The sequence below is a fragment of the Marmota monax genome, unplaced genomic scaffold (assembly GCF_021218885.2).
Source record: "Marmota monax isolate L192 unplaced genomic scaffold, Marmota_monax_Labrador192_F-V1.1 WCK01_AAM20220418_F8-fsc00001, whole genome shotgun sequence".
Lineage (NCBI taxonomy): Eukaryota > Metazoa > Chordata > Mammalia > Rodentia > Sciuridae > Marmota > Marmota monax.
This window is the reverse complement of record NW_026693777.1, coordinates 35084288-35156376: the sequence shown is the minus strand read 5'-3', so window position 1 is coordinate 35156376 and position 72089 is coordinate 35084288. Positions and strand designations below refer to the sequence as shown.

The window sequence follows — 72089 nt, the reverse complement described above, 5'->3', positions numbered from 1 at the left end:
AAAAGGGACTGTGTTATTCTGTGTACTGGTCAGTTTCCAGGCCTAGGAGTCTAAAAGCACAGACTTCATGGTAACAAAATCTGAAGTGGTATTCATTCCTGTACTGGATCCTTGTTAAACAAGATTATATTGGAGACCCCTGACTGTAGTGGTTTTTCAATCCCCAAATAGTGTTTGCTCATTGGTTGAGTGTTACTTCTAAATTCATAGCTTTTTATGCCAGTATACATTTAAAGGGCATGGATAGGAGAAGATAACTAACGTTGTCCTCTTAGTGACCAGATACTAAAATGACACTCACGGCCCTACTGACTGTTTCTTTGTCAACTTTACTGACTTTATTGTTTTTTTTTTTCTTTTTGCATATGTAAATATTAAACAATATTTGTTTTATTAAGGAAGTTAAATTTATTTCAAAAATTATTTAAGTAACAGTGCATTTGTTAGTATAAGTAAAAGAATAAGGGAAGGAAAATAAGGAATAATAAAATGGTCAATATAGAATGTGAACCTTACTTGTTTGCTAAAAAATAATATGATGAGAAATAGCTACTATTTTAGATGAGAGTATTATTCAACCAAATGAGAGAGGAAAATGTAAACTTAAACCAGTAGCTTTGCAAATATAAACTGTGAATTAGAATTTATGTAAAAAATTGGTTTTCTATGGAATAATAAAATATCATCCACACCAAAATGTATTTTAAATTCTTAAGCTATGTAAAATTGCTCATAGACAACCATTAAATATGATATTATTATTGCTTATTCACTTGAAATAAACTATTCAAAGTACTGTAACTGCTGAGTAAAGGAAAATAAATTGTCTCAAGATAGCAGCCTTTGAACACTTATGTTAACAGTAGAGCTTATAGAAGTTTCCACTTGAGCACTTATAAGCTATTTGGAGATTTTCCTCAGACCCAGGAGCTGACTAATCAGTTTCCTCATTGCCAGCTTCATGTCTCTGTTCCTCATTGTGTAAATGGCAGGATTCAGGATGGGGGTGATCAGAAAGTCCACAATGGCAAGAAACTTATCCACTGGTACTGTGGGAAATGGCCACATATAAACAAAGATGCATGGTCCAAAAAACAAAACCACCACAGAGATGTGAGCTGAAAGGGTGGAGAGGGCCTTGGACAAACCACCTGAAGGGTGTTTCCATACAGTGAACAGGATGAGGATATAGGAGATAATCAGCAAGAAGAAGGTGCCTGTGGAAATGAACCCACTGTTGGCAGTCACCATGAACTCCATTCTATAGGTGTCTGAGCAGGCCAGTTTGATAAATTGAGGAAGATCACAGTAAAAACTATCTATCTCATTAGGACCACAGAAAGGCAAATGGACAACAAAGGCTAACTGGGCCACTGAGTGAATGATACCAATAAGCCAAGCACCAGACAGAAGCAAACTGCACATCCGTGGGCTCATGATGGTCAGGTAGTGGAGGGGCTTGCAGATGGCCACATATCTGTCCAAGGCCATGGCTACCAGGAGCACCATCTCAGATCCACCCAGGACATGAAGGACAAAAATCTGGATGACACACCCCTGGAATGATATGGTATTGTGTCCAGAGTAGAGGTCAAAAATCATTTTGGGAACCGTTAAGGTAGAAAGACATAAATCAATAAATGAGAGGTTTCCTAAAAAGAAGTACATGGGGGAATGTAAATGAGCATCGAAGGTCACTGTAATCACAACGAGGGTGTTTCCCAGCACAATGGTGAGGTACAACACTGTAGAGCAGGTGAGGAAGAAATGCTGAATCGGTCCATATGTAGAAAGTCCTAGAAACACAAATTCACATATCGCAGTATAATTTGTTTCATACATTGACTTTGTCTGGTATTACCTAAAAGACCCAAAACAAAATAATTATTAAACAATTTTTCAGAAATATTGAAAACAGCAGATTTAATTGCTTCAAAATCTTAATTAAAGAAAAATCATTTCACATATCTACAATGTGTTTTGAAAACTTCTGCCATCATTCATCCACTGGACTAATACTTATCATCATCTACTATATCTCAGGAACTATGTCAAGTTCCAAGGTAGGACATAGATCCTGGTTTCAAATGAAGCTAAACAAATAGTCAAACTGTAATATATTCAGAAAATATATTATAAGGAAAAGAATAGTACTATGAGAACAATAGTATTCATCATAGTGGTGCTTGCTATGACTGCTGAACAGGATTGTTACTACTGATGGGTAAGGTAAGTAGGATAGTTCAGACTTATAAAAAAAGGTGTATGGTTTAAGTACAAACAAATTATAGAAAACAGTTACAAAATATCAGACCAATTACTAACATATTTAATATAAAATTATTTCTTCCATATTGATAAAGAAAAGTAATAAAATAAATAATTTTAATGTAAGTAGACATAAAGACTATTGTTAAAAGGTGAAATCCAGATAGCCAACAATCATTAAAAGTTCAATTCATACTTGAAGGATAAATAGTATATCATGAGGTGCTATTTTGTACATAATAAATGATCAGTTTTTAAACATTGATGTCTTATGCATGAAGCTATGAAGATACAGACACTGTCCTACAGTGATAATGAGACTGCACACTGATACATTTTCTCTAGAAGGCGCAAAGTAGGCATTAAAATTTCCTTAACTTATGACTTACAACTTAGGCATAAGAATTAAATTAGTGTTAAATTAGCATCATGAGCTGGTGGGAGACCATGTACACAGTAGAGTCAAGAACGACTTGAGCACAGGCAGGCCACACAGGAATGTACACCCTAAGCCTTATGGACACAAATCAGGTACTTTGGCTGGCATCACAAAAGAGTGATGTCAGGAGGCTCTGCCCCAAGGGAGGTAGGTAGAAAATTTTGTAGAAAATAGCTGGGATAAAATATAGCAGGACTGAACAATAGGAATGGGACAATTACTGAGGTGACAGCAATAGGTGTGACTCACAACCTGAAGTCAAATCTGTGTCTACAGTTTTTAACAATGCAATGTACGTATTTAAAATATGCATATTCTGGAATACATATATATATATATATATATATGCATACATATACATATATAGCATGTTCTAAAACAGAAAATATGTGTGTATATATACACATTCTATGTGTATGTATATACATACATATATACATACACATGCATTCAGTATATTTCCAATTCTGCAAAATGAGTAAAATTATTTTTATAAATATAAAAAATTCAGTTTCAAAAAAGGCAGTACCAATAGATTTTTTTCTGGGTGGTAAAAAAATGGCAGACTTATTTGTCTTTTTTTTCTATTTTTTATTTTCCAAATGTTTAAAATTCCTTATTAATAAAACTATCTTCATAGGAAGGGAAAATGTTGTCACTGATTAATCAAAATATTATGATTTATAAAAGGTCAATATATTAACTCCATAAAGGGAAGGTTTAATTTGGAGAAATGGGGAAGCAGGCACAGGAAACTTACAAAAGGAGCAACAAATATGATTAGCCAATAAACATATTTCTTGGTGCTCAGCCTCAGAAGACAGTAAGGGCTTCATTGGTTTTGTATTACTAATCAATAGGGAAGAAGAAAAGAAGAAGTAGAGATATAGAGGGAAGAGAGAGTTGAGAGAAAGAAAAAGAATTCACATTATTTTCAAGGCTTCAATATAAAAGCCAGTCTTATTTGTTAAGGTATTATAAACTGACACTATTTGTTAGATTTTAAAATATACACATCAATTTCCAGACATACCAGCACAAAAGCAAATGTCATATATATGTGAATACATGTATGTACACATACATAATAGAATGTGAATGAAACGTGAATCCACAGTGAAGGTATTAATCACATTGTAGTATATCTCTACAATGGAGTAATATGATGCTATTAAAATCACCCAAATAGTTTCACTTATATAAATCTAGACAGAGTTCCATTTAACCACAAACCAAGAGAATGCCTAAAATAAAATTAATCATATACTTTGAATAACAAGTTTCTCTAGAAATACACCAAACATTTCCAATGATAAATCTTGAAAAAAAAGAGGTGCATGAGACTTTCACTTCCTATGTCTACGTTTATTTACAACAACCTGTTGTTGCTTTTGCTTTAATAGTTTAAGTACAAACTAAGAGGTTAAAGGCAAAGAACCCTGCAAATTTAATGTAGGGGTGTTAGAATCATTCAAATAAGCACTTATAAATTATGACAAAGTTTTGTAAAAACAAATATAAGAACATCTGTTTTTTTTTAATTAAAAAAATTACAAATTGTTCACAGAGCCTGTTCTCAGCAAGGGATGCATCACCAACATTAAACCTCACCTTCCTATTATTGCTGGCTTCTTGTAAATGTGTCTGTCATTCCAGGCAGGAGATGAAAGGCAAAGGGAGAAGAGAGTAGAGAGGGACCTGGACAAGGAAAGAGAAGAAACAGAGAACAGAGGCAAGAAGGAACAGCACAAAGGTGAAAGGGAAGCAGTTGAGCCAGCTTACCAAGGCAGCATTTCCTGCACCTTCCCGCCTGCTCCCTGCTTAAATTCCCTACTGACCTCTGCCTTGGGAACATCCTAGTGTGGTGATAAAGGTTCTGGAATCTGTCTGCTGCACATCTGCCCTGCTTCTCATCCAGCCTGTCCCCCTCACAAACCTGATGCATGACATGATCAGTTTTTGTTCTTTCATGATTTCTCAAGTTCACACATATTTTTTAAAGCATTCTTTATTTAGCTGATCAGATCTCCATCCATGTGTCAATTCATCCCTTTCTACCCAGCCTGGATTAGACATTCCTCCTCTTTGCTTTCACATTGTATTGGCAAACCTCCTATATTATTTGTTTCACAGTGTAATTGGCCATGAGTGGTCTCCTTGTCTCCCATATGAGGTCCATGAGCTTCCTGAGAGCAGGAACTGTATCTTATTCATAAATCCTGGCCCACAATGCTGTGAGTTTGAGGGATGCATGGTTAGGTGGGTACAAGCAGACATATGTATACAAATGTTAGGGTAAATTGATCATAGTTTCTAGGTAAAGAATGTTCACCCTGCATCTTGATCCTTGTAAAAAGTGATGACAGTGGAATTATTAAAAAATAATTTTTACTCCTGAAATTATCATGCATATATAGCTGGTCTGAGAGAATTCACTGTAAAACAAATTTCTAAGGTCTTCAATAGTCCCTATGGAAATATAATCTAGACTCAGGAATTTCCCCACAAACCAAGACATAATCCTGGCACATGAAGCAATAAAAATTCTAATTTCTCTTTGGAAGGACAGTGTAAGTAGATGTTCAATAGGTGCTTTTAAATTGAAAAACAGAAATGGAGATGAGAAAGAGTTTCAATGTTTTGGCATAGGCACACTAAGTACAAACTAAACAAAGAAAATAACTGACAATTTTTATAGGTTATTAACTTTCATGGTATTGTTTCAACTTACCTTGCTCAAAACAAAGAAAAAATGATTCTGGAAAATAATGTTTGCACTATTACTGGATCTTTCAAGAAATATTTCTCTGTTTGGTGCTGTGTGTTTAGTGCCTCTCACAACTGCTCCAGCTCTAACAACCACCTAACAACAGCATTTGTTGACCACCTGATGACTGGTGATCTGAGTCCCCAAGTCATTTATCATGGGAATTCTACTTTTGAATGTTTATGGCCTTAAAGGAAAAAAAAAATATTATTAGCCATTCCATTAGGAATGCAGATAGAAAACAAAGGAAACTCTATCTAATAAAATATGAGAGCAAAATATCTTTAAAGAAAAATTAAAATTTGACATTTTATTGTCTATTAACACATTAAATATCATTTAGAACAATAATAGTAAAAAAAGAATAGCTATTAACAAACTCATTAAATAAACATCATTTAAAATTCTCTTGGAAGCATATTCATGCAGTATTCTCTGAAACAACTATATCAGCTTTTTATCCCATTTATGCAAGAAACATCCCTATTTATATATACCAATATTAACTAAAATGATGATTAAATATATTGGCAAAGATCACCACACTGGTGTCATCTGATACACAAACCCAATTGCTTTTTGATTTCAAAGTCAATGGTTATAACCAGTAGAACATATTGTTTCCTTTTTAAAATTGTTGTTATTACATATAAGTAGGAATTCACAGACCTATTTATATTTTCCTTTTCTTAGCTTTTTTACACATATTTTTATTTATTCTTTCTAACAAGACTGTGAGATGAAAAGGCAATATTTCTCTTTAACAAATGAGGTTGTGTCTCTGCTGTTCAAGGCAGAAAGGGAGCTAGAATTCTTGCTCCCATTTGTGAATTCAGTACTGTGGTGTTTTTACTCAGGCTGGTGCCAGGCCTACTGAGTGAATGCCTGAAATGTGGATCCAAAAATGATACGCACAGGTACAACACCAAATGCCACACACCCTTAGTCATTTGATATTGTCGATTATCAGAACTCCATTTCAACACATTGTTTTAACAAACTTGATTTTTTTCAATTAAATTACTGTTAATTATCACCATTTTACTATATTTTAGTTTATGGTTTATGCAATACCTAATCTGGAGGTTTTATAATGAGATGTTTAGTGTGTTAATAATAACAGATTATTTTAAACCACAAATGTATTTTTACTTAATATCAAGCAAAAGGAAAGTTGAACCTAAGTATGATTTTGAAAGAACTGTGGTAAATCAAATTGAGTGACAAAAATATTATCTCAGAATTTTAAATCGTATTTCTTTGTTTATCCTTTTTCAGATTTTAATTTATTTCTCTTTGTTGAGCTAAAATTCACATAACATGAAATTAATTACGTTAAGAATAAAATTAAGTTGTATTTAGCACATTCACAATTTTTACGATCATCACCTCCACAAAATTCTAAAATGGTTTTGTCACCTTAAACAGAAATCTCATATCCATTGAGCAATCACTCTTAAGTGTCCTCTTTCCCAAGACACGTGCAAACTACCAATCTGTTTTCTGCCTCTAAGGATTTCTTTGTCCTAAACATTTCATGTGAATAAAATCAAAACAGTATTGCTATTTAGTGTCTGGCTTCTGTATTCAGCATAATGTTTACAATGTTCATGTATATTTAAGCACATATCAGCTCATCATTCTTTTTGTGTGACTAAATAATATTCCATTGAATGGATGTACCATATTCATTTATCCATTCATTGAGTGGTGAACATCTGGATTCTTTCTACCTTTGACTATTATGACTATTACTACTATGAACATACATACAAAATTTGGTTTGAATACCTGTTTAACATACATAGGAATTGTCATACAGATTTCTACAATGGCTATAACATTTTATATTCCCAAGAGCAATGTAAAACTGTTCTACTTTCTTCTCATCCTTGTCAGAATTTATTTTGTTTCTTTGTTTTCTTACAGCAGACTTATTGATGGATTTGAAGTTATATTTCATTATTTTTATTTCATTTTCCTAATGACTAATGTTGAGCATATTTTCATATGATTATTGACCATTTATGTATCTTTGAAAAAAATCTCTATTCAAGTATTTTATCCACTTTTAATTGAATTTTTTGTAGTTTTACCTTAAGTTGTAAGAATTCTTTAAATTTTCTGATTACAAGACCCTTATCAGATGTTTGATTGCAATATTTTCTCCTATTCTGTGGGCATTTACCTTTCTTTTTAGAATCCTTTGATGAAATTTTTATTTTGATGAAATCCAATTTATATTTTATTTTTGTTGTGCTTTTAGAAGTCAAATGTAATTCATTCCTAAATGTTCACAAAGATTTATCTCCATTTTATTTAATACTTTTGTAGTTTTAGCTCTTACATTTAGATATTTGATTCTTTAATTTAATATTTACATATTTTTATGAGATTCATTTTTTAATTTTACTTATGGATATATAATAGTCCCAGCAGCATTAGTTGAAGAGGCTATCCTTTCTCCCTTGAACAGTCTATGCACTCTTGTCAAGAATCAACTACCATCCATGAATGGGTTTATTTTTAGATTTACAAACTGGGTTGTATATGTATATACTTTATGCCAGTGCCACAATGCTTATATTGTTGTAGATGTATAATAAGTTTTGAAATGGTGACATGTGATTTCTCCAACTTTGCTCTTCTTTGTTTTGTTCTGTTCAAAGGTAAAATTATTCATGATAAAATAATTTTAATACATACAAAATACAAGTAAAATTTATAACCCTTATCTCAGCTACCTGTCCCAAGTAACTACTATTAAATGTGCTCTTTAAAATATTTTCTTATAATAACAATTAGAATATATCAATTATACAAAATAATGGATTTCCTTGTGAAATTTCCATATAGGCATATAATGTAATTTGATCACATCCACCCTCTTACTCTGTCTTGCCCCTTCAGTCTCAGTCTCTTTCCCCTTCTCAAATTTCCCCCTACTATTTTCATGTTGTATTTTTCTCCCATCCACATATGAGAGAAAACATGCAATACTTATGTTTCTGAATCTGGCTTATTTCACTTAACACACTGTACTCCAGTTCCATCCATTTTCCTGCAAATGACATGATTTCATTCTTCTTTATGGTGGAATAATACTTCATTATGGATATACAATATTTTCCTTATCCATTCATTTGTTGTTGAGTACTAGGGCAGTTCCTAAGTTGGCTATTGTGCATAGTGCCATGATAAATATGGGCATGCAGGTATCTATTTTGTCTACTGACTTCATTTCTTTTGGGTGTATAATCAGGAGTGGTAAGTTGGATTATGTGGTGATTGTATTTTTAGTTTTTTTGAGGAATCTCAATATGTTTTTGCATAGCAAATGTGATAATTTACATTCTAACCAACCGTGTACAGGGTTCTATTTTGTCCACATGCTCATCAGTATTTATTATTTTTTTGTTTTCTTTATAAAAGCCATCTGCCTGAAATGAGATGGAATCTTAATTTAGTTTTGATTTGCATTGCTCTGATGACTAAATGTATTGAGCAATTTTCATGTATTTTTGGCCATTGTACTCTTTCTTTTGAGAAAAGTATATTGAGATGATTTACTCAGGTGATTTATTGAGCAGATTATGTGTTCTTTCTTTCTTTTTTTATTTGTTTTAATTAGTTTCACATGACAGTACAATGATCTTGACATATCATACATTTGAATCAGATGCGGTATAATTTCTCATTTTTCTGAGTGTACAGTTTGCAGAATCACATTGGTCATGCAGTCCTGTATATACTTACAGCAATAATAATGTCTATTTTATTCTGCTGCCCTTCCTTTCCCACCTTCCCCTCCCCCCATCTCTACCCAATAATAATGTCTATTTTATTCTGCTGTCCTTCCTTTCCCACCTTCGCCTACCCTCCCCTCCCTTTTCTCTACCCAATCTAATGTGTCACACTTTTTTTTTTCCTCACATCGTCATACATGTATTCTGTATAATGATGAGGGTCTCCTTCCATCTTCCATGAAATTCCCCTTCTCCCTCCTGTTCTCTCCCACCTCTCTTCCCTATTTAGTGGTAAACTTCTTCTCATGCTCTCCTCCCTACTCCATTTTGAGTCACTCCCCTTATATCAGAGAAGACATTTGGCTTTTGGTTTTTAGGGATTGGTTAACTTCACTTAGCATAATCTGCTCTAATGCCATCCATTTCTATGCAAATGCCATGATCTTGTTGTTTGTTAGTGCTGAGTAATATTCCATTATGTATATATGCCACAATTTTTTATCCATTCATCCATTGAAGGGCATCTAGGTTGGCTACACAGTTTAGCTATTGTGAATTGTGCTGCTATAAACATTGAAGTGGCTGTGTCCCTGTAGTATGCTGCTTTTAGGTCTTTTGGGTATAGTCTGAGAAGAGGAATAGCTGGGTCAAATAGTGGTTCCATTCCCAACTTTCCAAGGAATCTCCATACTGCCTTCCAAATTGGCTGCACCAATTTGCAGTCCCATCAGCAATGTATGAGTGTACTTTTTTCCCCTCATCCTTGCCAGCACTTGTTGTTTGACTTCATATGGCTGCCATTCTTACTTAGAGTAGTTTTAATTTGCATTTCTCTGATAGCTAGAGATGGTGAGCATTTTTTTGTGTATTTGTTGATTGATTGTATATCTTCTTCTGAGAAGTGTCTGTTCAGGTCCTTGGCCTATTTGTTTATTGGGTTATTTGTTTTTTTTTTTTTGTTGTTGTTGTTGTTGTTTAACTTTTTGAGTTCTTTATGTATGCTAGAGCTTAGAGCTCTATCTGATGTGTGAGAGATAAAAATTTGTTCCCAGGATGTAGGCTCCCTATTCACCTCACATATTATTTCTCTTGCTGAGAAAAAAACTTTTTAGTTTGAATTCGTCCCATTTGTTGATTCTTGGTTTTAACTCTTGTGCTATAGGTATTTTATTTAGGAATTTGGGGCCTGACCCCACGTGATGGAGATTAGGGCCAACTTTTTCTTATATTAGACGCAGAGTCTCTGGTTTGATTCCTAGATCCTTGATACATTTTGAGTTAACTTTTGTGCATGGTGAGAGAAAGGGATTCAATTTAATTTTGTTGCATATGGATTTCCAGTTCTCCCAGCATCATTTGTTAAAGACGCTATCCTTTCTCCATTGCATGCTTTTAGCACCTTTGTCTAACATAAGATAGTTGTAATTTTGTGGGTTGGTCTCTCTGTCCTCTATTCTGTACCATTCGTCTACCAGCCTGTTCTGGTGCCAGTACCATGCTGTTTTTGTTACTATTGCTCTGTAGTATAGTTTAATATCTGGTATAGTGATACCACTTGTTTCACTGTTCCTGCTTAGAGTTGCTTTAGCTATTCTATTTTTCCAGATGAATTTCATAATTGCTTTTTCTATTTATGCAAGGAATGCCATTGGGATTTTGATCAGAATCACATTGAATCTGTAAAGTGCTTTTGGTAATATGGCCATTTTCATAATATTAATTCTGCCTGTCCATGAGCAAGGTATATCTTTCCATCTTCTAAGATCTTCTTCTATTTCTCTCTTTAGGGATCTGTAGTTTTCATTGTGTATATCTTTCACCTCTTTTGTTAAGTTGATTCCCAAGTATTTTATTTTTTTAGGATATCATGAATGGTGTAGTTTTTCTCATTTCCATTTCAGAAGATTTGTCACTGATATACAGGAATGCCTTTGATTTATGGGTGTTGATTTAAATCCTGCCACTTTGCTGAATTCATTTACTAGTTCTAGAAGCTTCTTGGTAGAACCTTTTGGGTCTGCTAGGTATAGGATCATAACATCAGCAAATAGTGCTAGTTTAAGTTCTTCTTTTCCTATAGTTATACCTTTAATTTCTTTCATCTAATTGCTCTGGCTAGTGCTTCCAGAACTATGTTGAATAGAAGTGGTGAGAGAGGGCATTCCTGTCTTGTTCCAGACTTTAGAGGGAATGCCTTCAATTTTTCTCCATTTAGAATGATGCTGGCCTGAGACTTAGCGTAGATAGCTTTTACAATGTTTAGGTAAGTTCCTGTTATCCCTAGTTTTTCTAGTGTTTTGAACATAAAGAGATGCTACATTTTGTCGAATTATTTTTCTGCATCTATCGAGATGATCATGTGGTTCTTATCTTTAAGTCTATTGATATGGTGAATTACATTTATTGATTTCCATATATTGAACCAGCCTTGCATCCCGGGGATGAATCCCACCTGATCATGGTGCACGATCTTTTTGATATGTTTTTGTATCCAATTTTCCAGAATTTTATTGAGGATTTTTGCATCTATATTCATTAGAGATATTGGTCTGAAGTTTTCTTTCTTTGAAGTGTCTTTGTCTGGTTTTGGAATCAGGATGATGTTGGCCTCGTAGAATGAATTTGGAAGTTCTCCCTCATTTTCTATTTCCTGAAATAGATTGAAGAGTATTGGTATTAGTTCTTCTTTAAAGGTCTTGTAAAATTCTGCTGTATATCCATCAGGTCCTGGGCTTTTCTTCGTTGGTAATCTTTTGATGAGTTCTTTAATTTTCTCACTTGATATTGGTCTGTTTAAGTTGTGTATATCCACCTGATTCAATCTGGGCAGATCATATGACTTAAGAAATTTATCAATGCCTTCCTATCTTCTATATTATTGGAGTATAAGGTTTCAAAGTAATTTCTAATTATCTTCTGTATTTCTGTAGTGTCTGTAGTGATATTGCCTTTTTCATCCCGTATGCTAGTAATTTAGGTTCTCTCTCTTCCTTAGCATGGCTAAGGGTCTGTAAATCTTGGTTATTTTTTCAAAGAACCAACTTTTAGTTTTGTCATTTTTTAATTGTTTCTTTTATTTTGATTTCATTGATTTCAGCTCTGATTTTAATTATTTCTTGCCTTCTACTGCATTTGCTGCTGATTTGCTCTTCTTTTTCGAGGGCTTTGAGATGTAGTGTGAGATCATTTATTTGCTGGCTCTTTCTTTTTTTGAGGAATGAATTCCATGCAATGAATTTTCCTCTTAGTACTGCTTTCATATTGTCCCATAGATTTTGATACGTTGTATCTGTGTTTTCATTTATCTCTAAGAATTTTTTCATTTCCTCCTTGATGTATTCTGTAACCCATTATTCATTCAGTAGCATATTGTTCATTCTCCATGTGATGTAGGAATTTTTCTTCCTTATTTTATTGTTGATTTCCAATTTCATTCCATTATGATCAGATAAAATACATGGTAGTATCTCTACTCCTTTATATTTGCCAAGAGTTGCCCTATGGCATAATATATGGTCTATTTTTGAGAAGGATCCATGTGCTGCTGAGAAAAAAGTGTATCTGCTTGATGTTTGTTAATATATTCTATATATGTCAGTTAAGTTTAAGTTATTAACTGTGTTATTGAGATCTATAGTTTCTTTATTCAACTTTTGTTTGGAAGATCTGTCCAGTGGTGAGAGAGGTGTGTTAAAGTCACCCATGATTATTGTGTTGTGGTCTATTTGTCTCTTGAACTTGAGAAGAGTTTGTTTGATGAACATAACTGCACCATTGTTTGGGGCATATATATTCATGATTGCATGTCTTGTTGGTGTATGATTCCCTTGAGCAGTATATAGTGTCCTTCTTTATCCCTTTTGATTAACTTTGTCTTGAAGTCTATTTTATTTCATATGAGTATGGACACCCCTGATTACTTCCGAGGTCCATGTGAGTGGTATGATTTTTCCCAACCTTTCACCTTCAGTCTGTGTATGCCTTTGTCTATTAGATGAGTCTACTGTAGGCAGCATATTGTTGGATCTCCTTTTTTTAACCCAGTCCGGTGCCCTTCAGTGATGTGGGTTGCAGCCTGGTGCTCTCTAATCTTAAAGGATATGTAAGCCTGCATCTCTATGCTGTGGTGCTCAACTCCACCGTCTGTGGTGGGTTCCCAGGCTCTATTTTGCCATTTCTTGTGCTGTGTTCAGAGCTTGGTCTGGTGATCCACAAGCAAGTCCACTGCATTCTGCACCACCCCTCATCTGCGCCAGCTGTGCCGCAAGCAAGTGGGACCACCCCTGTCTCATGTGTTATTTCAAGTGTGTTAAATTCTTTGAGTGTTTTCTATATTCTGGATAGTAATCCTCTGTCAGGTGAATAACTAGTCATGATTTTTTTTCCCATTCTGTAGGCTCTATTTGATGTAATCCTTTTACCAAATTTTGAATTTGTTTCCTGAGTATTAGAGTCCTATTTTAAGTGTTATTATTAGGCATTATAATATACATACTATTGGAGTTTATTGTGCTATATTAATACAACACATAGCATAATTTGATTGATTTCATTTCCTAGTATCTTCCCTTTCTCCTCTTTCCTCTGTCTCCTTTCTATACCCTTTTGTTCTTCCTTCTAATTTTGTGAGATTCTCCTTTCTCTTTAGTATCTGCATGTGAAATAAAACATCTGGCCCTTGAATGTTCTGAGTCTGTTTAGTTCACTTAGAAAGATATTCTCCAATTCCATTCATTTACCAGTAAATGGCATAATATCATTCTTCTTTATTCCCAAGTAGAACTCCATTGTGTGTAATACCACGTTTTCTTTATCCATTCATCTGTTGGTGGACACCTAGGCTAGTTTCATAGCTTGGCTATGCAAATTGTTGTGCTATAAACTTTGAAATGCATATTTCACTATAGTATGCTGATTTTAGTTCTTTTGTATAAATACCAAGGAGTGGGATATCTAGGTCATATGATTGCTCCATTTCTAATCTTTTGAAGAAACTGTATATTTGTTTCCATAATAGTACTAATTTTCAGTCTAACAGAATGAAAGGGTGCCTTTTCCTTCATATCTTTGCTAGCATGTATTATTATTTATATTATTGATTCTTGCCATTTTCACTGGGGTTAGGCAAAATCTTAGTGTGTTTTTGATTTGTGTTTCCCTGATTGCTAAGGATATTGAGAATTTTTTTGTTTATTTGTTGGCTATTTTTATTTATTCTTTTTAGAAACGTCTGTTTAGTCATTTGCCCATTTATTTAGTGGGTTTTTAAAATTTGGGGGGTATAAAGTTTTTAAAATTCTTTATATATTCTTGTTATTAATTCTCTGTCAGAAGAGTAGCTAGCAAATATTTTTTTCCCATTCTGTGTACTTTCTTTTTACATTATTGTTTCCTTTGCTGTGCAGAAAGTGTTTAATTTGATACCATCCCACTGACTGATTTTTGGTTTTATTTCTTGAGCTTTTGTAGCCTTATTAATGAAACTGGTGCTTGTGTCCATATGTTAGAGTGTTGACGTTATGCTTTCATTTAGGATTTGCAAAGTTTATGGTTTAATTCCTAGGCCTTTCACCCACTTCTTTGACTTTTGTGCAGGGTGAGAGATAGGGGTCTGGTTTTATTCTTCTACATGTGGCTGTTCAGTTTCTCCAGCACCATTTGTTTAACAGACTGTCTTTTCTCCAATGTTTATAGCACCTTTGTCAATGTTCAGATTACTGTATCTGTACTGGTTCGTCTCTATGTCTTTCATTTCATTGATTTTAATTTCTGATTTAATGCCAATACAGTTTATTTTTGTTACTATAGCTCTGTAGTACAATTTGAAATTAGGTATTGTGATGTCTCCAGTCTTGTTCTTATTACTTAGATGTGCTTTGGTTATTCTGCAGGCTTCTGTTCTTCAATATAAGTTTTAGGATTGTTTCCGCCCCCTAGTTTTGTAAAGAATGTCACCGATATCTGAATCTGTGAATAGCTCTTGGTAGTGTAGTCATTTCAACAACATTAATTCTCCCAATCCATGGGATCCCACGCTTGAGATCTTTCCATCTTCTGGTGTTTTCTTCAATTTCTTTAATTAGGGTTTTATAATTTTCACTGTAGAGGTCTTTTTACCTCCTTGGTTAGACTTAGATACTTTTTTGAGGTTATTGTAAATGGAATTATTTTGCTGTTTTCTTTCTCAGCAAATTCATTATTGGTATAGGGAAAGCTATTAAGTTTTTAATGCTGATTTTGTATCTTACTACTTTGCTGAATGTGTTCATCAGTTCTAAGAGAACTTTGGTGTACTCTTTAGAAGTTTCTAGGTATAGAGTCATATTATATGAAAATCATATTATATAAAATTATACTCCATTTCTATTTGTATCTCTTTAATTTTCTTCTCTTGTCTGATTGCTCTTGCTAAATTTATCAGTAAGAGCAATAAGAGTGAATAAGAGTGGTAATAATGGACACCTTGTCTTGTTGCTGATTTTAGAGAAATTGCTTTCAGTTTTCCCCTATTCCCTATGATGTTGGCTATGAGCTTATCATATACAGCTTTTATTAAGTTTAGTTATAATTATTCTATACTTAATTTATTTACTTTATAATAGAAGTTCTTCTTTGAACTAATAAACAACTATAGTAAGGTCATAGGTTAATGGAAAATGTAACATAAAACTAAATACAAAACTAAGGAAAGCATCCCATTTCTTTTTATTTTCATGTGATGTTTGTTAGTGTTTTTTCATATATATTCTTTTTGCATGTTGAGGGAATTTCCTCCCTATTTCTAATTTGCTGAATTTTTTTAATCACAAATGGGTATTGATTTTGTCAGGCACAACATTTTTGATGCAGCAACTGATAAAATCACATTATTTTCCCTCTTCAGCTTGTTGATGTTGTTAATTGCATTTATTTTCAAATGCTGAGTTAGCCTTATATTACTAGAATGAATATACTCTTTGAAACAGAGTATAGTTTGTGTTTTTTTGATCATTATTGGATTTGATTAGCAAATACCTTGTTAAGTATTTTTGTATCTAGTTCCATAAAAAGTATTGGTCTATAGTATTCCTTTTTTTTTGAAGTGTCTACTTCTGCTTTTTGTATGAGAATAATACTGGCTTTATAGGACAAATTATGTTTCTACTAGTTCTGTTTCTGGAAGAAATTTTAGACAATTAGTATCATCTCTCCCATAAATATTTGGTAGAATTCACTACTAAAACCCAGTAAAGTTTCATTTCTTTCAGAAATGGTTAATTATTGATTTAATTTCTTTATTAGAAGTATCTACTGAAATTATCTCTTTGTACATTATATGACTTAGGATAGTTATTGTCTATCGTGAAATTTATGAGTTTAAAATTGATCACAATAATTCCTTATTATTCTTTTAACATCAGACTTTATCTCCCAAAATTTAAAGACAGGTTCTATAGTTTATAACACTAATTATCTTCTTTAATGAGAATAGGGTTACCATGCCAGAAATTACTTTCTTTTCCACAAATGTTTTTGTAGAGTGATCTTATCATTCAATCAGTTCTGGTATGCTCCATAACATTTTCACTCTTTTTATTTTTTTATTTGTTTTAATTAATTATACAGGACAGTGGAATGCATTTACACACTTTGATTTATCATAAATAAGTGGGATACAATTTCTCATTTTTCTGATTGTACATGTAATAGAATCATATCAGTCATGTAGTCATATATGTACATCAGGTAATAATGCCTGTTTTATTCTATTATCCTTCCTATCACCATGCACTCTCCCCTCCCCTTTCTTTACTCCCCTTTCCCTAATCTGAGGTAACTCTATTATTCCCTAGTGCCTCTCCCCTTATTGTGAATTAGCATTGCATATCAGAGATATGGGATTGGCTTATTTCACTTAGCATTACATTCCCAACTCCGTCCATTTACCGGCAAATGCCATAATTTCATTCTTTTATAAAGCTGAGTAATATTCCATTTAATATATACATACCACATTTTCTGGGCTGGGGATGTGGCTCAAGTGGTAGCGTGCTTGCCTGGCATGCGCGAGGCACTGGGTTTGATCCTCAGCACCACATAAAAATAAATAAAGATATTGTGTCCACCTAAAACTGAAAAATAAATATTAAAAAAACATACTACATTTTCTTTATACATTAATCTATTGAAGGACACCTGGTTTGGTTCCATAGTTTAGCTATTGTGAATTGAACTGCAATAAACAATGATGTCGCTGCATCATTGTTGTATGCTGATTTTAAGTTCTCTGAGTATAGATCAAGGAGTGGGATAGCTGGGACAAATGATGGTTCCATTCCGAGTTTTCTGAGGAATCTCCATACTGTCTTCCATAGTGGTTGCACCAATTTGCAGTCCCATCAGCAATGTATTAGTGTACCTTTTCCCCCACCTCCTCACCAACACTTATTGTTGCCAATTTTCTTGATGATTGCCATTCTGAATGGAGTGATATGAAATCTTAGAGTAGTTTTGGTTTGCATTTCTCTAACTACTAGAGATGTTGAACATTTTTTCATATATTTGTTGATCAATGGCACTTCTTCTTCTGTGATGTGTCTGTTCAGCTCCTTAGCCCATTTACTGATTGGGTTATTTTTTTTTTTGGTGTTAAGTTTTTGAGTTCTTCATATATCCTAGAAATTAATGCTTTATCAAAGGTGCATGTGGTAAAGATTTTCTCCTAATCTGTACACTTTCTCTTCACGTTATTGCTTCTTTATTTTGCTGAGAAGAAGATTTTAGTTTGAATTTATCCTTTTTATTGATTCTTGGTTTTACTTCTTGCGCTTTAGGAGTCTTGTTATGGAAGTCAGATCCTAGGTCAACATGGTGAAGATTTGGGTCTATTTTTTTTTCTTCTAGTAGGCACAGGGTCTCTATCCTAGTGCCTAAGTCTTTGAACCATTTTGGGGTGAGTTTTGTGCAGAGTGAGAGATAGAGGTTTAATATCATTTTGATACATGTGATTTTCCAGTTTACACAGCAACATTTGTTAAATAAGCTATCTTTTTTCCAGTGAATGTTTTGGTAACCTTTGTCTAGAATGAGATACAGTTTGCTCTTTTTATCCTATAAATTTTATAGCTCTTAATAGTATATTACCTTATGCTGTTCAATGTTGATGTATTAACTGAATAGTTCCTATAGAAAGCATCCAAGTTCTATCTATATATACCTAGCAGTCTTCCTAATACAGAGTCTCTTCCCTAGGCAGACTGCCAGAGAAAGATGATGGACACCAACAGATGGTACTCCATCAAAGAATCTTGGAAACAGTGGGTATAAGAAATTACAATTGTATGCATCCCAAGGTTCCATAGATGGTCAAGCAAAAGTCAAAGTTAGGGAGAAAATTATTTTTGGCAACATGGGAATTGTCATCTCTTAAAAGTTTAAAAAATATCATTGTTAAAATTATGGAGTTAAGAGACCATCCATTGACACACTGCTTAATCCTTACATCTTATTACCTTGCACAACAATATTCAAGTTATAGGTGTTTTGGCCTTATTTAGAATTATGTTAGCCAGGTTGAGGAGTTCTATATTTCCTTCTCATTATAATTCTGTGGGAATTTCATTGCTTAGGTGCTGTGTGACATATAAATACAATTTTAAAGTCATTGAGATTCTTAATTTAGAGGGACATATGAATTAGTCAAGAGCCAAAGCCATGCAGAACAAAATATGGTCTATTCTCAAATATTATTGGGAAAAACAGCCCATATCTAGATTAAATTGCCTTGATTAATAACTTCTAGTTTTCTTCAAAGGATAAAAAATAAAGAAAAGTAAAGAACATGGTTACTAATCACCTTCCTATTACCTTATGGAGGGCCATCTACAGTTAGGTGGTCAAAATAACCTATGAGTGATAAGCCATCTAATGAACAAGGGACCTTATGTACCATTGGCCTATTGCTATTTCTCCCACTCTTTCTTTCTCTCCCTCCCATCTGCGTGTGTGTGTGTGTGTGTGTGTGTGTAATTTAGCCTATTCACATCATTAGTCTGGGAAAAGATTCAGTTCTATTCCTAAGAGGTCTACCTATTACCATATAACTTTCAACTACTTGATTGGATCCACTCTAGAAAAATTGTAAACCCAGATGGTTTATATAAATGCTTGTTTACCTAGGTCAGGTTTTATGAGGCTTTCCATTCTTCCATCTTTAACTTGAGCAGAATTGAGCAAGATCAATTGAGGTATCTATCCCCTTCTCCCTTTTAAAGAGTAACAGTACTAATACTCACCATAATCAAATAGATGGATCTCTTGTCTCTCTTTACTTGGTCAAGTTGAAACACAAGATTTACTTACTCCCTGGAATATATGCATACATTATTCAAGATAGGACAATGACCATGAAGTTTAGGTAAATGCTTGGAAACTGCCCAATGTGTACAACACTCAGGACTAGTGAAATTGTTTGTTTAGAAAAAGAAAATGTTCTCTAGTAATTAGAAGAGAGAGAAACAAACAATGGGACAATAGGAAGTCATTCTCATATATATGATATTTACTGGCAACTTTCCTTGATGAACTTACATGGAGTTGAGGTCAAGGTATGCAACTGTGCTCTTTCCCTAGTCTTCTCAAATCCAGTGTATCCATATCTAGATTGTTATAAGAACACTTTAAAAATAGTCCTTACTTTTAAACAGAAAAGAGATGTGTTTTAAATAAAATCCCCTCAATTCCTCAATTTCTGTTAAAGAAGCCATAACCTTGAATGAAAGATATTTAAGCATAAACTGGCTTTAAGTAACTTGGATATTCAGTTATCTTCCCACTTCTTGTACATTACAAAAGAAAGAGGAGTCCTCCAAATATGTAGGTTGATATGTGTACATATAGTTATACAATTAAATGGAAAGGAAATGTCAAAATGTGGACAAATATTATTTCTGGTGAAAAACTAAAGGAGAAAAACTAAAAGGATCATTATATTTGTTTCTCCAGCTCTAAAGTATTGGAATCTGTAACAATTAAATTGAATAATTTTTAAATGAAAATAAAAAGTAGGCTTTCATTATTGATTTGATATGTGGAGTAGATTAGTAACACAGTTTTTTTATTTAATATGCTAAACCTAGAACTTCCATCAAGTTAGGACAAAAAAAATCTGGGGACCTTCACATTTCCCTGTTCTCCACTGAATCTCCATAGCAGTTCAATGCAGGCTATGCAATTGAAAGTCATCTGGGAAGAGAATGGCAGCCCAACTCCAAAATAAGTAATGTTTTTATTTTATTTTTTAAAATTAAAGAAATAAAAGTTTTAAAATTGTGCTCAATCCTCATCATCAGAAGATGTATTTTAATATTCACCAAGTCTTTCTATCTTTGACCTGAACATCAGACACACCATGAAGTGACACTCTCAGTTCAAAAAAACTAAGAAACTGTGAGGTCTCAAAGGAACAGAACATAGGTAAATTGAAAATTCCCTACCCCAGAGGCTACTTTCTGTAATAAATACATGCCTTGACGTCTCCCACGAACACTGGCCACAGCAGAAGATAGATTGTTTTGCTACAATATCTTTGTAGCAAAATAGAATACAGGCAATGCATTATTCATGAGAAAATCTTGTTAGATTCATTGTTTCTCTAGTAAGATGTAGTCTATACAATTCTCAACTTATTCTTCAATTCCTTTCCTCTAGCACAATTTCCCAGTGTTTTTAGGTCATTTTACCACATACTAATTGAGGTGGTTTGGAAGTGCTACAGAGCTTTCAGAAATATCAAGGGTTCTTTTCCAGTGAGATCTTGGGAGTTTTGAATTCCCTAAAGCAACAAAGTGAATGCTTTCTTTAAGGTCTTATGGCTTCTTAGATGTCTTGGCTGACTAAAAGTTGTTCTCATAGACTGAGAACCATCAGGGTCCACAATCTTCCTGGATTGTGGGACATTTCCAGGCATGGATAAGTGACTGTAATTATCAGAAATTTCCCTATGGGGAAAATATTGTTTATAATTTAGATCAGGAAAATGCCTTGCAGTATATGGAGAGTAATCTCTCAAAAACTGTGACAGTGAGTGTTTACTTGGAAATGGAATTATGCTTTTAGTACTAACTGAAGGAGATGAAAGAGTATAATTCCACAGAAATGCTAGAGTCAGGAAACATGGGGTCTGTAACTTGTCTGACTCTTCAGCTCTCAGACTTCTGACAGGCTACCCCGAGTCCAACCCAGAATAAGACCCACTTCATGGAGTTATTGTGAAGATTAAGTTAGACAAGAGGATGAAAGTTTCTGGCATACGGAAGGTGTCCAGAGAGGCAGATGGGAGACGTGGAGTTAGTTTTCACATAACTCTGAAACGAGCACCTATAAAAAGAAAAATGGAATTGGTCTCATTTTCTTTTCTTTGTTTTCATTTTCCTAAATTTCATTCTCTTTGGTGAGTTCTGCTTTATCCTTTTGGCTTTATAAATATATGTTTTTTGGAATCTGAAGATTTACTTCAACCACCTGGGAATGCTCATGAGCTAAGTTGTAAGGGTATTAGTAATATTGCTACTAATATGAATTATTAGTATTAATACTTTGTCTTTTGTAATTATGCTAATACTAAAAAATGTTAAAGGAAAGTGAAAAAGCAGAGATAGGATTGTACTTTTTTGGTATAACTTACAGCATTTGGATATAACTTACAGTCTATTTCTTTTTCATGTGAAGTTTCTTAAAAAGTTTAATACACTAAGAAAATGTTTGATAATTTCTTGTTGACTTGACTAGAAAATATGGAAGCCCTTTCCACATCTGGTACTTTATAATTCTGTCCTCTTTGTTATCCCTGGTATCTGACAACAATGCTTAAATCAAACAACATCAACAACTTCAATTATACATAACAGTGAGGATAAGCACCAACTGTCTGGGCAGAAACCTAGAGGAATTAGTGCCAAAAGCAATAATCACAGAACCATGACAGATGTGTAGAATATTTTTACATAACTATATGGCCAATTTCAGTTTTTCTTAGGTCATTTTTCATATGACAAGTATTCTTAGGTAGAATTTTATTATTTTTTCATGATTCATAGAAATCATATTCCTTCTCAACCAAATTAAATACTCTAAAACATATCCCTTCCAGGAGCTGGCTCTGTGTCTTCTGCCTATAATGGTTCAGGGAAAAGTCTTCTGCCTGTAGCATTTGAGGGCAACATAAGGTATTTTAAAAATGTTGGCTTCTTGGTCTATGTCAGATGAGAGTGACTAGAAAAGTGACTATGGAGATGTTAGAAATGGAGAGAATTATCAGACTCTGAAAATATTCAGCCTAAGTCTCAGGTCACAAAGGTCTTCCCATTTTTAACTCCCATAAGTAGATGCACCGTCACTGTCCCAGTCATCACTTTAGTCCCAGAATTCATTTTAGTCCATGCAGAGATTTCCAGATTTCAATTTCTCAGAAGCTTTCTTATTTGAAGGCAAATTAAATGTCAGATGTTGTGTTGTGTGGTCCTAAATCATGTCTGGCAACATGGGTTTTCAAACATGTTTTACAGTTCTATTCTCAACACTGAACCTCAGGATCCACTGAGGTATAGCTCTGTTCTGAGTATCTTCTTACAGGTTCCATGAGCTCCGAGACTCATAATCAGAGAATATGTCTTCCTACTGCTCATGAGCTATCCTGTCTTTATGTCTGGAATGTTTATTTTGTCACAGAGTGGCTAACCACTTTCTCCTTGACTGGTTTTTCTACTCTTATGCTTAATTACATTCATTGGTGAAAATAATTTTGTGAAGGCTAGTATTAATACTTCTGTTTTTTTACTGATCGATTCATTCACTTACTCTATCATTTTTGAAATAATTATTGACCTTTAATAACATGCTAACTTTTCTTCCAAACATTTCAAAGTTATATACAAGAACTATTTTTCTATACATAGACCCTAAACAATGAAAAGCCCTTTAAAAATGGTATTTTATCTCAGGCCCATAGTATTGATCATAATTATTGATTCATATTATCCTCTCATCAATTTTCAGTGACAACTCCATATATATTAATTCAATAATAATTAATGATTCAATAATCAAATTACTCCTAAGAAAATATGACAATGCAATAACTTAACAATTTATAATGCTTTTATATGCTCCTGTGATCAGTTTCATGCGTACCTTGGCCTCCTTTCACTTGAAGTTACTTATATTGTACATGTTGTTTTTTTTTTTATTTCACATATAGGTTTATCAAATCCATACACACAGTTTTTTTCTATTCCTATCTACCCTGCAAAAACTATGAAAAATAAATCACATTTGAACACTTTTAAAAAATTATTATAGTTTACAAAGATACTTCTGTATCATCTTTGCTTCATTTGCCATGGCTCAAAACATAGGCTCCAATGTCAGTGGGCATTATTATAAATTAATCCTTGGATACAAATGTGAGAATAAATTTTGGGTTGTAAATAAGGGTTTAATTGCTAGGCCATAAAATGTGCAAAGGTGTGACTGTTACAAGATAAGGCCAAACTTTCTTCCAAAATGATTATACTAGAATCCACATCCAAAGGTAATATATAAGACACCTTCTTGATTCACACACTGTTTATACAGAAAAAGTAATGCTTTGTCTTTTTCTTCAGATGCTTTTAGAACTAAACTAAATGGAAGAAGCAAATCAGTCTGTGGTGTCTGAATTCATTATTCTTGGGCTTTGTGATTCATGGGAACTCCAGGCCTTCTTCCTGGTGACATTTTCTTCCCTTTATTTGATCACTGTTTTAGGCAACCTCTTCATTGTGGTCATAATTATTACTGATCTCCACCTTCACTCCCCTATGTACTTCTTGTTAGCCAATCTCTCCTTCATTGATTTCTGCCTTTCTTCAGTCACAACCCCTAAAATGATCACAGACTTTCTAAAGGAAAACAAGACCATCTCCTTCGGAGGGTGTATGTGCCAGATTTTCTTTGGACACTTCTTTGGTGGGGGTGAGATGGTACTGCTTGTGTCAATGGCCTATGATCGTTATGTGGCCATCTGCAAGCCCCTCCATTACTCCAGCATCATGGACCGGCATATGTGCATTGGGTTAGTGATGACTTCATGGATCATAGGCTTTTTACATTCAATGAGCCAGCTAGCTCTGATTATAAAGCTGCCCTTCTGTGGACCCAGAGAACTGGATAGTTTTTTCTGTGATATTCCATTGGTGATCAAGCTAACCTGCATGGACACCTCTATTCTAGAAATCTTGATAAATGTTGACAGTGGGGTGCTGGCAACCATCTGCTTCATTCTGTTGCTGATCTCTTACTCGCATATTCTGTTTACTGTCTGCCTTCACTCTACAGATGGGGCATCGAAGGCTCTATCCACTTGCACTGCCCATGTCACGGTGGTGGTGCTCTTCTTTGGGCCCTGCATCTTCATCTATCTGTGGCCAGTCAGCATCACCTGGGTGGACAAGTTTCTTGCTGTGTTTTATGCAGTCATCACACCTCTGCTGAATCCAGCCATTTACACCTTAAGAAACAAAGAGATTAAAAATGCCATGAAGAGACTGCGATGTTAGCATACGCATTTCAGCGTATATTTCAGGGTTTTACATTATGAATGTTCACTGTAAAGTTCCTAAATTAGCCACTTCTGTCCTTTTACTCTGGACTGGGAAACATTTCCCGATTCATGTAGGATGGTGTGATTACCAAAGGTAACCCATTAGTGAATGGGTTAAAGAAGTTAATTTTCTATACCAGATAAAAGTAGAGGAACATCTCATGAAAGTAAAGTTAAAATGTCTAATTTTAGGTGAAATGACTCAATTTACTGCAATGTTCAGATGGTCAGCAAGCAATTAAATTATGTACAAAGTTCGTAAATTGTTCATTATTGCATTTCACAAAACATTCTTTTTTTCCCACAAATTTTACTGGTACATTATAGTTGTACACACTGATGGGATTTGTTGTTTCATATTCATACATGCACATAATGAATGTACCATATAAAAAATATAATTTGGTCAGTGTCACTTCCAGCACTTCCCCTGTCCTTACAAACCATTCTTTAGAATTCTTCCTTCTTAGGAATTCTTTCTACTCATGCTTCAAAAAGACATACAAATTTACATTCCCTTATCTGAAATCTATGGCATGAAATATACTTCAAGTTTTGTAATTGTTTTTCAATAATAACATAGATACTTTTAAACATTTCCAATAGTGTCAGAGTTATTAGCTCCTCATATTGTGTGTGTATGTGTGTGTGTGTGTGTGTATTCTTGGATGCAACAAAGACTACAAATAAAATAGTTTTGCATCAGTGAAGGCCAGAATATTAATGAGTTAGGCCAAGTTAGACTGTGTTATGATATAGGCTTCAAAAAACAAAAGCACTTAAAATTGTCAGAGCTGCTTGAATTTCAGAAATGTGAAAACACATAATACTGGATAAAACAAGGTATGGTACCATGGGAAGAAGTATTTCATTTGAGGAGGCAGTTGGCACTTGGCCTGCCACAACGGGGAACAGGAAGGTTCTCAGCCTTGTGTAGGTCTTGAGATGTGAAGTGACCTGCACTGCCTGTTCTCTGAGCCACATTAAATAAAGTGTTAAATAAAGCTTCACTGCTACATCTCTGTAGTATCTGAATTTCTCTGTTACTTTCATGAGTGAGGATCCATATATTTGCCCTACCAAAAACATCAGTTATTATCTTTACGGTATTAGTAAGATATTCTTCCAAAAGTGAATAAATAAGTATGGAGTCTCCAAAGTTTGCTTGAAAAACCTAAGCAAAAATTTTCAGGTAATCTGCTCATCATCCTCACACCCATCATAATTAATGTAAATCTCAAGATATGAAGTCAGCGATTCAGAGGAACTCTACATCACTGGTTCCCAAAATGTTTGCTGTCATGACCCATTTTGATATTAAAAATGATTGAGGACACCAAAGAATTTCTCTCTATGTAGATTACATTTATTAGTAGTTATCATTCTAGAAATTAAACGAATTAATTAAATATATATTTAGCACATTTAAAATAATCTGATAAACAAGAAATATTAACATAAATAATGTATTTTATAAAAAAATAACAATATTTTCCAAAGTTTAATAAAGAATTCAGTAAGAAAATTGGATTTCTTTTACATATTTGCAAATTTATTTAGCATGTGGTTTAATAGAAGCCGAATTCTGAATTCTTTTATCTGCTTCTGCATTGAATGTATTGTACTATATGGCTTTTTTTTTTTTGCCTTACAGACATGTGTAATGGGATAGGAGAAGTACCATTTTGGTTTTGGTGCCAAAGCACTGATGAATATGTGAGTTTTAGCACAAAGTAAGGCATAAACATCAAATTGTAGTAGATTATCAAAATACTCCTTGCCACCATATACAGCAAATTTTTTAAAAAGTTTAATAAGCTTATTAAACCATTTCTATAAATATTCTAACATCAGAAAACATTGCTTTTTTGTCTCTGTTGTAATTGTGGTTTTAATCCTCATTTTTCTATAACATCTTTCCTTTCTGGTGATTCTCTTTCTATTGCCATCTGAGGAAAACATTTCTAGCAGGAAGAACTCTCCCTGGATTTCCTCTTGTAAGATTTATTATTATGGTTTAACTGAAAGTATCTTTATGTTTTTTTCATATTTGAAAGATTTCACAAACTATAGAATTATGGGCTGAAAGATCATTTTGATATTTTAAAATGTTTTTCTAATGTGGCGATTTTGTGTCTGGCGAATAGTCATCAGTATCTTTCTATTCCTTTGAAGGTATTGTTGCTTGTTTTCTGACTGCATTAAATGTGTTCTTTTTATCTTTGATCTTCTTCCAAATGATGAATATGCCTATTATTGTTTTCTTTGTAATTAATATTTTTATAAATTCATTTTTAAGGAATAACAATTTCAATGGCATCAATGATTGATCACTGTACTCCCCCCTACTGCTTGGCGGAAAAACCTATATAGTTGAGCCCCAAAGGAAAATCAAGACATTATTATCAGGCCACCATGTAGCCAGAAAATGCCATTGTTCCAGCGGCATAGACACTGACATGTTCAGTGTATCAGTGCATTTAAAATATATACATTTACAATTATCCTGCAAAAATAAGGACTCAAGAAGTGACACAATTATGCATCAAACCAATTATTCATTCATCCTTCATTCTACATCTTTGAAGTTATCACTACAGTCACAAGGACAAATAAGTAAAAGAACTAGTATTAAAGAAAAAAAATCCAAAGGTCAATTTCCCTGTTCCTACTTTGAGGGCTATTATGGCTTGCTAAAATAACCATAACAAAAGGGTTATGAGCTATTTGAAAAAAATTGACAGAATAACAATTGATGCATTTCATTTCAAACAAAACAAAATTCAAACTTGCCCCCGCCAATGAAATGTTCCACAACAATGAGATTGGTATTACTATGTACAAACAAATAACCCAAATAAATAGTGGTTATAGAAACACTGTTGGCTTAAGCATTAGAAATTAGGTCTGAGGACTTTCTTTCTAAACTCTCCATCTTAGACTCCTAAACTAACCCCAAGATAGAATTCCTCATTATTTTTAATATTATCTGAAAAAACTGGGGTGGTTTAACATATGAAACATAAAAGAGCTAGAAGTTTCTAGGGAGCTTCCCAAAGAATCAGCCCTTTTGACACCTGGAAAGCAGGAAAAAGCACTAGGTTTCCCAGTCTAGGAAGAAATTTCACTCCCAGTTTCCTTTGTATAGTTCTATTCCTCTATTTCTATAATTTTCATGGTCTGTCCTTTTTGATTTTCTCTTCAAAATATTTACTTTCTTTTCTGTCCTAACTCAGTTGCAGTGATGTCAAAGAAGCAATCTTTACTATTGGTATTTAAGCCAACCTCAAGCGTTCTTCAGAATTATTGGATTTTTCTTCTTTGTCTCCAGAGAAGGCAGCCAGCTCTTCTGAAATATCATCTTGGTTCTGTCGCCCAGAGTTCAACATCTGGAAAATAGATTTCTGAGGTCAAATTCATTCAGGCAACTGTGACCCAGTTCCTGACTCTGCTGGCATCTCTACTTTCTTCCTGACTGTAGTATTTTCCTATAATATGGGTGCAGTATAAAAACCTTTCTGCACAAGTCCTATGGAAAAAGGGAAAAACAAATGGACACTAGCACCAAAGAATCAGCTGCCAAGGGAAGAACGAGGATGTTTGCTCTCTGGGGCCAGCACGAAACACTCCTGGAGTGAAGCCAACATCCACATCAAGCTCTGGCAGGTAACCTGGATTATGTCTAGGACAGTGTGCTTTGAACAGTGCTTTTCGAGTCCTTTGTCAAGAACTTAATCTCAGAATTCTCCCTTTCAGTGCATGTTAAAAGGTTCTAGTATAAATGTGAATTAGTCTCTTTATCTTAATGACCCATTCCAAGTATTCATCCACTGGAGGAGAATCATGCTCTATACCAACATCTGGGTAGGTAGACAACGTTTTCTTTTTCATCCTAGACGAAACACCCTTTCTTTCCCCAGATGTTGTCAAGAAGTGTAGGATTGAACATCTCTAGCTTGCTTTTTTGTTTAGGAATTACTACAAATGTTTTCAGTGTTTCAGCACAGAAGTTTTTTTAATAATTTTTTATTTGTTTTAATTAGTTACACATGACAGTACAATGATCTTGACATATCATACATTTGAATCAGATGGGATATAATTTCTCATTTTTCTGAGTGTACAGCTTGCAGAATCACATTGGTCATGCAGTCGCATAAATACACACAGCATTAATAATGTCTATTGTTTGAAGAGTTTGTTTTCTACATAGGAAAGGCAGTTTGAAGTTCCAGGGTCCTCTATATTGTCTGAATAGCAACCCCAGCAAGAACTATGATCCTGATGACCTGTCAACAGAGACAAGCAGACCACAACTTGTGAAAGCTAAAAAGAGATTCGACAATGTATGTTTAGGTTCTTGAAAATTTTATTATTTTATCCCCAGAGTCCAAAATATCTTTTTGGACTTTTCTTGGCTAAAGTCCCAAAATATGAACCCAGCATCTGGGCATACAGAGATTCTTAGTATTACCACAGATGAGATGGCTGTATCTCAGATAATTTGTTTCCATATCACATTATGGAACTTTCTTGCTCAGAGGTCATCTGAATACAAAGTATTTATTCAGTTGACCAGTGAGAGCCCCCCCCCAGAGGGATGGATGCTATCTAGATTCCATGGGAAGGAGTGAGCTACAGTTTCACTGACTGCAATTCAGATTGAGAAGGATGTTCTTCTCTGCTGAGATGGCTGGCTGACTTCACCAGTCAACCCAAGTGCTTGTGTACTGCTGAGCTGACAAGTGACTTCATGAAATGTCAATGTTATCAACAGTCTGAAATAGGCCCTCACTGAAAGGGTGAGACAAAGGCTTGCAGCTTGAATTTGCCAGACATTGGTGCAATTATAATACTGAGTCACTTATTAAAAGCTAAGTGGTTTCTGTCCTGTAGAAAAGGGCAGAATTTGATCGTCAGTTCCCCATTGGAAGAGTAGATCAGTTTCCTGGAACAGTTGGAAACATCAGCTAGAATATGTCTTTCATTAGCTTTATCATATGACCTGGGGTTAGGACACTTGAATTATCTATGTCATTGCTTCTTTGTCAGCTTAGTTTGGATACTGTGTATGGGGACTATCCTTTTCTTTGGGAGAGAAAAATCATCCACTTTAATTATGTTTCCAAACTATGGACTGAGGGTGCTGGGACTCAGGCAGGTATTTCCTTTTTTCCTTTGGAATTTTTCCTTCTATCTCTAGTTTTGCCTGAACTTGCTTTCTTTTGAGAATATGGTGGTACTGTTTGGAATTCACACACAGGGGATCTTCTTCAAGCATCTCTGCTGTAGGTAGGATTCTCTGGGTAGCAGACACAGAGCCAGCTCCAGGTACCATCATGACCATTCCTCCTGAATTGACCACATTGCCTGGTACAGGTAGTATAATAGTGGCAGTCCCTTGTCCACTGCTGGTTGTGTTGCTTTTGGCTCCTAACTGAAAATCTGTGTTTCTGCCAAGCTGGCTTCTGGGATGGTTATTATGGCTTTCTGGAGAATCATTCCATCTACATTAACTGACTGATAGACAATGGTTTGCCCTTCCACAGTCTGTGCCACTTGCTTCCCCTGGAAAGAAATCTGCTGCTGTATCTGAGTCTGGCCCGCAATGACGTCTGTTTGGGACTGCTGAATAATGATCTGCTGGGTCTGGCCCTGGTGGCCCTGGATCTGCACAGTCTGCCCACCCTGGCTCTGGATCTGTCCAGGTGGAACCAACTCTATCTGTTTCAAACCCTGTGTCCCAGACATAGGTACTTGAATGATGGTTTGTCCTTGTCCACTGGGAAGAGCCTGGACCATGATAGGCTGGGTAGTTGATATGATTAACTGGCCTCCACTGACTCTTAATATTTGGCCCTGGACCTGTGGCTATATCTGTCCAGCCTGTACAACAATCTGCTCTGTTGAACTACTGCTATTTGCAATATACTTCTCCATGGCCCCTCACAGATGGAATCCTATCCATGGTGAGCTTCACTCTGGAGAGCTCAGAAGACTGTGTATGAGATGCTGCACTTCATGCCTTGCTCCCTTGCTTCACTGTCAGCACTGACTGGTTCCAGTATCAGACCCTGAAATCCAACAAAGGCTCCAGTGCCGCTGCTACCACCTCACAAAATCATAATTACCTCTCTTGTTGTTCATTGTTTTACCTGAATCTGAGTTTTGCCTTTTATCAGTTCTTCAAACATTGCTTCCTATTCTCTTTGTTTCATTCTTGCATTTATTTATACACCTTAGAGCTTTTCATGTTATTCCAATCAACTCTTATTTTGTTCTGATATTTTTATTCTTTAGTATTTCTGTACTATTGTTTGTATAATTTCTTTTGATCAGTCTTTTGGTCCACTGATTTTTTCCTATTCTCACAGGCTTAAATATTCATAATTCACATTTTTCTGTTCTAAAATATCATTTAGTTGTTATGTAGATATCTTCTATTGAACTTTGTCATCTTTTTATGTTTTTCAGATTTTTTTTTTTTTTTTTGTACCAGGGGTTGAACACAGGGGCTCTTAACCATTGAGCCACATCCTCAACTCTGGCCTGTGTCCTGCACTGTCTGTAATTTTTGAGTTTCCCTCTGTGTGAAGTGAGCTGGCTGAGAAATATGGTGAAAAATCATAGGGTACAGAAAGTAATTTTCAAAAAGCAAGGGCAGGACGACTCTGCGATCTTAGGGGTCCTGCCTCCACCCTGGAGGGAGAGAGAAAGAGAAGAGCCCATGTTTGCTTTATTTATACAAGGGGGCTTCAAAAGATTTCAATGGAATGTTCTTTTGCCAAATAAGGTAGGAGATGGGCTCTCCACGCCCAATGGGTAACACCCAAGTCCAGAGTTACAGAGCAGCCTCTCTAACCAAGGGAGACTTATGCTTTGCATAATCCATTAAGTGTGAGAAGCCACAAAATGACTTGCAATGCCAGACCAAAATCTCCTTGGCTCCAAGGCTCAGTAGAGGTTATTCAAATAGCTCAGGGGTGCCCCCACACCAACCCTTTTTATATATTTTATTTTGAGCTGGAGTCTCTCTAGGTTGTTTAGGGCCTCACGAAGTTGCTGAGGCTGGCTTTGAACATGTGATCCTCCTGCCTGAGCCTCTCCAGCCACTTGGATTACAGGCATGCACCACCATGCCTGGGTTTTTTCAGCTTTTTAATGTTCCCTTAAAATGTGTAAAATTTACTTCAAATTTTGACTCTGTTAACTTTAACAACTGAGCCATCACTGGGCTTCTGTTCACTAGCTTCCTCTTAATTTTATAGCGACAAATCTCTGCTTCTTCCCATACTCACAGTTATTTTATGTAACTTAGACACTTTGTAAAATAGAATTATAGAATAGATCTCAGTTGCTGTACACAACAGAAACTTCTGTTTTAGTAAGAGCCATAGAAGGCTTAGATCTGATTCTTTTGATCTGTGCAACACTAAACAGATTTGAGTCTGTGTTGGGATTTCATGAGACTCAGGACACTTCTGGTTTATATCTGCTTCTTAGATATGTTCCTTTCAGGCTTTGATTATGACTCTGATGGTTATCTATTGTGTCCACATGATGATTTCATAGGAATCAGTTTGGCTCTTTAGAAATATTTCTCTTAGAACGTTAGCTTTCTTTCTCCACAGCTCTGCAAACAGGGCAAATTCATCAGAAATAATTTTGGATCAGGGATATCCACAACTTAGAATTCTCAAAAAGTTTAGAAGTGAATTTGACTCAGTTTTCTAGTCATAAAACAAAATAAAAATAAATTTAATACATTTCAAGGATAACACATATTCCAAGTATTCACATGAACCCTTGTCTTGAGCAAGTGAAGAGTTAGTGATACATGATGTCAGTGTATAAAAATTCAACTCACTCTTGTTGATTAGAATTTGGACAAAGTAGTTGTTAAGTAATAATACCAGACATGATATTTTCTGAGTTAATTTTTGTATGTGAGTGACCGATTTCAATTTTTCCCATCTAGATATTCATTCATTGAAGAGATTGTCCTTCCCCATCTGTTTTCTTTGTCAAATATTAGTTGACCATACATGCTTGGGTTTATTTATGATCTCTCAATATTTTCCACTAGTCCATGTGTGATTTCATGCCAGTACCACATGTTTTTTATTACTACTGCTTTATAATTTGAAATTGGAATGCATAATATCTCTTTTTAGTTTTTTCAGGAGTCTTTTGTGCTTCCATGCATATTTTAGAATTGTTTTTTTTCTTTGTCTTGAAAAATGCCAATGGGGTTTTGTTTGAGATGTCATTGAATCTGTAGATGCTTTAGGTATATGAACATTTTTACAGTATTAATTCTTACAAACTATGAACATAGACTATCTTTCTGTTTACTCATATTGCCTTCAATTTCTTGCATCCATTTTAAATAGTTTTCAATATACATTTTGTTTTTTACTTCCTTGGTTTAATTTATCCCAAAATAATTATTTTTGATGCTATTTCATTTGGGGTCGATTTCTTGATTTATTTTTCAGATACATCATATTAGTGTATAAAAATGCAACTCACTCTTGTTGATTAATTTTTTGTATACAAAAAAAAACTGCTAGAAAAAGACTGGGAAAATTTTTCTTGATATTGGTCAGAATGAAGGAATTTTTTGAATATGACACTCAAAGCACAGGCAACAAAAGCAAAAGTAGGTAGGAGTATACCAAATTAAAAAGCTTTTCCTCAACTAAGAAAAAAAGAAAGGAAAACCTACAGAATAGAAAAAAATATTTTAAAATCATTGTCTGATAAGAACTTAGTATCCAAGATATACAGTGAACTCACATAAATCAATGGCCAAAAACATCCTAATTACACAATGAATGAAAGAATAGAATGGATATTTTTCCAAAGAAGACATAAAGATTGCTAATAGCTATATTAAAAGGTGCTCAGTACATTAATCACCAGTGATATGTAAATAAAAGCCATAGCAAAATATCAGCACACAATTGAGATAAAACTCTTGGTTGTTACCTCAAGGAAAATGAAATGCTTCTAAGCTGTGGGTAGGAATGTAAATTGGTACAGTCCCTACAGAAAGCACTATGAATATTCCTCAAAAATTAGCAAATATAAAAATGTAGAGATACTACCCTGCATTCTATCAGATCATAATGGAATGAAATTAGAAATCATTGATAAAATAAAAAATAAAAGCTCTTCCAACACTTGGAGACAAAATAATATGCCACTGAATGAAAAAATGGGTTGCAAAAGACATCAAGGAGGAGATTAAAAAATTCTTAGAGGTAAATAACAATACTGATACAATGTATCAAAATATCTGGGACACTATGAAGGTAGTTCTAAGAGGAAAGCTTCTTGCATGGAGTTCATTCCTTAAAAGAAGAAAAAGTCAACAAATAAATGACCTAACATTACAACTCAAAGCCCTAGAAAAAGAGCAAATCAACACCAACAGCAATAGAAGACAGAAAATAATTAAAGTCAGAGCTGAAATTAATGCAATTAAAACAACAAAAAAATTTGAAAAAATTGACAAAACAAAGGGTTGGTTCTTTTAAAAAATAATAAAAATTGATAAACCCTTAGCCATGCTAATGAAGAGAAGGAGCAAGAAAACTCAAATTACTCACATATATGATAAAAAAGGAAATATCATGACAGACACTACAGAAATACAGAAGATAATTAGAAATTATTTTGAAAACTTGTACTCCAATAAAATAAAAAATATTGAAGGCATCAACAAATTTCTAGAGTCATATAATTTGCCCAAATTGAATCAGGATGATATACACAATTTAAACAGATCCATTTTGAGCAATGAAATAGAAGACACCATCAGAAGCCTACCGACCAAGAAAAGCCCAGGGCCAGATGGATACACAGCCGAGTTCTACAAGACCTTTAAAGAAGAACTAATACCAATAATCTTCAATTTATTTCAGGAAATAGAAAAATAAGGAGCACTTCCAAATTCATTTTAAGGGCCAATATCACCCTGATTTCAAAACCAGGCAAAGTCACATAAAGAAAAGAAAACTTCAGACCAATATCTCTAAGTAACATAGATGCAAAAGTTCTCAGTAAAATTCTGGCAAATCAAATACAAAAACTTATCAAAAAAGATAGTGTCCCACAATCAAGTAGGGTTCATCCCAGGGATGCAAGGTAGGTTTAATTTACAATAAATGTAATTCATCACATCAATAGACTTAAAGATAAGAATCATATGATCATCTCAATAGATGAAGAAAAAGCATTCTACAAAATACAGCACTACTTCATGTTCAAAACACTAGGAAAAGTAGGGATAACAGGAACATATTGCAAATTCATAAAAGATATCTATGCTAAGCCCCAGGCCAACATCATTCTAAATGGAGAAATATTGAAGGCATTCCCTCTAAAAACTGGAACAAGACAGGGATGCCTGTATTCACCACATCTATTTAACAGTTCTTGAAACACTGGCCAGAGCAATTAGACAGATGAAAGAAATTAAAATTGCATCCATGTAGGATGTCTTTACCCAGCAGATAGAAAGAAATTTAAATTCAGTGAAGCTCAAAGTCTTGATTTTTTAATACGTGTTAAAACTAGGCACATCAAAGAAACCTTTTGCTGCCTATCTCCAATTAAAATGAATATCCACAAACACTGCTCAACCATCTAATCCTAATCTGATCCATGAGATATATAATATCATCCCCAGTTTCCAGATTTAAGAATTGAGGCTCAAAGAGAGATTATGTAAGTAAATCAATCAGGGGAGGATAAATAAAGCTGGTTTTTCCTGGCTTCAAATTCCATTTCACTGCATCATTTCACACATCAAAAAAGGTGTTAAACCCTTGGCTTCCTTACATTGGCAAATGTTTGGCACATCAGAAAAAGTGATCCTGAACACTGGAACCCTCTGAACATACACCACATGTCATTTAAGTGCTCAGTGTGTGCTCAGCAATGTTGCTAGGACTGTTTTCAATTTTAAAAACAACTAAAAGCTGCCATCATAATCACCACCACCATCATCATCATATGTCTGATGATTCACTAGACCAAGACCAAAGAGACAACAATGTCTTCCTCTTTTTCAAATGCATGATAAAGCAAGAACAAAAGCACTAGTCTAAGTTAATAGACACAATGGTATTTTTTGCTAGTGAGGTCAAGGTCACAATTATAAATATTCTATGAACCAGACAGATTTTCATGGAGGAAATCCTCTGATCTTTAGCCAAGGGCTCAGTCCTAACACTGCCCAAGTACCGAGCAAATGCATAAAAAAAATTGTCACTAGTGAAGGGAGAGATTAAATGAGAGAATAGGCATGGCTCAACACAAATCCATCATTAGTAGTACAGTAGCCATGTCTAAAACCTGTTCTATTAATGCTGAATCAGCTGCATCTAGGTTTTTGTTTTTGTTTTAATAAAGGAGAATGTATTACCTAATCATAACAATAAGAAATGGCAACTTCAAATGCAAGCAAGTAATACAGTCTATTCTCTTTGAAAGCTGAGGTTAATGTGTTTTGAAAATAGTTTAATTAATAAAAGAAATCTTTCTAAAACTTGTAATGGACCCATTTGCAGGACGAGAAAAATGTCATAGTCAGTGAATTTCTTAAATTTCAATGAGAGAGTAAATTCTCAAAATTGTCAACAAAAAGATTTACCTTTTCACTTGTGTTTTCTTATTGAGTCAAGGCCAGGGGAAAACAGTAAATTGTGTAGAAGTCTGAGCATCCCTGCTAACTTCTGAGTAATTATTGTATTTGCTGACCTTGGTACAAATTAATGTAAAAGATTGTTGCCAAGTGGCAACAGCACATAATGAAGAATAAGAAATTCAACACTCTCAGAATTCTGTCCATGATACCAAATACATTATAAGTCCATTTTTTGCATGAAATGTTTATAATAACATTTGATAGTAAAATTAGGTTTTCAGACATGACTCACATGGGGGAGGTAAAATGCTAAAACACAACAAGGGATTTCTTAAAGAAGATGTAATGAGGGGTGGGGAGTGCTTATCTTGAATGTACAAGGCCCTAGGTTCAATCCCCAGCACCATCAAAAAAAAAAAAAAAAAAAGAAAAGAAAAGAAAAAGGGTTGATTCCCTCTTCTAAACTGGTAGTAAACCCTTATTAATTGCTGAAAGGTAATAACATGAATAACATGAATGGGGGCTTTTGAAGTAAAGCTCTTTTCTGCTTAGTTCTTTCCTGCTTCCCTCCCAGTATTCAATACCTCCTCAGCACATTCCAGGGAAGGGTTCACAGTCCAAGCTACAGGGCATTTTCTGGGTGATAATATATTCCAGTGTTAAGTCTTTATAGGAGAATTTTTGCATTTTGCTTTGGAAAAGGCAAAGCTACAGTTGACAAAATATAAAAGACATGAATAGTATTTTTTCCATTTACACAGCTTCAAGGTCAGTGTTGCTTACATCCCAATTTTCATGCAACAATATGACTCAGTAAGGAATGTGCCCTAAAGTGGAATGTGCTACAGGGGTTGAGTGCTGTCCTAACCCCACAGACTGCTAGCCAGCTGGGGTGACCCTGAGTCTCAGTCTCCATGGGGCTCCAGTTTTTCACTTCTAAAATAAAAAAAATCCAATTAAATGACTTTTAATTGGCCTCTAAAACTCCCCATACGAAATACTAATAGATGTAATACCTATGTTGCTCTCTTTGGATTGTCTATATCAACCTCTCTTGGACAGGACTCATAAGGAAAGAAAACAAAAAGAATAAGAAAACTCAAGCCAGGGTAGCTTCATCGTTTTCCTCTCTTATGAAATGAGTTCCATTTTTCATGGAACTGTTTGAGAAAAGGATTCATTTCTGTTGAGAGCCACAGCCGAAGGGGCCCCAGCAAACTTCCAACTGATTGGCTCACAAAAGCCCCAACAAACTTCCAGCTGATTGGCTCACCATGGCCCCAGCAAACTTCCAGCTGCCAGCTGATTGGCTCCTTTGCGGTGATGCTCATTGGGCTGTTTCCCTGCCCTTTCAGACCACGGAGCTGCTCATTGGGGGACTCTCTTGGCTCCACCCACGCAACCCAGCCAATCGGGCTCAAAAGCGGGAGGATTGGGGGTTGAGAAGCTTGCCAGAAGATGGTGGAGGCAGTTGGGCTCTGAGGGAATTCCTGAAGAGCTCCTGTGATGCCAGTGTGTGTGTTCTAAAAATAAAGTTCGTTTCTGCTTAAAAAAAAAAAGAAATGAAAGGGATAGGGATAGGAGAAGTAGAACTCAAATTAGCACTATTTGCTGATGATAGGATTCTATACCTAGATTCCCAAAAATTGCACCAGAAAACTTCTAGAACTAGTAAGTGAATGTAGCAAAGAAGCAGAATATAAAATCAACACCCACAAATCAAAGACATTTCTGCATATCAGTGACAAATCCTCTGAAAGGGAGATAAGGAAAACTATCTCATTTACAGTAGCAACAAAAAAACAAAAATAAAATGTCGCGACCCCCTCGCCAGCAAGGAAGAAAAGACACAGGATTCTTCTTTCAGCGGTTTATTCAGGCCTTAACTCTAGTCTTCTCTCAAGCGCGCGCTTTTTCCACGCCCCCACACACAGCCTAATAAAGCTTACTCAAGTCCAATCCAAAGCTGCCACGCGGGGTTTTCTCATAGGGTGTTGAGGGACAGCGTGCCAACTTTTCCTAATAAGGAGTTGTTTACCAAGATCTACAACGGAGACAGGCGCCATCTTCTAATGGCGGCAACGGTCTACAAACACGGCTCACCACAATAAAATACTTGGGAATCAACTTAATGAAAGAGGTGAGAGACCTCTACAATGAAAACTATAGAACACTAAAGAAAGACATTAAAGAAGATCTTAAAAGATGGAAAGATCTACTTTGCTCTTCGATAGGCAAAACTAATATTATCAAAATGACCATACTACCAAAAGCACTATACAGGTTTAATGCAATTCCAATCAAAATCCCAATGGTATTCCTCATAGGAATAGAAAAAGCAGCCATGAAATTCATCTGGAAAAAATGACACCCAGACTAGCTAAAGCAATCCTTAGAAAGAAGAGTGAAGCAGATGGTATTACTATATCAGATCTTAAAATATACTACAGAGAAATAGTAACAAAAACAGCATAGTATTGGCAATAAAATAGACTGATAGACCAATGGTACAGAATAGAGGACACAGAGAAAAATCCACACAGCTATCGTTATCTTATATTAGACAAAGGTGCCAAAAACATACACTGGAGAAAATATAGCTTCTTCAACAAATGGTGCTGGGAAAACTGGAAGTTCACATGCAACAAAATGAAATAAAACCCCTATCTCTCACAATGCACAAAAGACAACTCAAAGTGGATCAAGGACCTAGGAATTAAACCAGAGATCCTGTGCCTAATTGAAGAAAAAGTAGGCCCAAATCTCTACTATGTCAGATTAGGCCCTGGTTTCCTTAATAAGACTCCAATAACACAAGAAATAAAAATTAAAAAATCAATAAATGGGATGGGTTCAAACTGAAAAGCTTCTTCTCAGCAGAAGAAACAATCAGTGAGGTGAAAAGAGAGCCTACATTTTGGGAGCAAATTTTTAGCACATGCACATCAGATACAGCACTAATCTCTAGGATATAAATAACTCAAAAATCTTAACACTAAAGAAACAAATAACCCAGTCAATAAATGGGCCAAGGAACTGAACAGATACTTCTCAGAATAGGATTTACAATTGACTAACAAATATATGAAAAAAAAGTTTATCATTTCTAGCAATTATAGAAATGCAAATCAAAATACTCTAATATTTCATTTCACTCCATTCAGAATGGCAGCTATTAAGAATACAAACAACAATAAGTGTTTTGTGAGGATGTTGGGGAAAAGACGCACTCATACATTTCTGGTGCAAAAATTGGTGTAGCCAATCTGGAAAGCAGTATGGAGAATCCTTGGAAAAGTGGGAATGGAACCACCATTTGACCCTGCTATATCTTGGTCAGTACCCAAAGACTTAAAAAAACAGCATACTACAGGGACACAGCCATATCAATGTTTATAGCAGCACAATTCACAATAGCTAAACTGTGGAAGCAACCTAGATGTCTTTCAGTAGATGAATGGATCGATAAAATATATATATATATACATTTCATATATATATATACACATATATATATATATATATATGAAATAAAATCATATGAAATATGATTCAGCAAAAAATGAGAATAAAATCATGGCATTTGCAGGTAAAAGGATGGAGCTTTAGAATATAATGGTAAGTGAAGTTAGCCAATCTGAAAAAACCAAATGTAAATGTTTTCTCTGACTTAAGGATGCTGATTCATAATGGAGTTGGGTGTGGGTCATGGGAGGATTAGATGAACTTTAGATAGGGCAAAGGAGATGGAGGGGAATGGGGGACAGGAAGGTAGGAAAGAATGTGGAATGAGATGGACATCATTACCCTAAGTACATGTATGAAGACATGAATGGTGCGACTCTACTTTGTGTAAAACCAGAGATATGACAAATTGTGCTCTATATGTGTAATATGAATTGTAATACATTCTGCTGACATATATAACAAATTAATATTAAAAATATAAATTAAAAAAGAATATAAAAATTCTTAAAACTGCAAAAGCTATGTTAAAAATTCAAATTAAATAAAACTTGAAGGTTGAAAATATAAAATAAAGGTAATATTTTATTTACTGGCACAAAAATCATTGGATCAACATCCATGTGATATTTAAAGACTATTTGTTGATTGATTCATAGATATTAAGTCACAATTTTGAAAATTATAAGTGACTTACAAGTAAATTTCATTAGCATAGGCCAAGAGCAGGAGACCTGAGTTAATTCTAAATGAAAGAAGCAAGAATGAGAGGAGAGGCCATAGGCCTAATCCATGAAACACTGGGTCTGTGAGCTCTCCCTCTCACTTCTCCTTCATCTGTCAGTTCCCCCTAGTACACACCCCATCCCTCATTTCCTTTTTTACCTGATCCACACTGTTCTTTATCCCTCCAAGTTTTAAACACTTACATTTCATGTACTTTTTGACTTTCAACGTTTAAACTTAATAATTCATATCCTGGGTTTAAATCAAAGTAGAGTTGTATATTTCATAATTTCTTCAACCATCAGAGTCCATTACCTCTAAGTTAATAAATTAGAGTGTAGGTAGACTGATTTTTGAGGCCATATTTTCAGCAGATTCTAAGGCTATAGTCTGCAATTTTTCATAGACTTTTTTTCATCAGTTTTCTATAAAAGAATCTTAGGAATATAACTTAGTTTCAAATAACATGTTAAATGGAGATTTGATGAGCTACATCAACGAAACCTCATAATCAATAATCTATTCTGAATATTCTAAAGTAGCAAACTTAGAAAAATATTTAATTCTAAAAAATACGTCTTTTGCCATGAAGAATATGAAGAATTTTTCAGTAAAAACCATAAGGTAATGAACAGAAAATTAAACATGGAGTGTTTTAAAAAATAAATGTAATGTATCTTTTTATAAGAAAGTCTTTCAATCTATAAATAGAAGACTACATCAATGTCTATTGTGATTCTACAACTAGAATACTCTGGTCTGAGTTTTGTAAAGTTTTCAAGTTCTTTTATGGACTACTAGAAACAGAAAGGCACCCAAAAATGTGGACTATGTATATTAGAAAATCTTAAATTATTAAAAAACTACTCCACAAATGAGAAATTAAATATTTGATCACACAAATCACTATTTACTTTGGAAAAAACAATCCAAGATTTTCTGACTTCTGAATTTAGAATAATTGACATATTTAGCCTAGTAGGATGGTACGTAGGTATGTATAACACTCTGAATATCTGTTAGATATCCTCAAATTATGTATAACTGCATAAGCGTTCATATTACAGTGGTTTGAAGATATAGTAACGTGTGTTCACATGAGTTTTTTAGAAGATTTTCCTCATACCCCGGAGCTGACTAATCAGTCTCTTCATTGCCTGCTTCATGTCTTTGTTCCTCATTGTGTAAATGGCAGGATTCAGGATGGGTGTGATTAGAAAGTCCAAAATGGCAAGAAACTTATCCACTGGCACTGTGGGAAATGGCCACATATAAACAAAGATGCATGGTCCAAAAAACAAAACCACGACAGAGATGTGAGCTGAAAGGGTAGAGAGGGCCTTGGACAAACCACCTGAAGGGCGTTTCCATACAGTGAACAGGATGAGGATATAGGAGATAATCAGCAAGAAGAAGGTGCCTGTGGAAATGAACCCACTGTTGGCAGTCACCATGAACTCCATTCTGTAGGTGTCTGAGCAGGCCAGTTTGATAAACCAGGGAAGATCACAGTAAAAACTATCTATCTCATTAGGACCACAGAAAGGCAAATGGACAACAAAGGCTAACTGAGCCACTGAGTGAATGATACCAATAAGCCAAGCACCAGACAGAAGCAAACAGCACATCCGTGGACTCATGATGGTCAGGTAGTGGAGGGGCTTGCAGATGGCCACATATCTGTCCAAGGCCATGGCTACCAGGAGCACCATCTCAGATCCACCCAGGATATGAAGGACAAAAATCTGGATGACACACCCCTGGAATGATATGGTATTGTGTCCAGAGTAGAGGTCAAAAATCATTTTGGGAACCGTTAAGGTAGAAAGACATAAATCCATAAATGAGAGGTTTCCTAAAAGGAAGTACATGGGGGAATGTAAATGAGTATCACAGGTCACTGTAATCACAACGAGGGTGTTTCCCAGAACAATGGTGAGGTACAACACTGTAGAGAAGGTGAGGAAGAAATGCTGTACTGGTCTGTAGTTAGAAAGTCCCAGGAATATAAATTCAGACACTGGAGAATGATTTGTTTTATTCATTGGTTTGCTTTATGTTATCTGAAAAGAACAAAGAAAATAGCTCTTCTATGAAAAACTATACATTCCAGGGTATATATCAGGCTCTACATCACATTCTGAAATAAACCAGACCCTGACTTTTTATAATGTTTGGTCTAGTTGTGAAGCAAGGCATTAAATAAGTAACAAAGTACTTGGGTACATTTAATGCTATATATTATTTGGAGAAAATAACTCAGGGTTAGAGAACTTTTAAAGCTCATAGCAGTGGCATCTGCTTTGGAAGTGTTTGTACTAAGATCTAAAGGATTGGTAGGGTTAAATAAGAGAGGGAGAGGAACAAAGATTATCTATCCAGGGGAAATAACATGGGAAATACTGTGAAGCCTAAAGAAACAGAACAATTTGGAATAAATAATAACTAGTAAGGATCTGATAGAAGTAGAATCCTATTAATGAACCACATTAAATAGGTCTAGAAAGGATGATTTGTCAGTAAGTGTTGCTGATGGAACTTACCACACTTGGAAGACAAAAAACATGACTTACCTTAAAAGAATAACTGAAATGTGTTTGAATGATATTTCAATCAATTTTTTAAAAACATAAGAATATATAGATTTTAAGATATTTGTATGAGAAAATTGTGTCAGGAAAGATATTTCTAAGCATAGACTCACATAATTTATAGAGAAAAAAGTGACACTTTCATATTTAAAAAAAATGTGTGTGTGGGGAAATCCCATAAAATGAAAGGAATCAGTGGAACAAATGAAGGGGATTGATGGGGAGGGAGGAGGGACAGGAAGAAGGAGAAGAACAGTAGAATGAAATTGACCAAATTGTGCTATGTATGTATATGAATACACCACAGTGAGTTCCATCTTTATGTATATCTGTAAAGCACAATTAAAATTAAAGAAAGACCAGTAAAGAAGGGGGAACAGGAGGAGCAAGGCAGGGAGGAAAAGATGAAGCACTGGGGACTGGTTAGAAAGAAAACACTGAACTCTATGATGTAGAATATCATGGATAAAAATAATGTGTTCCAATTTTTAAAAATAATCAACTTACACAAGAGAATAAAAACATTTAAAAATTAACTCTAGGACATTGAAAAAATCATAAGCAACTATATCTGGAGTTATATTAATTAGTTTGAACTATATGAAATTGTGAAAAAAATATATCTATATTTCCAAATATCAGTTTCCAAGGGTTCCGTTTAAATTATTGATTTGGTTTTCTCTTGCAACATTTGCTTATAAGATTTGTTTCTGAGTATTCTAAGTTACTTTCCCTTTTAAAAGTAAAAAGTAAAAGTCACTCTCCCTTTTTCTCAGCAAAGTGGACACAGGACTATCTATTGTTTTTTATGACACTGCTGAAGAAATCACTTGATAACAAATAGAAAATAAAATATGTAAACAGATATACACAAAACAATATTTTCCATGTACTTTTTGTGTGATGATAGATAGAATGTCTAAGTACCATAGCTGATTAAAAGCTGAGTTGTCTAGAAATAATGAGCACACTGGTTATTTAACAAGTTTATATATTCAAAAGGCAATGTCCAGGTCCATTTTTGCACTTTACTTTAGATTTAACGTCAATGAAAGTATAGGATGTTGCTGCTGGAAGACCAAGTGTTTCAACATGGGTGTGCTCCATGGGGGTGCCTGACAGTGGGTACAGTATTATATAGTTGAATCACTACAAGGGAATTCAAATTTTTCTTGTACTCATTCTGCTTAAAGTAAAAGACTCTATTTGGTTCCATTCTAGCTTTAATGAGTTTCTAATTTCTAAGAAGTGGAGAATCGTGAATCCCTATTCCACACCTAAACTGAATATTCTGGGTTCTCCCTTGTCTAACCACTACCTGCTCTACTCCAGGCCCCAAACTGCTGGTAATATCATGGTGTCATTCCTTCCTGTGACATCTTCTCAGCAAGAGGGGAGCATGAGCTGGTGGGAGACCATGAGCACATTAGAGTCAAGAATGACTTGGGGGCAGCCAGGTCACACAGGACTGTACATCCTGAATGTTATGAACATGGAGCAAGTACTGTAGCCAAAAGTATGATGCCAGGAAGCCTTGATACAAGGGAACTAGGTGGAAGTTTTTATGGAAAATAACTTGGATTAAAAAAAGAGCAGGAATGAATGAGAGAGGATGGAATTATCACCAAGGATAATGGCAACAGGTGTAATTTGCAAAAAGCTCCAGTTGCTTTTACATTTGACCATGGTATGTATGTGTTTTAAAAGATGCATATTCTAAAAAGCAACATGTACAATTAGTATCATCAGAACCATGGGAGATGATGAAATAAATATTCTGCAAACATCTCAATTTAAAAAGGGGCCAAAGACCTTAACAGACATAAAGATGTACAGATATAAAGATGGCAATATGCTAATGAAAAGATGTTTTGCATCATATATCATCAGAGAAATGCAAATTGAAACAATGACACACTACTGGTACTCATCTAATAGAACAGGCAAAATTCAGAGCAGTAATAATGCCAAATGCTGGTAAGGAGACACAGAAACAGAAACTCTCATTCATTGCTTATGGGAATAGAAAAAAATGCTACAACCACCTTGAAAATGATTTGGCTATTACAAAATTAAATATATATTTACTATAGGATATAGCAATCATGCACCCAAATGAACTGAATAAGCAATAAATATTTATAACAGGCTTTTTGTAACTGTCATAACTTGGAGGTGATCCATGCGTCCTGTAGTATGTGAATAGATAAACTATGGTACATCCAGACAATGAAATATTATTCTGCAACCAGAAAGAATTGAGCTATCAAGCCAGGAAGAAACATGGAAGAATCTTAAGTGAATATTACTAATTGAAAGAAAGAACAATTTTAAAAAGAGCAAATTTTATGTTCCATGTATATGACATTCTGGAAAAGAAAACAACTACAATAATAGTAAAAGGACCAGTAGTTTCCAGGGTTCAGAGAGAGGGAGGGGCACACAGGTGTATAGATAATTTTTAGGACAGTAGAACTATTCTGTATAATTCATATCATCATGCTCTAAAAAGCATTCTTTTTTAAAAAAACAAAGAAAACAGTAAAAAGAAATTATCAATATTTTTGTGAGTAATGGAAAATGCATGATGTTATTGCATACTTCTACTTTTCATTACTTTCTAAAATTCAGAATTTTTAAATTTAATATCAATTGTTATCAATCAATATAATTCAATTAGAGAAAAATAAGCAATATCTTCATCAAGTAGGAATATGAGTCACTTATGCAGAATATATGTAAATGTATTAACTACAAATTGGGGAGTTCCAATTACACAGAAAAATTAAAAAATAAAGACCACAAGTAACCCATAATTATAAAAATATAAGAACAACTGAATTTACTTAAATATATTGAACTCTACCAATTGTTAAGAAAATACAACTTCTTTAAAGTTTTGATTTGCTTTCCCTAACAGATTTGCAGAGAGAGAGAGAGAGAGAGAGAGAGAGAGAGAGAGAGAAAGAGAGAGAGAGAGAGACAGACAGAGAGATATTAAATTCAGTGAGTTTGAAAGAGTCCTTATAATTGAAATTCTTATGTATAATAAGTGGGAGTGGGAATTAAATTTGATAGAATTTAAAATATTTAAATTAAGTCATAACAAAAATATATAATGTTCCTAATACTGAACAAAGGTTAAACTTGTGGAGGATATATCATAAGCAAAGGAAATGCCATAGCTTACTTGCATAGGGCTGATATATATGTTCACATATTCATTGAACTGCCATTTCACTAGTAATAAGAAATAATTATAAAGAAACAAAACAAATCAATTAGATTTTAAAATCAAATTAGAATTCATGTTTGCACTGAATATAGCACTTTTATTAAAAACTATGGTTATAGATCAACATAACAGAATTAAAATTAAAAAAATTTGCAGCACAGATTCAATGGCATGATTCAGTATTGTGTACACATAAAAATATCTAAAAAGAACAAATGCGTAATTTGTAAGAATGACTAATGTAGCAAAAAGTGATAATACATGACTTCAATTTCCTAAAAGCCTTAATTTTGTATTTTAGGTGACCTTTAAAATGAATTAACTTGTTAATAAAACACGGATTTTTCAAAATACAGAAGTGGAGATTCAAATTACATAGCATGTTAAATAAAGAAATACAACACAGACATTTAAAATATTAAATAAAGCATATTGAGGTGAACAATTATTCTTTCTTTAAAAATTAATATTAGCAGTAAAGCAAAAGTTATCAGGGAGGAGTCTACCTGGGATCTCATCATTATATTTTAGTAGTATCTTTTCTGGAGATACATACATTGATTTACACATTTCTTGATGGATTAAGGTGGAGCTGATAAGATCGACTCATGAATGGATAACGAAAATGTGAAAAATAAAAAAATGCACTACCTACCTACCACTGAGCCATAGAAAAGTATAAAATCCCATCATTAGCAATAATACATATAAAACTGGAAATCATTTTTTTCTAGTGAAATAAAGCAGGCAGAGAATAAAAATGGGACTGCATTATTTCACTTATACATGGGATCTAAAGATGTTGCTTTCACAGATAGAATGGAATGGTGGTTATCAAAAGTCAGAGGGGTACTGGGAAGAGAAAGTGCTAGAGGTCCTACCGTGCTATGCACAGGAAGGTGGCTATAGACAAGAACATATGTACATTTCAAAACTGGAAATTAAAGATTTTCAATGCATTTACCATAAAACATGGTGAATGAGGAGATAGTTATGTCCAACTTAAACATGTCACAACATATGCATGTATTAAAACATTACATGGTACTCATTAATACGTATAATTTGTGTGTGGGGTATGGGGATGGAACGCAGGGGTTCTTGACCACTGAGCCACATCCCTAGCCCTACTTTGTATTTTATTTAGAGACAGTATTTCACTTGAGTTGTTTAGTGCCTCATCATTGCTGAGGCTGGCTTTGAACTCGTCACCCTCCTATGTCATCTTCCTGAACCGCTGAGATTGCAGGCATACACCACTGCGTCTGGCTAATATGTATAATTTTATGTATCAGTTAAAAACCAAAATGTTTTCAAGAATGATGGAGGTGATTAAAATGAAGATAAAGGAGGGAAATGGCAAAAAATGTTTTTGGAAAAAGAGTCAATAGAAGCAGCATAAGCACTTGAGGAATGAAAATGGGAGAAGGCAGTCTCTCTGAGTCACCTGATCAATTACCATCCGGCTGAGTCTTCTTCCAGGGCTTACTCTTTCACAGAAGCTCACATTTTTTTTTGTACTAGAATTGAAACTAGGGGAACTTAACCACTGAGCCACATCCCCAACCCATTTTTTTTTTTATTTTGAGACAAAGTCCTGCTAGGTTTCTTAGGGCCTCTCTCTATTGCTCAAGCTGCCCTTGGATTTGCAGTCCTCCTGCCTCCAGCCCTAAGTGGCTAGGATTTACAGGTGTGTGCCACCTGCACAACATGCTTTGGTTTTGCAGACTGTTTCTCATCTATAAATTCATTCATCACCTTTGCAATGACAGTTTCCTCTCTCTTCACAGCTTGAATATACCTATTCCATCATGCTCTCAGGCCACTCTGTGCAAGTATCCATCTTAAGGTGTTGACACTTCATGATTAGCATTTGCTTTGTCCTGTTTGTTGGTCTTGCCACATCTCTAAGGACAGAGACAGCATTTTATTCACAAATTACACCCATAATATGTGCTCCATAAATATTCATTGGTACACAGGCACATGGATGAGTGGATGACTGATCTTATAATAATATCAGATAGATATAATCATTTCTTGGCACATAACGTTTTCCTCTATGCTTGGATAGTCTCCATAGAATGGCAAAGTACAATTTCAACCAAAAAGCTGTTTTAAAAATCTGGCAGGATGAATTAATTTCCTATAATCTGCTTGTCACTGTGTCCTAAGTCAAGAAATTGAATGCAGTAAATTTAAGGGAGATTCATCCAAAGGATAATCTAAACCCAAAATTGACATTTGAAATACAGATAGGTTTATTTTTTAAAAAAATAATTTCTATTGGAAAAAAATCAATAAGGGAGATTTCAGCTGACACCAATCATATTCCACAGAACAATATGCAGTAGGGATAGACTTGACAAGAGTGGAAGTCTATGCAGTTCTGTAGAAACCCACTCTTCTGAAAAGGCTGTCCTTGGGGAACTCTGTTCTCTGTGATTGAAAGGTTGGGATGCATAGTAGTGGCTGCACGTCTGAACACGGATGCTGTCATATCCTCTAGGCACCTCTGTGTTCAAGTGAAATCCTTCCTATTCTTTATTGACTAAATATTTCTTTCACAAAATTGTTATGCACTCAATTTTTCTTTAGAAAATGGATTCCCTTATATTTCAGATTGCTCCTTTATTTTTATTTTTCCATTCATCTTTGAATTTAATCAGTTCATAGAAGTTCCCAGATCTCACATCCTAAGGCATCTTTCACTGCAGCTCAAAGCTACTTGACTTCCAATGAGCTTTGAACCCCATTAAATGAAAGTGGAAGCTAAATCAGGAGCAGAAGTGCTATGAATGTGGTTCACAATGGGTGAGTAGTCACCCAGTCATTATCAACAAACTATTTTCATTAATTTAAAAAAAAATTTATTACTTATTTTTTAGTTGTAGTTGGACACAAAACCTTTACTTCACTTGTTTATTTTTGTATGTGGTGCTGAGGATCGAACCCAGGGTCTCACGTGTGCGAGGTGAGCACTCTACCACTGAGCCACAACCCCAGCCCCTATTTTCATTAATTTTTAACATTTCTATATCCTGAACCATGGGTTTATATTTCATGTCCTCCTATTGATACTTGCAATTATCTCAGTGAGAACTTCTCTTATAATTTATTTATATTATTGAGGGTTTCTCCATGCAAAAATTGCTTTCCCAATTTCAAAATGAAACAGAAAGTATATATAAAATTGTCAGTATCCAGATATTTTATACCATTCATCAACTTTTTCTACTAATCTTGGATAATTCAAAATGATAAAAATGCTTATGAAGGTATATACAAACTTTTATCTTGCTCTAGTTCCTTAGATGAGTCCTACCTTTAATATTGCTCACTTATTTTTCAATAAAAAGTCAGAAATTATTGAAAGAAAAACATTTTCCAACTCTGTACTCCCCTTTGAATTTATAAAAGTACCTTTAGCGTACTATATTAATTAGTGTTCATGACAGCTTTCCATTTGAATCAGTCTTTTGGAAAATTGTGGGTTTCTTTAGTGTTGTTTTTAAAAATCCTCTCCTTATGTTCCTCCCTTTCCCCAAATTAAACATTATAGAATGTGTTCTTAGAAATTTTATCTGACAAATATTTTGTATATTTTAGAATTCCTTATAAGACTCCTTTCAAATACATTTCCTGTCACTATGAAGTTGATGATCTACCAAGTAATACACAAAGATACTGTTCATACCCTTGCAGAAATGTTGGAAGTATGAAATAAGCAAATGTTTGTCAGTATCTTAAATGTATGCCCAAAGAAAATAATCAGTCTGTGAAAAGACAATAAATTTATATGTTGCCTTATATTTTTCTTTAAAATACTTAATCTTGTCTATAAAGATTTTGAGATCCACCAGACAAGGTTGTACACCTTCTACAAACCAACTTCTCTGTAAAAGCATATGTATTTTTGTAATAATTTTGTACCCTCTGATCCATGAACTTCAAATGACTTTCTCTACATTGAATAATGAAGCTTCTGAAGCACTGAAGTATAATTAACACATCTAAAAAATATATTCATATCAAATGAGATTCTACCCTTTTACATTTTTATTTCCAAAAGTAGTATTGCTAATTTGATGAGGCTGATAGAATACTATTCCTTTCCTACTCCTATACGTGCTCATCCAGCAAGCATGAGACCTGGATTCTCTGCAGTAGTCACGCTTAGTTTTTCCTGCAGTTTTATGGACAACATATATGAAACCTGGAGTAAAGGCTAAAGTGCTTCATGAAATCCCTTAAACAAACATGAGTGACCAACTCACCTGACCGAACAGTATGGACAATGAAAGGGGAAAACAAACAAACAAACAAACAAACAAAAAAAAAAAAAACAGCTCTAAACTTAATGAGCTTTGAAAAACTTAAAAGAACTGTCTAAAGGAAGGCTTGGTAAACAACTATCCAAATCTTTTTAGTCCCTTTTATAAGATGTTATGATCCAGAAACAAAAAATATTTCCATGGATCAGGGGTATTGTAGACTTATGGAATAGCCCAGGAAGACTGAAAAGTTCTAACCTACTCTTGTGAAAAGTTAGCTCTCAAGAACTGATCAACAAATGTTTGCTGAATTGGAAGAAAGATAAATTCTTTTAATTCTGGCATTTTAGCAAAATACCAACTCTAATTTTATTTTACTCACTTACCTGAACAGAAAAATGAAGGTTATTAAGAAGCACTATCTTCAGATATTGTGTAGATGTTAAAAAACTCTTTCCTTGTGATATCTAGTACTTATTATTGGGACGTAACAAGAGTAAATTAAACCTCTACAACACTAACACTAGCTCTCAGTGACCACTTGACTCTCGGTTACCTAATAGCCCTTGGTCCATTCATCTTGGGAATTCTGCCTTGGAATCCCTATGGCCTGAAGCAAGAAGGAATATTATAAGTTTGATACATGATAATAATAAAGAATAATGAAAAAAAAAAACATGGAATGAATCATAACTGAGAAATTCCTTCAGGAAGAGTCTATATTCCTAAGCACTAGAATGTCTATAAGTTACATAGCTTTAAAGCTAATATCAATGGGTAGGTAGTAGCCATTATTAGTACATTAAATAAGCACAGTTTATGTCATTGTTTTAGCATATAAATAGGTATTCACAAGTTCATGTATCTTTTAAATTTCATAATCAATATGAGGAATATGTCATTTAACAAGGCTCTGAGGTAATAGAACAACATTCTTTTGACCTAATTCATCACAATGGGAAATTGTAACACATTGTTCATTTAAGGTTGGTATCAGGACAGTCACTAGAACTCACATGAACCTGGAATTCTGCCCTGATGCCAGACCTGCTGAAAGCCTATAATGCTGCTCAGAAAACAGGCCTAAATGAATACAAAAATCTAGTCCCACATACCTTATTATGGGCATTCAAAGCTTGATCATAGTTCTTTTTAGGCATGGATTGGTTAGCTGAAATAAAATTCTACCCTGAATATTGTTAAAGTAATTTTGATAATTAATTTCCTGTTTATAAAATATTAGGCCAAAACTTTCATAAAGACTAATATAATAAGTTGAAAAGTGGTTGAGAAGTTTTGGGGGTTAATTTTAGAAATCCAGCAGACAGAAAATATAAAGTTTTAAAAATCTTGCTTATCCAAAATTAATGAACAAATGTAAAAATTACAATAGAAATTAGTGCCTTAAAATGATTTACATCTGTCTAAAAATAAACAAGTAAGTAAATTGTGACATGATAAAATGTGTACATATATTAACTTTGAAGAAATAATTATCATGGTAAAAGAGTAAGATTTCTGTCATTAGAAAAAATTGAAACAACAATATATAACCACTGATAGAACTGGCATAGTACAGAGAATTTCCAAAGGCATTTCATAGGAAAGAGTTTTTACTCATTAATATAACTTCTACTTTTGAAATCTAATCTGGAATATACATTACATGGTAAAATAGTGATCAGAAAAAAAATGTACCCATTATCCATCAGTTTTGAGCTACAAAGTACATTTTAACATTGATTCAGGTATCATTTTAATTATAAAATTATCATTTAATACAAATTGCAAATAATATCTATTATTTTAATTGTAAAATTAAGCTTATTTAGCAGTTTTATAATCCACCAATTTACTGAGAAAAGAAACATGAAAGAAGTGAAAACCTAGTCAATAAACCAATTCTTCCATTTCCATATCATTAAACAAAATTTTGGGTTGAAACAATTACTTGGAATTATATTGCACAAGCAACCTTAACCATAATAGTCAATGCATGCTGTGCATTTTCATATGGCAAATATCCAAAGGATGATTACAACCAAAGTGATTGATAACCAGTTCTGTGTGAAAGTGTACAGTACAATTGTATACTTTTAGTCATTAATTGGTTATTGACTAACTTGTGTTTGTAACTTGACAAGTAAAAATGTTTTGAATTATTGGTTTTAGAAGTTTACTCTCTATGGAGAACAAAACTATGATTCATGATTTGAGGTCTTCACAGTTTTGCCTGTTCCAAATTCTGTTGCCTATCAAACTGAAAAATGATGTCTGAAATTTGTGTCATAAAAGTGGCTTTTGTAGAATAAGATTATGGCATTTGCAGGGAAATGGATGGCATTAGAGAAGATTATGTTAAGTGAAGTTAGCCAATCTCCCAAAAAAACAAATGGCGGATGTTTTCTCTGATATAAGTGGGGTGACTCAAAATGGGGTAGGGAGGGAGACCATGGGAGGAAAATTACCTCTAGATGGGGAATAGGGCTGGGAGGGAAAGAAGAGGGAGAAGGGGAATAGCTAGGATGGTGAAGAAGACGGTCATCATTATACAAAATACATGTATGAAGATGTGAATTTGGTGTCAACATACATTATATACAGAGATATGATAAATGGTGGTACAAAAGTGTATTAAGAGTTTTATGCAATAAAGAGAGAGAGAGAGAGCTCATGTATAATGGCATAATTTGGCGTGAACATACTTTATATACAGAGTTACGAAAAATTGTGCTGTGAATGGATAATTATGAATGTAATGTACTCCTCTATTGTCATGTAAGTAAGAAATAAATAAAAAATGAAAAAAGTGTCTTTTGTATGCTCTTATGCACAAATTGCTAAACTAAGATGGAAATGTTACTTTAAAATATTTCTAAATATCTGTTGTGGTTTCAATCTAGAAGCTCCCCCAAAGGTCCATGTGTTGAAGGCTTGGTTCCTTCCCCATGCATTAATGTTCAGAGGTGGGATTTTGAAAAGGGATCAGATCATGAAAACTCTAAAATAATGGATGGACAAATCCATCAATGGATTCTTAGGATAGTAGAATATTAAGAAGTAGTGGTCGATAGATGCAGAAAAAGCATTTGACAAAGTACAGCATCCCTTTATGTTCAAAATTCTAGAAAAACTAGGGATAACAGGAACATACCTCAATATTGTAAAAGCTATCTATACTAAGCCTCAGGCTAGCATCATTGAAAATTGAAGGCATTCCCTCTAAAATCTAGAACAAGACAGGGATGACCTCTCTCACCACTACTGTTCAACATAGTTCTCGAAACACTGGCCAGAGCAATTAGACAGACAAAAGAAATTAAAGGCATAAAAATAGGAAAAGAAGAACGTAAATTATCACTATTTGCAGGTGACATGATTCTATACCTAGCAGACCCAAAAGGGTCTACAAAGAAACTATTAGAGCTAATAAATGAATTCAGCAAAGTGGCAGGATATAAAATCAACACGCATAAATCAAAGGCATTCCTGTATATCAGCGACAAATCCTCTGAAATGGAAATGAGGACAACCACTCCATTCACAATATCTTCAAAAAAAAAATAAAATACTTGGGAATCAACCTAACAAAAGAGGTGAAAGACTTATACAATGAAAACTACAGAACCCTAAAGAGAGAAATAGAAGAAGATCTTAGAAGATGGAAAAATATACCCTGTTCATGGATAGGCAGAACTAACATCATCAAAATGGCGATATTACCAAAAGTTCTCTATAGGTTTAATGCAATGCCAATCAAAATGCCAACAGCATTTCTTGTAGAAATAGAGAAAGCAATCATGAAATTCATATGGAAAAATAAAAGACCCAGAATAGCAAAAACAATGCTAAGCAGGAAGTGTGAATCAGGCGGTATAGTGATAACAGACTTCAAACTATACTACAGAGCAATAGTAACAAAAACAGCACGGTACTGGTACCAAAACAGGCGGGTGGACCAATGGTATACAATAGAGGACACAGAAACCAATCCACAATATTACAACTATCTTATATTTGATAAAGGGGCTAAAAGCGTGCAATGGAGGAAAGATAGCATCTTCAACAAATGGTGCTGGGAAAACTGGAAATCTATATGCAACAAAATGAAACTGAATCCCTTTCTCTCGCTATGCACAAAAGTTAACTCAAAATGGATCAAGGAGCTTGATATCAAATCAGAGACACTCTGTCTGATAGAAGAAAAAGTTGGCTAAGATCTACATACGGTGGGGTCCGGCTCCAAATTCCTTAATAGGACACCCATAGCACAAAAGTTAATAACTAGAATCAACAAATGGGACTTACTCAAACTAAAAAGTTTTTTTCTCAGCAAAAGAAACAATAAGAGAGGTAAATAGGGAGCCTACATCCTGGGAACAAATCTTTACTCCTCACACTTCAGATAGAGCCCTAATATCCAGAGTATACAAAGAACTCATAAAATTAGACAATAAGAGAACAAACAACCCAATCAACAAATGGGCCAAGGACCTGAACAGACACTTCTCAGAGGAGGACATACAGTCAATCCATAAGTACATGAAAAAATGCTCACCATCTCTAGCAGTCAGAGAAATGCAAATCAAAACCACCCTAAGATACCATCTCACTCCAGTAAGATTGGCAGCCATTAGGAAGTCAAACAACAACAAGTGGTGGCGAGGATGTGGGGAAAAGGGTCCACTTGTATATTGCTAGTGGGACTGCAAATTGGTGCAGCCAATTTGGAAAGCAGTATGGAGATTTCTTGGAAAGCTGGGAATGGAGCCACCATTTGACCCAACTATTCCCCTTCTCGGTCTATTCCCTAAAGACCTAAAAAGAGCATGCTACAGGGACACTGCTACATCGATGTTCATAGCGGCACAATTCACAATAGCAAGACTGCGGACCCAACCTAGATGCCCTTCAATAGACGAATGGATAAAAAAATGTGGCATTTATACACAATGGAGTATTACTCTGCATTAAAAAATGACAAAATCATAGAATTTGCAGGGAAATGGATGGCATTAGAGCAGATTATGCTAAGTGAAGCTAGCCAATCCCTAAGAAACAAATGCCAAATGTCTTCTTTGATATAAGGAGAGTAACTAAGAACAGATTAGGGACGAAGATCATGAGAAGAAGATTAACATTAAACAGGGATGCGAGGTGGGAGGGAAAGGGAGAGAGAAGTGAAATTGCATGCAAATGGAAGGAGACCCTTAGGGTTATACAAAAGTACATACAAGAGGAAGTGAGGGGAAAGGGAAAAAATAATACAAGGGGGAGAAATGAATGACAGTAGAGGGGGTAGAGAGAGAAGAGGGTAGGGGAGGGGAGGGGAGGGGAGGGGAGGGGAGGGGTATAGTAGAGGATAGGAAAGGCAGCAGAATACAACAGACACTAGTATGGCAATATGAAAATCAATGGATGTGTAACTGATGTGATTCTGCAATCTGTATATGGGGTAAAAATGGGAGTTCATAACCCACTTGAATCAAAGTGTGAAATATGATATATCAAGAAATATGTAATGTTTTGAACAACCAACAATTAAAAATTAATTAAAAAATAAAAAGGGATAATTAACAGCAATAATTTGTGATTTTTTTGTATAAATTTGTTTTTCCTTGTGACACGTGTTTGAATGGCCTTCAAATCTGAGTGAAACCTGTGGTATGAGTATGAGCATGTTTTAAATGTAAAAGTTGTACAGAGGAAATATGAATGTCCAGGAAAACCACATTCTAAGTTGATATGCAGCAATAGAAATAGAGGGCACAGAGAAGTTACTAAACATCCAGTTGTAAAGTTTGAAAGTCAGGAATATGAATTATGGAGGAAGGCAGAAATAAAGTTGCAGGCTGAGGACATATTTTAGTGGCAGAGCGCTTACCTAGCATGTGCAACTTCATGGGTTTGATCCCCACCACTGCAAAATTAAATAGATACATAAATGCACCATATCTTCCTACAAATCTTTCAGACATCTATTTTTCTCCCAAAATGTGGACTCTGGCCTCACTGGGTGGGTGATCTTCTCACATATCAGGAATGTTTTGACATTGCAGAGACACTGGATTTACTTAAAAGTTGGTTTGTTCATGTTGTTTTGTTCTAAGATAATGGGATTGCATAATTTTAAAAAACAATTTCTGGAGTCATTTTTGAGTTTCAAGTCAGTTTCTTGAAACTGATCAGATTTATTTTGCATTTTAAATTGGTTTAAAAGTATAAAATAATTTTGAAATTTCTTCTGTGCATATGTTTTTTTCATCTTAAAATAAAATACTGTGAAATTGCATTTTATTTATTTTTTATCATCACATTTTCCTCAAAGAAATTATCTTCAGTTTATTTGTTGATTTTTATATAAATCTAGTGGTTAACTGGTTAGTATTAATTAACAATTAATTAATTATTTTTTTAGTGCTGGGGATTGACCTTAGGTGTGCTCTACCATTGAGCTACAACCCCAGCTCTTTTTCATTTTTTATTTTGTGACAGGGTCTCTCTAAGTTTCCAAAGCTGGCCTTGAATGTGCAATCCTGTAGTCACAGCCTCCCATTCTGCTGGGATTAGAGGCCTGGGCCGCCCTGCAGAGCTTAATTAGTATTTATTTTTATGTATTATTTTCTGATATTTTGCTTTGTTATATTGTATTGTTCATTACCTAAATGGTAAAGCTAGAAAGTAAGTATAATATTTTATTTATTCTTAATTGTGTTTGAAATGTTTAAGAGTGATTAATTTTTCTCTAACAATTTTTTAGCTACAATGTGAAGGTTCTGATGACTATATTATCATTATTATTATTATCGCTACTTGACATTTTTCTTTTTAGTTGTAGATGGACACAAGATCTTTGTTTATTTTTATGTGGTGCTGAGGATCAAACCCAGTGCCCCACCCATGCAAGGCAGGCACTCTGCCACTGAGCCCCAGCCTCAGCCCCTCTACTTGACATTTTAAATTGCATTTTATTTGAACTAAAAGTTGCAAATTAATATTTTCTTTGTATTATACATTCCAATTATCACCTCTCTTATCAATTACAATTTAAAACATTTTTGTAATTGCTCTGGAATTAACAATTCACATTTTTAATTAATTTGCTTTTTCAAACAGCATTATACCATTTCATATTTCATATGACATTTTCATTATAATAGAATATTCCCAGTTCCTCTCTTATGTCTCTCGTGACACCGTTATCATTCATTCTTCTATCCATATCTTTAATATGTTTCATTTTCTAATCAGTGAAGAATGAGGAAGACCTTAATTTAACCCTTATTCCATCTCCAAAGCTCTCCATTCCTTTATGTACATCCATTTTTTGATATATAATTTTCTTTCTGCCTGAAGAACTTCTACCATTTGTTTCAGGGTGGGTTTTGCTGGTGGTGGAGTTCCTCTTGTTTTTGTTTGTGGAAAATATTTTATCTACACCTTGATTTATCTACACTTTTAATATACCTGGATATAAAATTCTAGATTGATTAATCTTTCTGTTTGAATCCATTAAATATTTCAATCTATTCTTTCCTTGCTTGCATGCTTTCTATAAAGAAACCCAGTGCAAATTTTATTCTGTTCTTTTATAAGTATTTCTTCTTCCTCATTCTGATTTCTTTCAAGACTTTCTGTCTTTGGATGTCTCCAGTTTGTATGTCTTGTGTCTACATGTAGTTTTTTGTTTGTTTGTTTCTCTTATTATATATTTAACATAATTGGTGTTCTCTAGAATCACTGGAACTTTTTTTGGGTGCTTTCATAGCATTCAGATACTTCTCACCCATTTTTTCTTCAGTTATTTCCTAGACTTTTTTTTTTCTCTTTTTCTTCTCTCTTTGGTATAACTTATATCATTTCATATTGTCTCACCAATTTCTAGCTGTTTTTTCTAACTTTTTTTTCATTCTTTTTCTCTTTGCATTTGTGCTTGAGAAACTTCAAATTCATGGCTTCTTTCCATGACTGTATCAAAACCAAATTTCTCTAATATTTTTATGTTATTTTTCTCTCATGTCTTGGGCTTCCTTAAGCATTTCTCCTTAGAATCTGTGACCTTCAATCTGTTGTTATGTACTGAATTTCTCTCATTATGATAGTAAATTGTAGGAGGAAGGGTTCATTACAGTTTAGAAACCTAAAAAAATGACAAGCAAAATAAACAGAACAGAGGAAAATAGATATTTAAATAAATATTATAGAAATCAACAAAGTTGAAAACAGAAAAACTCAACAACAGCAAAAAAGGTAGCTTATTTTGAAAGATCAAGAAAATTAATAAACCTTTGATAACAATAAAAGAAAATGGAGGGAGGGAGGAAGAGAGAGCGAGAGAGAGAGAGAGAGAGAGAGAGAGAGAGAGAGAGAAACACAAATTATCATGGAATTATTTAAAGGATAATGAAGAAGTATTATGAACAACTTTAAAATCACATCTTTAATTCTTTAGATAAAATGGATCAATTCCTTGAAAGGTGAAAATTATAAAAAAAAATTGAAAAAATAAATAATATGAATTGACCTACAAATAATAAAGAGATTATATAAACAATAATTTTTCAAAGAAATACAGTTGGTCCAATGGGTTTCATTGGTGAGTTCTACCAAATATTATGGAAAAATGATACCATTTTTCTAAAATTTATTTTAAAAAATAGAATTGTGTGGGCTCTCTCTCATTCAGGGAGGTGGTCCTCGGAACAGGGTAGAGGAGAGTGTGGCTATGGAGTCCCTAATGAAGACATCCGGAGACCAAAGGAAGCAGTTCTGATTTTATTGTGTATTTACCACGTATATATAGTCAGGCAGTAGCTAAGCAGATTACAGGGAGCCACCAATGCAATTTCTGGCCAACTGTCCCTGCAGCGACAAATCGAGAAGCTGGAGCTGTCAGTGGAGCAAGCACAGGGACTGCAACACTTGGCCTCACGCCCAGGGCTGTGCCTACTGGGTAAACGGTTTGCCAATCACGTGTCTAGCATGAGAGGGGTGGCCTGCCACTCAGATGCTCTTCATGTATGCCATGTATGCAGTACTCTATGCACTTGTCCCCACATAGAAGCTAGACTAGAAACCTTTTAATTCATTTTATGAAGGCTGTATTATCCTATGTCAAAGCATTTATGTAAACACTACAAGAAATGAAAAAAAAAGACCAACATCTCTTCTGAACATAAATGCAAAAATGTTTAAACAAAATATTAACCAATCACACATTATAATGTATTAAAAATTATAGCCATAGTATGTTTATTGTAGCCATGCAAGGCTCAGTAAAATCAGTCAGTAAAACCATCACAACAGACTAAAAAAGAAGTCAGATGATTACATCAATCGATGCAGGAAAAGACATTGTATATTTTGTGGCAAAATACACTCCCCCAGTCATGATAAAACTTCTCAGCAAACTAGAGATAGAGGAGAATTTCCTATATTTGATAAAGAACATGTGAAAAACCAATATTAAAATCACATTTAATAATGAGGAAAAACTGTACGTTTTCCCTAGTCTTTTTTTTTCCTTGTTATTTTTTTTAAATTTTTTATTGTTGGTTGTTCAAAACATTACAAATTTCTTGACATATCATATTCCACACATTGATTCAAGTGGGTTATGAACTCCCACCTTCACCCCATACACAGATTGCAGAATCACATCAGTTACACATCCATTGATTTACATATTGCCATACTAGTGTCTGTTGTGCTCCACTGCCTTTCCCATCCTACACCACCCCCCCTCCCCTCCTCTCCCCTCCCCTCCCCTCCTCTCTCTCTACCCGCTCCACTGTATAACCCTGAGGGTCTCCTTCCATTTCCATGCAGTTTCCCTTCTCTCTCCCTTTCCCTCCCACCTCTCATCCCTGTTTAATGTTAATCTTCTTCTCATGCTCTTCGTCCCTACTCTGTTCTTAGTTACTCTCCTTATATCAAAGAAGACATTTGGCATTTGTTTTTTAGGGATTGGCTAGCTTCACTTAGCATAATCTGCTCTAATGCCATCCATTTCCCTGCAAATTCTATGATTTTGTCATTTTTTAATACAGAGTAATACTCCATTGTGTATAAATGCCACATTTTTTTTATCCATTCGTCTATTGAAGGGCATCTAGGTTGGTTCCACAGTCTTGCTATTGTGAATTGTGCTGTTATGAACACCGATGTAGCAGTGTCCCTGTAGCATGCTCTTTGTAGGTCTTTAGGGAATAGACCAAGAAGGGGAATAGCTGGGTCAAATGGTGGCTCCATTCCCAGCTTTCCAAGAAATCTCCATACTGCTTTCCAAATTGGCTGCACCAATTTGCAGTCCCACTAGCAATGTACAAGTGTACCCTTTTCCTCACATCCTCGCCACCACTTGTTGTTGTTTGACTTCCTAATGGCTGCCCATCTTACTGGAGTGAGATGGTATCTTAGGGTGGTTTTGATTTGCATTTCTCTGACTGCTAGAGATGGTGAGCATTTTTTCATGTACTTGTTGATTGACTGTATGTCCTCCTCTGAGAAGTGACTGTTCAGGTCCTTGGCCCATTTGTTGATTGGGTTGTTTGTTCTCTTATTGTCTAATTTTTTGAGTTCTTTGTATACTCTGGATATTAGGGCTCTATCTGAAGTGTGAGGAGTAAAGATTTGTTCCCAGGGTGTAGGCTCCCTATTTACCTCTTTTATTGTTTCTTTTGCTGAGAAAAAACTTTTTAGTTTGAGTAAGTCCCATTTGTTGATTCTAGTTATTAACTTTTGTGCTATGGGTGTCCTATTGAGGAATTTGGAGCCCGACCCCACTGAATGTAGATCGTAGCCAACTTTTTCTTCTATCAAACAGCGTGTCTCTGATTTGATATCAAGCTCCTTGATCCATTTTGAATTAACTTTTGTGCATGGCAAGAGAAAGGGATTCAGTTTCCTTTTGTTGCATATGGATTTCCAGTTTTCCCAGCACCATTTGTTGAAGATGCTATCCTTCCTCCATTGCATGCTTTTAGCCCCTTTATCAAATATAAGATAGTTGTAGTTTTGTGGATTGGTTTCTGTGTCCTCTATTCTGTACCATTGGTCCACCCGCCTGTTTTGGTACCAGTACCATGCTGTTTTTGTTACTATTGCTCTGTAGTATAGTTTGAAGTCTGGTATCGCTATACCACCTGATTCACACTTCCTGCTTAGCATTGTTTTTGCTATTCTGGGTCTTTTATTTTTCCATATGAATTTCATGATTGCTTTCTCTATTTCTACAAGAAATGCCATTGGGATTTTGATTGACATTGCATTAAACCTATAGAGAACTTTTGGTAATATTGCCATTTTGATGATGTTAGTTCTGCCTATCCATGAACATGGTATATTTTTCCATCTTCTAAGATCTTCTTCTATTTCTCTCTTTAGGGTTCTGTAGTTTTCATTGTATAGATCTTTCACCTCTTTTGTTAGGTTGATTCCCAAGTATTTTATTTTTTTTTTGAAGATATTGTGAATGGAGTGGTTGTCCTCATTTCCATTTCAGAGGATTTGTCGCTGATATACAGGAATGCCTTTGATTTATGCGTGTTGATTTTATATCCTGCCACTTTGCTGAATTCATTTATTAGCTCTAATAGTTTCTTTGTAGACCCTTTTGGGTCTGCTAGGTATAGAATCATGTCACCTGCAAATAGTGATAATTTACGTTCTTCTTTTCCTATTTTTATGCCTTTAATTTCTTTTGTCTGTCTAATTGCTCTGGCCAGTGTTTCGAGAACTATGTTGAACAGAAGTGGAGAGAGAGGGCATACCTGTCTTGTTCCAGATTTTAGAGGGAATGCCTTCTGTTTTTCTCCATTCAGAATGATGCTAGCCTGAGGCTTAGCATAGATCGCTTTTACAATATTGAGGTATGTTCCTGTTATCCCTAGTTTTTCTAGAGTTTTGAACATAAAGGGATGCTGTACTTTGTCGAATGCTTTTTCCGCATCTATCGAGATGATCATATGGTTCTTATTTTTAAGTCTATTGATGTGGTGAATAACGTTTATTGATTTCCGTATATTGAACCAGCCTTGCATCCCAGGGATGAATCCTACTTGATCATGGTGCACAATTTTTTTGATATGTTTTTGTATCTGATTCGCCAGAATTTTATTGAGGATTTTTGCATCTAGGTTCATTAGAGATATTGGTCTGTAGTTTTCTTTCTTTGAAGTGTCTTTGTCTGGTTTAGGTATCAGGGTGATGTTGGCCTCATAGAATGAATTTGGAAGTTCTCCCTCTTTTTCTATTTCCTGAAGTAGCTTGAAAAGTATTGGTATTGGTTCCTCTTTAAAGGTTTTGTAAAACTCTGCTGTATACCCATCCGGTCCTGGGCTTTTCTTAGTTGGTAGACTTTTGATGGTTTCTTGTATTTCCTCAATTGATATTGGTCTGTTTAGGTTGTCTATATCCTCCTGACTCAATCTGGGCAGATCATATGACTTAAGAAATTTATCTATGCCTTCACTATCTTCTAATTTATTGGAGTATAAGGATTCAAAATAGTTTTTGATTATCTTCTGTATTTCTGAAGTGTCTGTTGTGATATTGCCTTTTTCATCCCGTATGCTAGTAATTTGAGTTCTCTCTATTCTTCTCTTCGCTAGCATGGCTAAGGGTCTGTCGATTTTGTTTATTTTTTCAAAGAACCAACTTTTAGTTTTGTCAATTTTTTCAATTGTTTCTTTTGTTTCGATTTCATTAATTTCAGCTCTGATTTTAATTATTTCTTGCCTTCTGCTTCTTTTGCTGTTGTTTTGCTCTTCTTTTTCAAGGATTTTGAGATGAAGTATGAGATCATTTATTTGTTGGTTTTTACTTTTTTTAAGGAATGAACTCCAAGCAATGAATTTTCCTCTTAGAACTGCTTTCAATGTGTCCCATAGATTCCGATATGTTGTGTCTGTGTTTTCATTTATCTCTAAGAATTTTTTAATTTCCTCCTTGATGTCTTCTATAACCCATTGATCATTCAGTAACCTATTGTTCATTCTCCAAGTGATGTATGCTTTTTCCTTCCTTCTTTTATCGTTGATTTTCAGTTTCATTCTATTATGATCAGATAAGATGCCTGGTATTATCTTTACTCCTTTATATTGTCTAAGAGTTGCCCTGTGACATAATATATGATCTATTTTTGAGAAGGATCCATGTGCTGCTGAGAAAAAAAGTGTAACTGCTTGATGCTGGGTGGTATATTCTATATATGTCAATTAAGTCTAGGTTATTAATTGTGTTATTGAGTTCTATAGTTTCCTTATTCAACTTTTGTTTGGAAGATCTGTCCAGTGGCGAGAGAGGTGTGTTGAAGTCTCCCATGATTATTGTATGGTGGTCTATTAGACTCTTGAACTTGAGAAGAGTTTGTTTGATGAACATAGCTGCACCATTGTTTGGGGCATAAATATTTATGATTGTTATGTCTTGTTGGTGTATGGTTCCCTTAAGCAGTATGTAGTGTCCCTCTTTATCCCTTTTGATTAACTTTGGCTTGAAATCTATTTTATTTGATATGAGTATGGACACTCCTGCTTGTTTCCGAAGTCCATATGAGTGATATGATTTTTTTCCCAACCTTTCACCTTCAGCCTATGTATGTCTTTTCCTATCAAATGTGTCTCCTGTAGGCAGCATATTGTTGGGTCTTGTTTTGTGATCCATTCTACTAGCCTGTGTCTCTTAATTGGTGAGTTTAAGCCATTAACATTTAGGGTTATTATTGAGATATGGGTTGTCCTTCCAGCCATATTTGTTTATTTCTGTTACTAAACATGGTTTGTTTTCCTCTTTGATTATTTCCCCCCCTTTACTGTCCTACCTCCCACTGTTGGTTTTCATTGTTATTTTCCATTTCCTCTTCCTGTAATGTTTTGCCGAGGATGTTTTGAAGAGATGGTTTTCTAGCTGCAAATTCTTTAAACTTTTGTTTATCGTGGAAGGTTTTAATTTCATCTTCCATCCTGAAGCTTAATTTCGCTGGATACACAATTCTTGGTTGGAACCCATTTTCTTTCCGTGTTTGAAATATGTTATTCCAGGATCTTCTAGCTTTCAGAGTCTGTGTTGAAAGATCAGCTGTTATCCTGATTGGCTTACCCCTAAATGTAATCTGCTTCCTTTCTCTTGTAGCTTTTAAAATTCTCTCCTTATTCTGTATGTTGGGTATCTTCATTTTAATGTGTCTAGGTGTGGATCTCTTATGATTTTGCACATTCGGCATCCTGTAGGCTTCTAGGATTTGGGATTCTGTCTCATTCTTCAAGTCTGGGAAGTTTTCTCGTATTATTTCATTGAATAGACTGCTCATTCCTTTGGTTTGGAGTTCTGTACCTTCCTGTATCCCAATGACTCTTAAATTTGGTCTCTTGATGTTATCCCATATTTCTTGGATGTTCTGCTCATGGTTTCTTAACAGTCTTGCTGAGCTGTCTATGTTCTTTTCCAGTTGAAATACTTTGTCTTCATTGTCTGATGTTCTAACTTCTAAGTGTTCTACTCTGCTGGTAGTATTCTCAATTGAGTTTTTAAGTTGGTTTATTGCTTCCTGCATTTCTAGGATTTCTGTTTGTTTGTTTTTTATAACCTCTATCTCCCTGTATAGTTGATCCTTTGCTTCCTGGATTTGTTTGTGTAATTCATTGTCGAAGTGATCTTTCATTGTCTGATTTTGCTGTCTAATGTCTTCCTTGATACTCCAGATCATCTGAAGCATGTATATCCTGAATTCTTTATCTGACATTCCACCTGCTGCAGCTGTTACCTCTTCTAAAGTTGTGTTGACCTGCATTGCTTGTGGTCCTTTCTTTCCTTGTCTTTTCATACTGCTTGTGTTTCTTTTTTGCAGGCGTGGGCGGCGGCTCTGCTCTCTCCTTATTCCAATTGGGGTGTCGTGACTACCACACCGGCAGGTCACTGGGCCTGTTCTGGGCGCTGGCGGCGGCTCTGTTTTGCCCCTACTCCAATTGGGGTGACGAGTGTACCACGCCAGCAGGCCACCGGGCCTGATCCACTGGTCGGTTGCAGGTTTGCCTACCCTGCAGGAGCGGGTGGCGGCTCTCCTCTGCCCCTACTCCAAATGGGGTGACATGTCTGTCGTACCGGCAGGCCACTGGGCCTCTCCCGCTGGTCGGTCGCAGGTCTGCCCAGCTTTCAGGCACGGGTGTTGGCTCTGCTCTGCCCCTACTCCTATTGGGGTGTCATGACTACCCCGCCAGCAGGTCGCTGGGCCTGTTCCTGGCACAGGCGGCGACTCTGCTCTGCCCCTACTCCAATTGGGGTGACGTGTGTACCACGCCGGCAGGCTCCTGGGCCTGACCCGCCAATCTGTCACAGGTCTGCCTACCTTGCAGGCGCGGGCGGCGGCTCTGCCCTGCCCCTCCTACCTCGCCTGCGGGCCGCTGTGCCTGATTTGCAGGTTGGTCACAGGTCTGCTCACCCTGCGGGCACGGGTGGCAGTTCCGCTCCGCCCCCACTCCAATTGGGTTCATGTGACCACCACACCAGCAGGGCCTGATCCGGGCGCAGGCGAAGGATCTGCTCTGCCCCTACTCCAGTTGGGGTGACGTGTGTACCACGCTGGCAGGCCTCTGGGCCTGACCCGCCAGTCTGTCACAGGTCTGCTTACCTTGCAGGCGCGGGCGGCGGCTCTGCCCTGCCCCCTCTCCAATTGGGGTCACGCGATCACCACCCCGGTGAGCCACTGGGCCTGCTCCAGGCGCTGGCGGCAGCCCGGCTCCTCCCCTCTGGCTCGACGACAAATCGAGAGAGACTCGGGTATCTGTGCCTCACCCCCCCTACCAGGAGACCAACTGTTTCTGTCGCCGCTGGTATTGATGAAGTTCTCTCCTCTGCCGCTTTCTGATGACATCAGATCTCTGCCATGTTGGTATCCTATGCGAATGGCAGCATTTCGTTCCCCTTGCTGGGCAACCAAAGCAATGGGTGAGTCCTGACCGGCCCTCAGCAGGACCCTGACCGAGAAGCAGTTTCCGTGGTCTCCTAGCCCAGGGCAGTTCCAGGAGCCGGAACTCGGCCGCTCCGTGCTCGGTGTATGCTCTGATAAGAGCAGGCTCCAAGAAGCAGCCTCCGCGGGCTCCCCAGCCCTGGGCCAGGGCACTTCTGGGAGCCGGAACTCGGCCTCCCCGCGCTCGGTGCACGCTCCAATAAGAGCAGGCTCTAAGAAGCACCCAGGCACTGAGCCCGAGCAATCTGTCTGCAAGCCGCAGGAGAATGGCAGCCTGAAATTACCTGTTGTATGGCTGAATGAGCTGCGGTCAGTCGAAAACAGGGATGGTGACGTCAGCTCTCCAACATGGTGGCCGCTGGCCTCCTCTGTGGTCTGACCAGTGTGGAGAACCGAAATGGACCGCTTCCTTCTCCCGTCTAGAACCCAGAATTCAGCCCTGAGTACGGTGCTTGCACGGCTGGCAGAAACTGCAGCGCTGTATCCCTGCGTCGCTATCTCCTCGTTTCCCAGCGCGTGCTGCAGACTCTAGCCGCGGGGCGATTTGCTGAATAAGCAGTGTTACCCTCCGTGCGACAAATCTCTCGCGTTTGAGTCCCCGTAGCCGATCCTCGTGCGATGGAAATCCTTCCTCCAGGTTCCGGAGCACCCCACTATTGCTGGAAATTCCTAACAAGATAGCCTTTAGCCGTCCTGACTTGTCATACTCCCACACAGTGACGCAGCACACGGGGGCAATGCACTCCCCTCGCCGCCATCTTCCCCATGTTCCCTAGTCTTAAAATGATATTTAGGTTTATAATCCATTTTAAATTAATTATATACTCAATGACTTTGATTATTAGTTACTTACTAGCTCCAGGAAGAACCCAAGTTATAAAATAAATATTCATAAATATTCATAAATTCACACTGTCACAAATGATTGACTTAATTAATCAGTGGATCAAATTAATTATTAATCACAAATTAATTATTAAAAATTAATTCCTCTTTACCTGTGGTCTTTCTCCATTACATTCATATGCTTGCCTAATAGTCTATCAGAAAACTATCAAATAAATCCCAATAAAGGGGAAACCTACAATTAATTGGTCATGTTTCTTCAAAGATGTAAAGGTCAGGAAAAACAAGGAAAGTCCAGGAAACTACCATGCAAGAGAAACCTAAGTAGACATTAGGTGAAATTAAGGAAATGTAAATAAGTCATGGAATCTAATTGGTAATAATGTGTTAATATTGGTTCATTAATTATACAGATACACCATACTAATGTAAGATATTAGTAGCAGAAGAAATTGTGTGTGTGTGTGTTATGTGTGTGAACTCTTTATCTATACTAGCTGCTGAGTTTTTATCCAAATCAAAACTTCTAAAAATAAACTATTAATAAAAAAATAAAAATAAAAAGACAGTATAAATACAAAAAATACTTTAAAAAAATTTAACAGTGATTACTTGATGGTTCATAAAAGATTTTTAATTTTCATTTTGTTACACTTTTGAAATCATTCATCAGGAATAATTTTTACTTCACATAATGGAAAGCAAAGAACAAAGTTGGAGAAATCACATTTCTTAATTTCAAAACTTACTACACAGCTACATCCGTATAAATTGTGTGGTAGCATAACACAAGGGGTGTGAGTGCTGAACAGTTCTTGTTTCCCACACCTGAAGAATGAAGTACCAGATGTCAGAGGGTGAGAATTCAGTAGCAGATGCATTCACAAGTAAGCAAGGAAAGCTCCCAAAGAGGGTACCATGGGTAGCTTTCTGTCTGAGGGGTTTTATAGGGTTTTGATGAGGAACTAGACTTTCATTGGAAAGTTTCTCTTGATTGTTCTCCTTTACTGACTCAATTGAAAACGTACAATGCTAATTGTACATTTTCCATAATGGGATGGTTTAATGTGTTTTTAAACCTGAGTTTGTCCTGTACTTGATCCTTAAAACAAAATAATTTCTTGGGTTCAAAACAACCCTTTGAAGATGATTAATGATAGGTATTTGAAGAAGCCTGGGGCAACAACAGAATGTAGGGGTGTCCAAGTGTGAGTGGAGTCATCCAGTCAGGCAGCCAAAACCAAAACACAAGCTTTAGGCTAGGGTTTTAATCCGGGGTTGTAGGACCCTCTTTCTCTCTGGTTCCCATTTCTATCATCTGCTTCAGTACTAATATCAGGATAGACAAAAAGACCAACAGAGGAGAATGGGGATCCCATAAATAAATCTATGCATTATGTTAATTGATTCTTGAACAGAGTGCCATGACTGTTCAGGGGAGAAAGGATCATGTATTCAACTAACACTGCTGGAACAACTGGGAAACCATGTGCCCCTAAATTCCATGAAATGTCTCCAACAGAATTCTAAAACCGTCTCTTTAGTAAGTTCATCAATACCTATACCCTTTTCACTGATATTGGTCTACAACGTAGTTAATTTATTAACAGACAAATATAAGATGTTAATTTTCTTTGAAAATATTTTCCTATCATATTTTATTGAAGTTTCCTTTGCCTTCTGCTTACATTCTTAATGAAACTTTCAGTTTTGTTTTGTTTTTTCCTCTTTAACACCATGAGGATTCAAAAGTAGAATTCCCATGATAAATGGCTTGGGGACTCAGATCACCAGCCATCAGGTGGTCACCAAATGCTGCTGCTAGGTCCTTGTTAGAGCTGGAGCACTTGTGAGAGGCACTAAACACACAGCATGAGAAGAAAACATTTTTAAAAAAATCCTGTTAGGGCAGAAATATTGATTTCTGGCATCTTTCTTTTGTCATTAGCCAGGTGAGTGGGGATGATGTAATTAAAGTTAACAGCTTACTAAAATTATCAGTTATTTTTCTTATATAGATAATGTCTGGTACCTATGCCAAAACATTAAAACTTTTTCTCCAATTCTATTCTTCGTTTCAAAAGCACCCATTGAGCATATACTTATTTTGTGTTTACAAAGGGGAAGTTAGAGTTTTCATTGCTCTATATGCCTAGATTCTGCTTTGATTTGCAAGGAAATTTCTGGGTTTAGACCATATTATTTTTCTACAGAAACTAGCAAAGATCCTGGAAATTGGTATCACGGTGAATTTTCTCAGAACTGCCATAGGTTTATGATAATTTCTAGAGTTTAATAATTGAATTATTGTTTAACAATTTCACTAGCATCACTTTTCAATAGGACTGGCATCACTTTTCAATAGGATCAGGATGTAGTCTTTACCAAAAAACTTCTTTACCAAAGAGCTATCATCATCAGTCATTCGTGCATTTATATACACATGCATGCTTGTACCCATCTAACCACACACTTCTCTCTCAACATGACAGTACTTATGGTGAAGGAGGATTTATGAAAAAGATACAGTCCCTGCTATCAAGAAGGCATGGATTTAGCATGGCAGACAAGGAGAACACTCAGTGTAAATTATACCATGGGACAGGCAATATAGGAAATTTGCCAGTATGGTGCAAGAGCAAAGAGGAGGAATACCTAATACAGACTGGATAGAGAGGGAGAAGACCTTTTGTTGTTGTTATTGTTGTTGTACCTATTTATTTTTAAATGTTATCCATATTTGTATTGGTGCATTATCATTGGGATTCATTGTTACCTATTTATACATTCACATTGGCCAAGTGGGGAAGTTGTCCTTGATGAATTGACACATGGGATAGAATTTTTACAATAAAAATGTAAGGGGTCCCTTTATTTCATATGTATACATATGTTTGTCTGAACCTGGGCAGTAGACAGATTCCAAGAGTTCTATCACTATACTCGGATGTTCCCAAGGTAGAGGTCAGTAGGGAATTTAAGCAAGGAGCAGGCGGGGAAGACGCAGGCAATGTTCCTCCACTGGTAAGCTGGTTCAACTGCTTCCCTTTCACCTTTGTGCTGCTCTTTCTTGCCTCTGTTCTCTATTTCTTCCCTTTCCTTGTCCAGTTCCCTCTCTCTACTCTCTTCTCCCTTTGCCTTTCATCTCCTCCCTGGAATGACAGATATATTCACAAGAAGCCAGCAACAGACTTCACAGGAACGTGAGGTTTTGTCTTGGTGATAAATCCTTTGCCAAGAACAGGCTCTGGGAAGCAACTGAGGATTTTTCTTTTTTATTAAAAAAAAGAAAAATTATTTTTATTGAAATCAGAAAATAGTTGTTTTCTAAACATTTATAAAACTTTGTTATAATTTGTAAATGCTACTTGAATGTTTATGATATCCCTACATTGAATTTGCAGGGCAATTTGTCTTTAATCTCTTATTTTGTATTTAAAAAATCAACTTTTATATCCAAAGCAATACATGTTTTTTTTTAGGGTTGTATGACATAACACAAAAATATAGACCTTTGGAAGTGAAAACCACATTTTATCCTACTTCTCAGGATTTGCCACTGGTGGTATTTGGTGTGCATTCTAGGACATTGTTTTATTCAAATACATACCCTCATTTCCATAGTATTAAATTCATTATGAGTTCTTGTTTTTCACTTAAATATGAAATATTTCCAGATTCATGTGTGTAAAATGATGCAACTGATTTTAATAGCTTCAAATATGTTATTTCAGATATGTTCTATAACATGCTTAATACCTTCAATATTGATTTACACACTTCTATATTTTACTATATGCACATGTATCCACATGTAAATATATGTCATATAGATGTACCTAGATATATATTTGTTCATTTGCTAGTGTGTCTAGAAACGGATGTTACATTTTTGTAAATATCATCAATATGCAATTCAACAGTGTGAAAGAGTGCCTTTTATTTTGAAACCTGAACATCCTGGGAATTCTATTTTTCTCCTCTGTGTTCTCCCAACCCCTGATTCTTTTTCTTTTCTTGTTGATTGTTTAAACAAAAACAATGAAACTAGTAATGACTGATGAATTTAATGTCAATCAGTCTACTTATTATCCATCCTTGTGTGCTCCTGTTCCAGTTACTTCTGCTTCCCTATGTGGTTTTTAAATTTAACCCTCTCTTCCTGTGGTGTTAACACATTGATCCTTCTATCAGTCATAATACTCTGATAATATTATTTTTATGTTCTTATTGAACTGTATGAAATTAAGACAGTTTATATCAACATAGGGAAATTTAACATTTCAAAAGTAAAGATAAAAGAAACAAATTAATCATTCAAATTTTCTAACCATTCAGAAAAAATAAATCCATTAGCACTGCCATATTATACTTACTTCTGTTTTGGTCTTATTTTTTCATTTTTTTAATTAGGAAAAATAGAGAATGAACATTAATTGTCCATTATTAACTATTCCATTAATTATTCCTGAATATGTGCACACTAAAAT

At 35.3% G+C, this 72089-nt stretch overlaps 3 protein-coding genes and 1 pseudogene across 3 annotated transcripts; 1 reads left to right on the top strand and 3 right to left on the bottom strand.

Annotated features, from left to right (window-relative positions):
* Positions 1-900: 900 nt before the first annotated feature.
* On the bottom strand, positions 901-1842 carry LOC124104054 (olfactory receptor 4F15-like). The gene has a single exon (XM_046460718.1). The coding sequence runs from the start codon at positions 1840-1842 to the stop codon at positions 901-903; it is 942 nt and encodes a 313-aa protein (XP_046316674.1).
* Positions 1843-23883: 22041 nt separating this feature from the next.
* On the top strand, positions 23884-24795 carry LOC124104601 (olfactory receptor 4K3-like). Its single transcript, XM_046461621.1, has one exon. The coding sequence runs from the start codon at positions 23884-23886 to the stop codon at positions 24793-24795; it is 912 nt and encodes a 303-aa protein (XP_046317577.1).
* A 5055-nt stretch (positions 24796-29850) lies between these two features.
* LOC124104812 (nuclear transcription factor Y subunit alpha-like) lies at positions 29851-30779 on the bottom strand (annotated as a pseudogene).
* An 11013-nt stretch (positions 30780-41792) lies between these two features.
* LOC124104548 (olfactory receptor 4F15-like) lies at positions 41793-42743 on the bottom strand. Its single transcript, XM_046461542.1, has one exon. It carries the CDS (start codon positions 42729-42731, stop codon positions 41793-41795), a length of 939 nt encoding a protein of 312 aa, XP_046317498.1. The 5' UTR covers positions 42732-42743.
* Between the last annotated feature and the right edge of the window lie 29346 nt (positions 42744-72089).

Coding starts and splice junctions, on each gene's coding strand:
- LOC124104054 (XM_046460718.1), bottom strand. CDS start 1,842: ATGTATGAAACAAATTATACTGCGATATGTGAATTTGTGTTTCTAGGA.
- LOC124104601 (XM_046461621.1), top strand. CDS start 23,884: ATGGAAGAAGCAAATCAGTCTGTGGTGTCTGAATTCATTATTCTTGGG.
- LOC124104548 (XM_046461542.1), bottom strand. CDS start 42,731: ATGAATAAAACAAATCATTCTCCAGTGTCTGAATTTATATTCCTGGGA.